At 43.5% G+C, this 72,089-nt stretch overlaps 1 protein-coding gene across 3 annotated transcripts; it reads left to right on the top strand.

Moving 5' to 3' along the window:
- Positions 1-26,652: 26,652 nt before the first annotated feature.
- CCDC25 (coiled-coil domain containing 25) lies at positions 26,653-64,178 on the top strand. 3 transcript variants are annotated; one of them, XM_073625130.1, is made up of 10 exons: positions 26,653-26,769; positions 37,515-37,620; positions 39,615-39,662; positions 39,980-40,019; positions 42,648-42,699; positions 42,853-42,928; positions 43,416-43,519; positions 46,919-47,121; positions 50,862-50,907; positions 63,549-64,178. In XM_073625130.1, the coding sequence occupies exons 2-10, from the start codon at positions 37,596-37,598 to the stop codon at positions 63,576-63,578; spliced, it is 624 nt and encodes a 207-aa protein (XP_073481231.1). In that variant the 5' UTR covers positions 26,653-26,769; positions 37,515-37,595; the 3' UTR covers positions 63,579-64,178. The 3 variants fall into 3 exon arrangements, with proteins under 3 accessions (XP_073481231.1, XP_073481232.1, XP_073481233.1); XM_073625131.1 differs by lacking the exon at positions 37,515-37,620 and having other exon boundaries at positions 26,734-26,768; XM_073625132.1 differs by lacking the exons at positions 26,653-26,769; positions 37,515-37,620; positions 39,615-39,662; positions 42,648-42,699 and having other exon boundaries at positions 39,996-40,019.
- Positions 64,179-72,089: the final 7,911 nt, after the last annotated feature.

Genomic DNA, 72,089 nt, shown 5'->3' with positions numbered 1-72,089 from the left:
AAAATTTTATAGCCTGCTCTCAAACTTTGTGTGTCGGAAATTCCTATGGAAAATGTGTGATGGAGCCTACACACAGTCGGAATTTCCGACAACAAGGCCCCATCACACATTTTCCATCTGAAAATCCAACCGTGTGTACGGGGCATAAGTGTTTAGCTGCTCTTAGGTGTCAGGGTTTAAGATTAAAATTTTGTTTGTTGTGCGGGGATTGGGGATTTGTTTATAATGCAGTTCTTTTGGCTTACATACAGCAGCACCCCAAATTGATTCATTGCAGTTTAAGTGTAATCTTTTTGAAAAAATGGTACAAAATGGTGTGCATTTCCTCTTAAAATTTCACATAGACCCTGATCCAGGCAAGAAACCTGGATGGCCAGGAAAAGGTGGGTAGTGAGTATGCTCCCTTCTTTCTGTACCAGACCAGGCCGCATAACTTTCAGCATTGGGGAGTTACCTTACATCGGAAGGGGGATGGTAAAGGTTACGCTCTATCCTTTCAAGGCACCTTTTCCAGAAGCTAAGGGAAAAGGGCCCTTTCTAACTCCAGTGTCCAAAGAATGAGGTGGGGGTATTATTAGGGACAAGTTATAGTGTAATCTAAACACCCTTTATAATAAGTGATCACCAATTATTCCGTCCCTTCCCAGGGGGAAATGAGTATAGGGTACATTAGCCATTCCCAATAAGAGTTAACAAACACACACACTTTGTAAAACCATTTAAATGAAATAGTGACACCCACCAAGGTAGTCCATGTTAATCACAGTGTCAAGCGATGTAAATCTATTGTCGATTACGATGACCCAATTCCTGGCATGCTTACCCACCTTACGAAATGACAGATCCTTATGTGGTAATGAAAACAGACAATTAGGGACCCTGACTAATGTCACCCAGGATCCCCAGTGGTGTGTTTGTTGAATTCCTGGGATCTGTCCTTTAGATAATATGGCAATATGGCATGCAAAGGCCATCACGTGACAGGTCTTCATGACTGACATGGATTTACATTACTGGGTACCGTGATGTAGATTACACCACTGGACAATATGAGTGCGCATGAGTATGGCGCCGGGAGCGGACATGTTATGACCAAGCTCAGTGAGCTGACAGAGTAATCAGTGCTATAAAAATGCACTGATTACTGTGTAAATGACACTGGCAGGGAAGGGGTTAACCACTAGGGGGCGATGAAGGGGTTAAGTGTGTCCTAGGGAGTGATTCTAACTGTGGGGGGGATGGGCTACTACTTACATGACAGCGAACACTGCTCCCAATGACAGGGAGCTGTGATCTCTGTCATATCACTAGGCAGAACGGGGAAATGCCTTGTTTACAAAGGCATCTCCCCATTCTTCCGCTCCGTGACACGATCACGAGCACCCGGCGGACATCGAGTCTGCGGGACCCGTGGTCTCGCGCACACAATGCCGCACCTTAAAGGGGACCTACCTGTACGCCCTTTTGCCCACCCGTGCCATTCTGCCGACGTATATCAGCGTGCGGTGGTCAGGAGGGGGTTAATGACCGATACTCCACGTGTTACTTTTACAATGGCCCAGAGAAAAAAGGAGGAGTCGCGATATGCATTACTAAACACGTATCCTTTACCCCTGACATGGTCATAAAAGATAAAGAAGGGAGGTAGGTTATGGTGGTTGGGAGAATCAATGAACATGTCATTACTTTAGTCTCCTATTATGTCCCGAACAGGAGACAGGTAAAGTTCTTTGAAACCATGCTAGCGACACTAATCCCACATGCAAAAGGTCAGACCATAATAGGTGGAGACAGTTATGTACACCTAGACCAAACCTTAGATAGGTCTAATCCGTGTAAACCAGTTTTGAAACATACTCCAAAACAGGGCTGTAAACTGGCTAGGCTGTTACACTCTTACAACCTACTATATATCTGGAGAGATCTCCACCCGGCGACCACTAGGGATTATACACACTATTCTCAAGTACATAAAACCCACTCCCGAATCGATCATGTGTTCACCTTATCATACCTGCTCCTGTCAATCAAATCAGCCAAAATAATGACCACGGCATGGTCTGATCATTCCCCGGTGCAAATCTGTTTATCAGACCTGGGGACGAAACCGAAACCTACGACATGGCACCTTAACGCCTCCTTACTTAATGATCCTATTATATTCACTGAAATTGAAAAGGCCATAGGCCAATACTTTACTGAAAACCGGGCAACTGATACGACCCCGAGCATCAACTGGGCAACGCACAAAGCCACTATTCTTGGCCAGTTGATCCAACTAGCTTCTAGGACCAAACGCATACATGCACAAACATTACAACAACAGGAGACTGATCTACAGGCCCTTATGCGAGAGCAAAAGAAAAACCCCTAGCTAGACTTAAGACACAAAATCGACGCAGCACGCATGGCATTAAATCTTAGCCTCACTACCAAGGCAGAGAAGCATCTTCACTGGTCCAGACACCGATTCTATACCTTGGGAGACAAGCCAAACACCTTGTTAGCTAGGAAACCTCTGGCTCTAATTGGTGCTTCAAAAAAACAGCCTCCCCGCATTGGAATCCATGCACCAGTGTCCTGAAAGGAGCTAGATGCATGGATAGGGGAGGCTGTGATGGATGGGGGGGCAGCGCCAGTTTGCCCTTAATGGACTGGCCGCCCCTGGCAATCAGGCCCATTTTTCCTGTACCAGACCATGCCACATGCCTTTAAGATTCGAGTGGTATCCTGCAAGGATGGGAGGGAAAAGCACTTTGTCCCATTGCTGTGGGATAATGGTCCCTTCCCCACCTCTGATGCCCAAAAAAGAAGGTGGCAGTAATATGGGGGGGGGGGTTACTGCAGATGCTTTAACAACTTTCTAATAAGTGAAATCACACTGTTAACAAAGAGTTAAAGGCAAATAAACACACACATACATTCTTTAATTGAAATAAAAACACAAGCATATTTTTTTCGAATAATGTCTCCCGATGTAAAAATCAGTGCCATGCACGTCAAGCAATGTATTCCATGTCATGCATGGAGTCCAGTGATGTAAATCCACGTCAGTCACGATGACCCAACTCTTGATGATCTTTACACGCCACGTGCAAAATGACAAATGACATCCCAGGTACATCATTCACCAGATTTACCCAATGATGTCACCCTTGATCTTGTTTACATGGCATACTATTATAAAGGCAGCTTCCAGATTACACAATGAGCCCCCAAAACCCCCAACATCCTTTTTGGGGGCCCAAATGTATGGAAGAGGCCTATCCTTCAACAGTGAGACAAGGTGCCTTGCAAGGTAAGGGGGATCTTTGCCACCCTCCCTTGCAAGGTACCCTTCCATTTTTGAAAGAGATGTGGCATTGTCTAGTTCAGGATGGGGTGGAGTTTTAGGGGGGACCTCATGCCATTGTTTCGTCATTTATTTATTTTTATTTTTTTTATACTTTTCTTTTTTGTACTGTCAAAGGGACTACTTTGTACTTTTCTGTAACACCACATGCAGCTTTAATGCTAGCATGGTATTTAAAGGATTTGTGTATTTTCATTGTTATCCTTTAAGTCACATGAAAAGACCCTCTCCCCACCAAATGGCATTTAAAAAAAAATATTGCATTGGTAAATGTCCATAATGGCAGTTCCTAGCTCCCAATAGCATTTTTTAATACTAGCTTGAGTATTAGCCTTGAAAATTGCAAGAAAAAATAGCTAGTTTCACCTCCCATAGACTTCAGTAGGGTTCAACTCTAAGTTTGGGGTTCACAGGCTTCTTGCTGGGTTTTCCTAACCCAGCTCAAACAAAACCCAGGCATATTTGCTCATCCCTAATGTTACCAAAGGAAATATGATGATGATGCAATCACAGCATGTGACAATTAGCAGATCCTTCTGTCTCCATGGAAAGGAATTGTCACCTAGGTATTATTAGGTCTTTCTGTCTCAATGGAAGTGGTTTTCAAATAGTTTCTAGATGAACACCTTTGCATCCTGTCAACTAATATGCAATTGCTTAGCATGATTTAAGATCCTGGTTCCAAAAATGTAACTTCGTAACACAGTTATGAAAATAAAAGTGTATGTATAGATTTGAATATCATAGGGTAGGTCAAACCCCCTGTCCTGTTTTTATTGATATCTCACCCTCACCCTCTCTATCTGTCCCCATTGTTGCTGGGACATAAAATTATAGGAAATCCAAAATGTGACAGTTGGTGCCAGAACAAGAAGTGAGGAGAAATCTTCCAAAAACACCTGCATCAGTAATGCCCCGTACACACGATCGGACTTCTCGACGGAAAAAGATATGACGGCTTTCCCGACGAGATTCCACTCAAGTTTGCCTTGCATACACACGGTCATGCAAAAGTTTGCTGAACCGTCAAGAACGCAGTAACATACAACACTACAACGAGCCAAGAAAATGAAGTTCAATGCTTCCGAGCATGCGTCGAATTGTTTCCGAGCATGCGTAGGAATTTTGCGCGTCGGAATTGCCACAGACGATCACATTTTCAGATAGGAACTTTTCCCGACCGAAAAATTGAGAACATGCTCTCAATCTTTTGCTGGCCAGAATTCGGCCAGCAAAAGTCTGATGGAGCATACACATGGTCGCATTTTCCAACGAAAAACTCTCATCGGTCTTTTGTGGGCCGAAATTCCGATCGTGTGTATGCGGCATTAAGAGTTACCCCTGGAAAGCTTTTTTTCACTTACTGTTGTGTCTCCAGCACAGAAAGTGAAGGGAAAAAATGCAAGAAAACACTATATTGCAAAAGATTGGTAGCAGAGAGATTACAATATACTGAAAACCTGCCCTGATATCTTTGAAATATGAAATTTTTTTAACAAGTGGAGATGGGCCGAACTCCCCCGGTTCAGTTGGCGCCAAAACTTTTGAATATCGCGAAAGTTTGGAGCTGAATAACAAACCCATTTGAAGTCTATAGGACCCGAACTCGAAAAATCAAAAGTGACCATTTTGAGGGCTTAGATGCAAATTATTAGGCATACAAAAGGGGTATGGAGGTCTGGGTACTGCACCGGCAGACATGTATCAATGGAAAAAAAGTTTGTAAAAAATCATTTTTAAATGAGCAGTGATTTACTGATGCTTAAAGTGAAACAATAATGCTTGCACCAAAGAAGATAACTAAGTTTTAAAACCAAGTAAAAACTTAGGGGACCTGGTAACAACAACTGTGAGTGTGTTACATAGTCAAATTTTACTCTCATCTTATCAATTTGAATAATGAGTGACCCGGTTGAACATTGTTTGCATTTCCATTTGCATTATATGTTAAAGGATGTCATTTTCCAATAATAAGCTAAATACATTTCATTTTGAAAAGACCACCTTGTGTATGACTGTAGAGATGTCCAGTTCTACAGAGGGAGAATATAACATTTGGCTTCCAGTTGCCACTTCTGGAATATTCACCTTGGCAGGACTATTAGTACAATCCTTTATTGTGGCTGTGAATTTCATTGACTGGCTGAAGGGAAGGTTGATGAAGGCAACTGATCAAGGTTCTTCTGTCTAATTTATTCCTTATTGCACATGTTTTCAGAGTTGTACTCTACAAAGTTTGACAAAATATTTTGTTTATTTATTTTATGCACTTGGCAAACCTCAGATTTTTCTAGCATCTGGTTATCAACCCTGCTCTCCATCTTCTTCAGCTTTAAGATCTCCACTTTTCAAAATGTCTTTTTCTTATATGTGAAGGCCATCATATCAAGGAGGGTTGTCTACCTGATTTTTGCCTCTGTGCTGCTGGGATTTGTGTACTCTTTTATGTATCTGGTTCTTAATAGTAATTCGTTTAGGAATTCAACAGAGAAACCTGCACAGATAATATCTGCCTTCTATTTTTTGTGTAGCTTGATTCCACTCCTTGCGTATTTTGCACCTTCGGTCCTTCTGGTCATTTTTCTTGGTTTTCACATGAGCAGACTGAAAATCCGTAGAAATGTCAAAAGCAGTACAGACATCTACTATAAGACAATAAAGTTTACAGTGGTCTCTTTTTTAACCTGTGCTTCGTGTATTACAGTAAATATCACCGAACGGCATGGTATGGATTTATTTGGTGTTTTCTGGATGTATTTAATATGGAACATTTTTCCAGTTATATATTCTGTCTGCTTGATTTACTTAACAACCAAACTAAGGAATCGATTTTATATGGTCATCTGTTGCGGAACTTCCTGGTTGCTCAAGAGAAAAGCTTCCGATCCCCAGTCTGGAGAACCGGTTGAAAACATTCCTTTGTGATTTCGGGAAAAACAATAGAACTCTGAAGGATCCCTTCAAGTGTATATCAAGGCAACTTTTTTTTTTTTAGTTTTGGATAGAGTGGGGAAGGTTTAAAGCTTCCGTCAGATTTTTTTGTCATTCAGGACTCTGTTAGAGAGATTTCCCCTCAATTATCATACTATTGACAATCATTTTAACCGAGACGAGGTAAAGATGTTATCTCCAACATCAACATTCTGTTTTTAGTAGAGTAGGGGATAGCAAAAACCTGTGTCATATTTATATTTTTACAGTATGTCTAACCCCTGTCAGATTTTTATTTACATCTTTGTCCCTGTTGGAGATTTTCTTTCACATCCTGTTTGGTAAAACCATCATCACCAAGATAGAAAGTAAGACGAAATCTATCTAACAGAGCCCTAGATACTAGTATAAATCAGACAAGGTTCTAATTCTTACTCATTCTATGCAAGGCTAAAAATGTTTTGGCTGGAAATAAATTTTACTAACTATTAACTAGCTCACCAATAATATTTTAACGAGTCTCCAATATGGTCAACCATTAATTTACGTAAGTGAAATTTGTTATTGTATATGTCAGATATTTCTAATTTCAAATAAAATATTGAGGTCAGAAACATATTTCAGAGTAATCAGATTTGTATCTTAATACATTTTATTTGTAACTGTACATTATTATAATTAAAAAGTAATGACGATCTTGGGTTGGGTCCACGTGGCTATATACACCCATCGCCCACTTTATTAGGTACCCCTTGCTAGTACTGGTTTGCACCCCCTTTTGCCTTCAGAACTGCATTCATGGATTTTAGTGCATTCATGGATTTTAGTGCTAGCAACAAGAAGAAATTTTACATCCAAAGTGAGAAGTTAGGACAACTGATAACAATAACCATGTTAAATCATATTGACGCTATTATTTGTAAAATTTGTATAACAGACACTCAACTAATTATTGTTTGCATTGCAATTTGCACCATACATTAAAGGATGTCATATTCCAATAATAGCATAAATACATTTCCTTTTGAAAAGTCTGTCTTGTATATGGCAATAGAGATGTCCAATTCTAGGGAGGGAGAATAAGATAAAATTTGGCTTTCGGTTGTTAGTTCTGGAATATTCATCTTGGCAAGACTATTGGTACAATCACTTACTGTGGCTGTGAATGTCATTGGCTGGCTAAAGGGAAGGTCGATAAAGACTAATAACCAAATTATCACCTCTACAGGGATATCAACGATCTTCAATTCTTGCCTATTGGACATGTTTTCAAATCTGCACACTACAAAGTTTCTTAAAATATTTTCTGTATTTATTGGCAAACCTCTGACTTCTCTATCTTCTGCTAAGCAACCACGCTTTCTTTCTTCTTCTGGTCCAGCATATCCAGAAAGATCATCTACCCGATTATTACTTCTATTCTGCTGGTATTTGGGTACTTGGGTACTCTTTTATGTATCTTGTGATTGTTTATAGCACGTTAAGAAGTCCATCTGAAAATTTAATTTAAGACTATGCAGAACTTTTCATTTTGGATAGAATAAGGAAAGGTTACAACCTATGTCAGTTTTTGCCATCTATCTCCTAATAGAGAGATTTCCCTTCACTTTCTGTCCTATAGCCACATCAGGAAGTGAGAGGAAATCCCCCGCCCCCAAAGTAAGGGAATCTGCAATCGTCATCAGAACAAATGTCCCTATTGGAAGATTTCCACTCTATAACATTTGTGGGGACAATCCAAAATTTGGCATTTTTTTTTTACTTTCACTTTTGATGATCAAGGTAAACATAACAAATAGAGAGGGTGAATCTCTTTAACCACTTGCCGCCCACCATATAGCAATATGACGTCGACAAAGTGATTCTGTTATACTGACCGGACGTCATATGACGTGATCGGGATAAGAAGTTGCCGCGTGGCGATCGCTGTTGTGGTGTGTCAGTCTCACACACTGCAACTCCGATCTAGGTAAAGAGTCTCCGTCAGAGACTCTTTACCTAGCGGCTGCATTTTATGGGGCACAGTGGCTGCAATTGATGGGCACAGTGGCTGCATTTTATTGGGCACAGTGGCTGCATTTGATGGCACAGTGGTGGCAATTGATGGGCACAGTGGCTGCGTTTGATGGGCACAGTAGCGGCAATTGATGGGCACAGTGGCTGCATTTTATGGGGCACAGTGGCTGCAATTGATGGGCACAGTGGCTGCATTTTATTGGGCACAGTGGCTGCATTTGATGGCACAGTGGCGGCAATTGATGGGCACAGTAACTGCATTTGATGGCACAGTGGCTGCGTTTGATGGGCACAGTGGCGGAAATTGATGGGCACAGTGAGGCTGCAATTGATGTTTTTTTTTTCTGAATTTTTCAGTTTGTTTGCGCCCCCCCCAAAAAAATGTTGAGCACCAGCCGCCACTGCTTGTATACTGTTTGTGATGCTGGATGGATTTATGCTGTTATTAATACGTCTTATTATAATTGTACTTAGGTTGTGTCCAGTCTCCTTTGGTCACCCCTACTTTTGCTGGATATCAGCACGTGTTATCCCTGGGAAAACACTTATCAATCACACCTACAGAAGAGGACTGGAAAGACATCAATCTTACTATTCACAAATGTTCTCAAAAAGCAGCCACCCAGGAAAATGGGTACAAGTTTTATGGCCAAGATAGTACAAAACATCATTGATTTTACTGCTGACTGCTGCTGGATGTACACACTTTGTTGCACAAATGGAGGCATTGCTCCTTTATCTCCCTCCACCGGATGGTGGTTCACTGCATTATAGCTACTGTCCGTAACACCCCAGAGTTTAACCCAGCACAATATCTACTGCACCACTCATACCTACCGGGGAAACAAGTTAGGAACAATGCAGTGAGAATGTGCATACTGTTATATTGTTTATCTAAACCCCCACCCAGCCTGAAAGACTGGTTCACTGTGCCTATCCAACAGCTCCCACTACCAAAGTTCCCACCCTCACACTCCTCTCTTGTACCCACAAGTCACAAATCACTCAAAAAACAGTCTAGGGGTGTTCTTTTTGGTGTTTTTATTTTTGTAGTAAGTGGATAGGGTTGGGGGAAGTGAGTGGGATACTCCAACTGGAGGACTATGTACAGTTTGAGGACAGTAAACTCCTTTCTGAAAAGCTGAAGCAGAAGTCTTTGAAATAGAAAAGTGTGGACATGGCTTGTAGTAGAAGCAGTGAAAAGCTGCTGACTTTCTTTAGAGCAACAAGAGCAGCGTCCCTTCACAAAGAACTGGATAGACTAAGCTCTTCAGGATACCAGACGATGTCCCCTTTGGTCAAACACACACAGCTGACTCTTTAGCACAAGAGGGGCGGCAACAGCCCAAAAGTCTGTAAGATCCTCACGAAGAGGAAGCACATGGCAGCGTTGTCAGGAAGCACAAGGCCTCTAAAACAGGAATCACATGGCAGTGTTGTCAGGAAGCACAAGGCCTCTAAAACAGGAAGCACATGGCAGTATTGCCCTGGAGGGCAGAAAGCCCTCCAGAATGGACCTTCCCTCTGCAAGCAAAGACCCAGCAGCTCTGTGTCGCAAAGTATTTATACAGATTCCCAGCAGCCTCCAGGGCTACCCTCCCTGGGATTGGCCAGGGCTGTATAGATATTCATGCTGCTATTTGCATTGCTTCACACCTATGTTCCAGAGAGTTCTTCAGTTCTCTGGAAAGCGGAGTAAACAGTCAAAACTAGCAGCAGCTGAAACACTGAGCAGACCTAACTAATCGCATGCAGCTGCACTTATTACAGTGAGCACAACTAAATTTGCCTAACACAACAATTACAGCCACGCTGGTTACAGTGAGACATGCTTAATTTACCTAGAAAACAAAAATACAACTCCACTGAACACAGTGAGCCAGCACTAAATCTAACTAATACTAGCACCAATCTAGAAGGGTTATACATTTAAAATGGATTAATTATGGACATCTTGTGGTAATCCAGTGTAAGTACAACTTGTAATGTATTGTCTTTAAAATGGTACAATTCAGTTTACCTACATGTTTGCGATAGTTAGTTTAGTCCTTAGCTAGACCACTCCCCTTTTCTTCTCCCCTATTCCCTGAGTTAGATGTCAACCTTTTTAGTGAGCACAAGATGTAGATCATTGTCTATTTACACTTTTTTATGACCTGTTAACATCTATGTATTGCATTTTGACAAATAAAACACTGGATTCAACTGTCATATCTTTTTGGAGAGTTGAGCTGTCTGTGGACAACAATGGTTGGTCCAATCATGATGGACCAAGGTCTAAAAGAGGTATGTTAATGGATAAAGTGGTGCTTGAAACAGAACTCCCCTAGTAGTGACACACTCCTCCAGATAAATGGAAAGTCTATTCACCCAGGAATCAAGTTAAAGGATAACGTCACCTTTTCGGGCAGAATTTCACTTTTCATAATAAATAGAAGCGTTTACCGATGCCATTCCTGGCCCAACCATCTCAGTGTACTTTTCTCTCACTTACATCATCCACAGGTTTAGAATCTGCTCAGTTTATTTGTATCTTTGAATGGATTTTCAGATTTCTTCACTTCCTGTAGCTTGTATAAGCATTCACTTCCCGTTAGGTCATCTCCCAGAAGCCTTCACTTACTTGTTGCATCACAAAAGAGGGTATGATAGGGTGTGTTCACCACTCTGGACCACACCTCCCTCACGAGAATACTACCTTCCACCTACTCCCTACAATCTGATTGTACAATCTCCTTTTGATTTCCCATCAGCTATGTAGTACAAGGGCCTGTCTGATTGGATACAAATTGAATGGATTGTTCAGGTGTCTTTCTATTCCATAGTTCTGGTAAATCTAAAGAAAATTGTACAGGGATTGTACAATCAGATTGGATAGTGTATGGCCATCTTTATACAAATACTTAGGAGTGAGTGGATGGGGACACTCAGTTGTTTTGGGTGTTTTGGAGCATTTACATGCTTCACGCATAGGGCAGCCCATTCGCTTGAATAGGCTGCCCTGCGCACGACAATCGCACGACAATCATCCCAGAGAAGCTCCAGAACGTTTTTTGCAGCGAAAAAATGATGCGTTACCGCAGTTTTTGGTGCATTTGCCGCATTTGAGGAACATTTAACATGTAATGACAACACAAACACGATGCAAATTTTCAGCATTTCTGAAAACACATGGCAAAGAGCACATTTTCTGTGTGGTTTGCCATGTGTTTGGAAACACACAGATGTGAATGGAGCCTCTTTGTTCTTGTGTAAATGCACCAATTTCACGTTCAGGCCCCATTCATACCTAGAGCAGTGGGAGCACATGTTTTTTGGCTCGTTTTTCCAGTGACACACATAAGGCAGCCCATTGATTTCAACGGACTGAGCTACACGTGGCAAAGTAGCTCTTAGGACATTTTTGTAATTCTTTTACTGCATTTGTCACACGTTTTTCCATGTGGCAAAATGTGTGTTTGCTTCTGTGTTTGGTGTGCTGTTAACAATTAAAGACACTGAAAGAGCAACTAGGTAATTTTAGGTGTATAAATGTGGCCATACACTATTCAATCTGATTGTAAAAACTCATTTAGATTTACCAAAACTACATAATAGGAGGACACACCATCTATCCAATCACTCTGTATCCAATCAGGCAGGTTCTTGCACTACATCAGGGGTGTCCCATGGGCTTTGTTTTTCTCAAAATACCTCTACACATCAAAACAGTGAGACAGATTGCAAAACACTGTATTTCACTATATAAGCTGAGTTTACTGGTAAAAATAAGTGTGAAATGCAAGACTTTGGTGGGTGTAAAAAGATGTCCACTTACCACCTTCTGACTGTAGGCTTACGGCGGACGAGTGCGGGGTGTACCAAGATGGCCACAACAGAACGTCACTTCCATTGCATTTTCTGATGGGTAGCGGTATTCTGATAGAACAGCTGCATGTGACCCCAGGGAGTTTAGCATGCATGCACCCTGAGCCCATCTGAAGGGACGCTGGGGAAGCCAGACAAATGCACACATGGAGGAATGACAGGGGTGCTGTGAAAACTTAGTTGATGGGTGATGGTGTGTTAATGAGGTCAACTGGTAAAGTCTTTCCTGTGTCTTACTGGCTGGTCTGACTGTGTCTGTATACCAGGGAGTTTCTGAAGTGATCTGAAAAATATAGCCATGGATGAGGTAAGGCCTTGTTTTCAAAATCAAGAAAAACTTGTATTTTTGTGCAACAGAGGTACATTAATGGTATATTGGTACATAGGGGAGCTGAAATCTAGAGAAAAAAAAAGGTGAATTTAGACATTACTGACTGGTCATTATACAGGTCGGCTCATTCCCGCGAATTGCCGTAACTGTACATCAGCTCCTTTAAGAGCCATAGCAGGCGCGCATGCCGGCCGGCCACCCACGATTGCGGACACAAGAGCCAGAATGGGGATTTGTGTGTGTAAACAAACAAATCCCCGTTCTGACAGGAGAGAAGAGACAGATCGTGTATTCCTTGTAATTAGGAACAACCATATGTCTCCTCCTCTAGTCAGTCACATCCCCCCACAGTTAGAAACACGAGGGAACACATTTAACCCCTTGATTGCCCCCAGTGTTAACCCCTTCCCTGCCAGTGACATTTACACAGTAATCAGTGCATTTTAATAGCACCAAAAATGTGTCAAAAGTGTCCGATCTGTCCGCTGCAATGTCGCAGTCCCGCTAAAAATCACAGATCGCCGCCATTACTAGTAAAAAAAAAAAATTAAAATGTCATAAATATATTCCCTATTTTGTAGAAAAAATATGTAGAAGAATACATATTGGCCTAAACTGATGAAGAAATTTGTTTTAGTTTTTTAAATTTGGGATATTTATTTTAGCAAAAAGTAAAAAAATATATATGTTTTCTTTCAAAATTGTCAAACTTTTTTGTTTATAGCGCAAAAAGTAAAAACCGCAGAGGTGATCAAATACCACCAAAAGATACCTCTATTTGTGGGCAAAAAATGACTTTGATTTTGTTTGGGTACAGCATCGCACAACTGCACAATTGTCAGTTAAATCGATGCAGTGCCGTATCGCAAAAAATGGCCTGGTCATTAAGGGGGAAAATCTTCCGGTCCTTAAAGGGGTTGTAAAGGTAATTTTTTTTTTTTTTTTTAAATAACAAACATATCATACTTACCTTCACTGTGCAGCTCGTTCTGCACAGAGTGGCCCCGAACCTGGTCTTCTGGGTTCCCACGGCGGCTGTTTCAGCTCCTCCCCGCAAGCATTTACCACCTTAATGCGAGCTCCCTCGCATGGTGGTGAGTGCTTGCGGGCGCGCTCCCGTGATACAGCCGGCGGCTATAGCCGCTCGCTGTATCACTCGGCCCCGCCCCCCGGCGCGCCGCGTCATCGGATGTGATTGACAGCAGCGCGAGCCAATGGCTGCGCTGCTTTCAATCCATCCACTGCAGCCAATCAGCGACCAGGCTGAGCTGCAATGAGGACGAGCAGCGAAGATTCGAGGCGTCAGGTAAGTAAAACGGGGGGGCTGGGGGCGGCGGTACTGTCAAAAGTTTTTTCACCTTAATGCATAGAATGCATTAAGGTGAAAAAATTTTTATCTTTACAACCCCTTTAAGTGGTTAAACTATTGTAATGCCCCAATACTTCATGTCTATGTGGTACTTATTGGGCTTTCCTACCTAGATGTCATACTCACCTTAAAGTCAGGGCCATCTTTAGTGCAGGGCAAACGGGGCACCCACCCTGGGCCCAATCTTTGTTGGGGGGGCCCGCGCTAGCCGTAAATTGGGGCCCCGATGGCAGCTTTGCAGAGCGCACAGAGGATACGGGAGGATGTATTCCAAGCTAGCCAGCTGAGAGGGGGCGGGGCCGGGAGCCTACGTGCAGCCTGTATACTCGGAAAAGAGCGTCTGTAGTGAGAGCCAGTGATTGGAGTGGGAGCGTCAGTGGAGCTTCCGGCCCCGCCCCCTATACTGGCTGGTGAATACAGAGGGGCGGGGCCGGGACCTCCAATGATACTCCCACTCCGATCACTGGCTCTCACTACAGACGCTCTATTCCAAGTACACAGGCTGCACGTGGGCGGGGTCAGAGCGTCAGTGGAGCTCCCAGCCCCGCCCCTCCCAGCTGGCTAGCGCTGGAATACATCCTCCCATGTCCTCTGTGCACTCTGCAAAGCTGTCATCCGGGCCCCAATTTACGGGTGACGCGGGCCCCCCAACAAAGCATCAGTGGAACTCCCGGCTGTTGTAGTGAGAGCAGAGAGTGGAAGCCCCGCCCACACACCTGAATGTATGTAGTTAGTTTGGCTGGCCAGGTAAGTTCTTACACCCATAAAATGCCTGACTGTTTAAACCCTGAGCTGTGTTATTCAACTGTAAAGCTGTGCATTGCTGAAAGTTCTCTGACCATCCCCTGTATAATGTCTGCAGTCTCTGATTGTCTCCTGCAGTATGTCCGCAGTCTCTGGTAATCTCCTGCAATATGTCCGCAGTCTCTGATTGTCTCCTACAGTATGTCCGCAGTCTCTGATTGTCTCCTGCAGTATGTCCGCAGTCTCTGGTAATCTGCTGCAGTATGTCCGCAGTCTCTGATTGTCTCCTGCAGTATGTCCGCAATCCCTGGTAATCTCCTGCAGTATGTCCGCAGTCTCTGATTGTCTCCTGCAGTATGTCCGCAGTCTCTGAACCACTCCTGTAGTATGTCTTCACTCTCTGACACTCTCCTGTAGTATGTGTATTAATGTGCCCCTTTACTTGCTCAATTATTTGGGATTGCTCCACTGCTCAGTGAGAGGTAATGATGTGCATTAACCTCTAGCAACCAATCAGCGAACAGTAGTGATCTGCTTTAATCCCTAGCAACCAATCAGTAAGTGGTAATGATGTGCTGTAACCCCTAGCAACCAATTAGTGAGCGCTAATAATGTACATTAACCTCTAGCAACCAAGCGGCAAGCAGAAATGCTTGCCGCTTGGTTGCTAGAAACCAGCCAGTGAGCAGTAAGGATAGGCTGTAACCTCTGGCAAACATTTTGAGTCTACCTGCTATTTTTTGTATGTCTCAGAATGGAGGGGGGGGGCCCAAGAAAATGTTTGCCCAGGGTCCAATCAAAATTAAAGACGGCCCTGCTTAAAGTAGATGTAAACCCTTTCCTATACCCAGTGAAGTGAACAGCCTCAGATGATACACAGGGATAAAACAAATCTCCCTACATAAGTTTAACATGTATATCTGCCGTCTTCCACTTTATATACTGTTTAGAAAGTGCATGTCCTATTAGAATTTTCTCTTCCTGTTCCAGCAGGGGGAAGGGAGTCTTGCCATACACTGCAATGCCCCGTACACACGGTCGGACTTTGTTCGGACATTCCGACAACAAAATCCTAGGATTTTTTCCAACGGATGTTGGCTCAAACTTGTTTTGGGTACACACGGTCGCACAAAGTTGTCGGAATTTCCGATTGCCAAGAACGCGGTGACGTCAAGCACGTACAACGAGACTAGAAAAGGCCAGTTCAGAACCAAGCGCGGCACCCTTTGGGCTCCTTTTGCTAATCTCGTGTTAGTAAAAGTTTGGTGAGAGACGATTCGCGCTTTTTTCAGACTAGTGGCTTTCAGATCATTTTCTGCCATTCAGTTTGTACTTGTGGGTTTGTATCTGCTCTTCAGTGCGTGCAAGCAAGTTCCGCGTGACTTTAATTAGTCATTGTATTCTTGTTCGTTCGTTACTGTTTTTCAGGTCGCTCTTCACAGGCCTTGCTGTTCTTCAGTGCGTTCTGTTACTTCGTTCTGAGCAGCCGACCGTTTTCTAGCCATGTTGCGTATGCGTACTCCTCGTAGAGTTCGTGCTGTGCGGGGGCTTGGTGTTGGGGTCCTGACCTTGACACAAGACTAGTCCATGAACAGGGTGGGGAGGAGTTCATGGACCAAGAATTGGTTGCTTCAGCGTGACCAGTTCTCTCATATGCCTTTGCTCCGTGAGATCCGTGAGAATAATCCTGATGATTTCAGGAACTTTCTCAGGATGACGGACCCCGTGTTTCACCGTCTGTTGGCTTCGCTGACCCCTTAGATTAGCAGGCAGGATACCTGCATGAGGCAAGCCATCACTCCGGAGCAGAGGTTGGTCGCTACCCTGCTGTATTTGGCGACAAGGAGAAGTCTGCAGGACTTGAAGTTCTCGACAGACATCTCCCCCCAGGCTCTGGGGATTATTATCCCAGAGACCTGTTCTGCCATCATCCAGGTCCTGCAGAAGGAGTATATGAAGGTAAGATTTTTTTCTTTTAATATCACATTTTATTGTATTGAATGTTTGATAATATATTGTATTTCTTTCCTCATTCCCTAATGACCATGATTGTAATATGCTGTGAATGTCCCCTTTGTCCTCATGCATGCTGGATTTTTATGTAATTAATTTTTTAGGTCCTTCATACAGATTGGCCTTCAATAACCTCCCCAGCATGTTCTCTCCTGGCCCTATATTCACCTCATGTAGTCACTTAACAATGTATTTTATCAGCTCCATAGTAGTGCTTTACCCCAACACCCCCTAAAATGTTTTGAAATGTTATTTTAGGTTTAAATTCAGGCAGAGTGCCAGAGGCTTTTTTTTTGTGGTGTCCTCAAATCATTTTTAGTAACCCTCCCTCCCCCCAACTGCTAAGTCAGCTGATACCAATTCTCTATCTATCCTCAATCATCTATCTGCTGACTTTGCCAAACCCATACACACTATACCCATCTGTTTTGTGCTCTGATGTATGGATGAATTACCCAAAGCATGTAGTGCAAGGGCCTGCCTGTATACTTTCAAATGGTACTGTTTAAAGTTTTTGTATCCTATTATTATCTTGACAGGTAATAGCAGAATGTCCAAATGTCCCAAAATGTGTACAATGTGTATTTATATCTTTGTATTATGACACTTCTTACCTGTCCAGTGGGCTGCCAATAGTGTAACTAAGGAGGGGCTGTTCCAAGTAATACCCTGTATTTAGGCATTCATCTCTCAATGAAGTGAAGAGGGTTACCTGTCCAAGATTTCCACACCCCCCATAATGTTCGAAATGGCCCATGAGAGGGGGGGAGGGGGAATATGATAGGTGTACCTTATACTTTGTTGTTGTTAAATTCCCCTTAATAAATGCTATCTGGAGGTTGCCCCATAATGTTTGTGTCTAATCTGCTTGCCATGTTTCTGTGAAAAAATAGTAATGTTTATTGTTTTTTCCTCAACAGTTTCCTTCAACGCCACAGGAATGGCAGACTGTGGCCTCCCACTTTGCCCAGCGGTGGGACTTTCCTAACTGCGGAGGGGCAATTGATGGGAAACACGTCTACATCGTCCCACCACCCAACTCGGGGTCGTACTATTTCAAATATAAGGGGTTCAATAGTATTGTGATGTTGGCGGTGGTGTCGGCTAATTACGAGTTCCTGTATGTGGACGTGGGGAAGAATGGCCGGATGTCCGATGGTGGAGTCATCGCCCAGACGGAGTTCTACAGGCATCTCCAGAATGGCAGCTTGGACTTGCCAGCTCCAGAGGACAATGTGGAAGGACTCCCATTCGTGTTCGTTGCTGATGAAGCGTTTGCGCTGGGGGACCACCTGATGCGGCCATTCCCGATGAGGACCCTCACCCCAGAACAGAGGGTTTTTAATTAACGGCTGGCCAGAGCCTGAAGAGTGGTGGAGAACACATTTGGAATCCTGGCCAGCCGGTTCCGCCTATTTCTGACACCTATCCATATGGCGGAGTATAAACTGAACCATATTATACTGGCGTGCTGTATTCTCCATAACTTTTTAAGGAAACATTCGGCCAACTATGCTGGCTCAGTTGGGCCTGAGGCCGGAGTGATACCTGAAACACTGACGGCGCTTGAAAGCGGCCGTCCTGGCTTGCCCTCCCTGAGTACCCGTGATGTCCGGTTACAGTACCTGGAGTTCTTTGCGGGTAGGGGGGCTATCAATATGCCTTCAAATTTGTGAAGCCTTTTTCCAATAAAAAAGCAAACAAATGAAAATCTTTGTGGACATTTACTGCTTGTGTTTGTTTTAGCTGACCCTGACAGAAATGTGTGGAGTCCTGAAAATGGTGTGATTGTGTAACCTTATACAAAGCACCGTTGGCTGTTATTTACTAAAGGCGTATACACTTTTTATACTAAAAGTGCTCTTGAAACTGCAATGAAAATGCTCTTGTAGTGCAAAGAGGATTTGCCCTTAGGAAATAACCCCCATTTTCGCTGAAAACAGCAATTACATCACCCCAAAAGTGTTGTAGTGTTGAGACAATAATCCACACATTCTTGATTAACAAACTTTTTTATACCTGCACAATCACATGTGCATTTACCAAAGGTTTTTAAAACAAACCAACATGTTTGTTGTATAACAATTTTTGGGGTGGCATTATCAAAAATATAAATGTCCATTTAAGATAAAAGAGGCCTGTGTAAAACCAACAAGAAAGACAAAAAACTTGAACTTACAAAGTTCACATATGGTAAAACCTGAAGGCAATATCAGACATGAGTATTTAGGAACTGTGTTTGATATTGCGTTCAGATGGGGTCAAATCACCCCAGGAAAAGCCAAATTTGGAAGATGCACACCAATTTACGAATGTCAAAATGTGCTATCTGCCATCAGGGGGGATCAAGGGACGTGTTTTGGGGGAGCAACCCCTTCCTCAACGCTACTTTATAATTGAGGAAGGGGTTGCACCCCCAAAACGCGTCCATTGATCTCCCGTGATGGCAGATAGCACATGTTGGCACACTGTGTGCATCCTCCAAATTCGGCTTTTCGAAACATTGCTAAAATATTTAAAACATTGGACCACACTAAAAAAAGTGATTTTGTGGGGTTTTAAATTCGCCCCAAAACATCAATGATGTTATTATTTTTTTGAATCACATCATTTATTTTTTTCTGGATGTTTTGCAATTCTACATTACACCCCATGATCTCCCCGATCAGGATCTGGGCACTTTCAGATGTGAAAGGATCTCGATCCCTAACATCACGATCACCTAAAAAGAGAGAAACCAAACAAAAACAGGTATCAAAAATCTGCCACCATCCATCTCTTACCTGAGCCTGTGGTCGCAGACACTCACCTGTTGTGGTGCCAATTTCCACCACATCTTCTTCCTCCTCCTGCTCTTCTTGGGTTGGGGGTATTTCACCTTCTTCCATAGGTGGGGGGTCTGTGGTCTCCTCGGATGAGGGCTGTCCTCCGAGTCTTTTCTCTCCTATGTAAAACAAAAATGGTATAATTAGCACACAGATATTTGATGGCAGAACTAGAAATAGGAAACATTGCTTGGAAGTGGGGTACAATTGTCTATTTTAGCCGAGTTCCAAGATGTTGTTTTTTTATTGGCCTTTGTCAAGCTGCAAAACTTTACCTGTTTTGTACAAGCTTCACAGATGGAGACCCCCCCTATAGTATACACTGGAGCACCTGTGTGGCCCCCGTAATAAAAATGGTGTTCTTTTGTCCCACACTAGTGCTCCAGTGTCCAGATGTGAAAACAGCTGCTCAGTGTCCTCTCCTTACACAGAATCTAGTTTGCATTTCATTCTAGTAACAAACCCATCTACACAAACAAATATTTGGCATCCAAGTAGGCCCTAAAAAATGTCGGAAAATGCATATGGCCTAAACAATGGTGTTTTAGAGGGGTCCAAAAAAATGTTTGATACGAACGAATAATGGGCCCATGAACATTAAAACTGACATTTTAAACTGTACAATTAAGAAAAGCATATGGAGCAGCACGAACGTAAGAAAGACAAAAAGAATAGGAACACAGCACAACTACTTACTTTTTTGCAGCACTCTCCGGATCTTTCTGTACTGCTCAGGTTCTCTTAATTTCAGGTCCGACCACCGCTTCCTGAGCTGATCTTTCGATCGTCGTACCCCGAAATTCCTGTGCAGACTTTTGACCACTTTCGCCATGATCTTGGCTTTCTGATATTGGGGTTGGGGTAAGGCCCATACTTTCCGTCATAGTCGGCCTTCTTCAGGATGTCGACCATCTCCAACATCTCCCCAAAGGACATATTTGTGGCCTTAAATCATCTCCTTCTGGATCGGGACATGTCCGAGTCCGGGCTTTCCTCCTCCTCCTCCTCGCTCCTGTAATTAGCACGCACCTGCTGTGACTCCGCCATGTGCTCTTCCCCCACTGCGCCGAACGAAAAGGGGCGGGGAATAGAGTAGAAAGAACGTCAGGGGCGGGCGGAGTTACACGCATGCGCAGTGTATATAAAGCGTAACACACATGCGTATTACGTACGATCTGTGAGCGGAGGAAGGAGCATTGGACGCGCCGATCGTAAGAACGAAGGTAAGAGACAAACTTGTGCCTATACTGCTTCTACATTGAGGCCTATATTGTAACAAGATTAGGAGAGTTTTGTCTGACATTAGGCTTTGTCTTGTGTTGTGTCTTGCAGTGAACATGGATATGCTAGTGAAAGACAATGACTTCATGTCACTATTCATTGATATGTTAAGGGAGCTGCCATGTCTGTGGGAGATCAACCACCCACATTACAAGAACCAAGCAAAGAGGAAGGCAGCACTGGAACAATTGTGTGAAATTGTAAAGCAGGTGATCCCCACGGCAGACATCACCTATTTGAAGATCTTAATTGGTGGCCTGAGGAGCACATATGTAAGGGAGCACAAGAAAGTCCTGGATTCACAGAGATCCGCTGCAGCAGATGACATCTATGTCCCCAGGATGTTGTACTACGACAGGCTGCATTTTCTGGCAGGCCAGACTGAACCCAGGTCATCCCTCTTCAGTCTTCCTTCCACGCTTCCTTCCCCCCGGCTGAGGCTTCTGACGCCCAACCTGGGCCTTCCAGGCAACATGTGGAGGAGCCCAGATTGAGCCAGGTATAGCATTCCTCTAAATATTTCTGCTTGTACAATCAATGATGTTAACTAGATGTTAGTTGGGAGTACTAATTTAGGATTGTGATTGATGAAGCAAAAAATAAAACCATGTCCCTTTTTCATACACAGGGAAGTCTCAGCCAGGAGGTGGCCGGGCCGAGCCGGCTGGCTGATCTGCAGGTCCCTCCACTCCCCCTGGAAAGAGAAAGTGGCAGGAGGAGTGCCCTAGAGGAGGCTGGCAGAGGACTCTTTTGGAGGGCTACAGAGGTCCTGGGAGCACCACACACCATGGAGGAGGACATTGCTGCCACCATTGCCTATAAAATGCAGAGGATGGAGGAGGGACAACAAGTCATGTGTGAGTCGCTCATATTGGAGGCTCTTAACAAAGGTATGAGGGGCCAAATTACAGCTCAGACACACCTTTGCGAACTCACAGATGGTCCTCCTCCTGCAGGTCCTCCTCCTCCTCCTCCTTCTCCTCCAGGTCCTCCCAGTCCTCCTCCTCCTCCTGCCACATCTCCAACAGCAGAGCCACAGCGTGGAAGGAAGCGTGAAAGGAAGACCAGAAAGTGAGGACCCTGGATCCAGTCTGGTCGGCCAAAAGATGCAGCCTCTTGTGGTAACACAGCCTGGGGACACACATGTCATCTGCTGCTTTCCGGATCTCTGCGAATTCTATACCAGACTGCCCTCCCTTACATATGGACTCCTCAGGCCACCAATTTTGATGTTCAAGAATTGATGTCTGCCGTGGGGGTCCCAGGCTTCGCTAATTTCTCCTGTTGATCCAGTGTTGCCTCCCTCTTTGTTTGGTTCTGAGCCCTTAATAAAGGAATTTTGGTTTGAATTATACTCTCCTATGTGTTTTACTTCAAAAAGGACAGTTTGTTTGTGAGGATTCAGGTACATTTCAAATATACAATGTGAAATGAACAAGGGACACCAACAACAAACAATCTCCTTGAGATTAAATAATAAAAGATATCAATGGTGTTGTGGTAACTTGACACACAAAACACACACAAAAATATTCTGGAGTAAAAATAAAAATAACATTGAACAAAGATCAGCCTTGGAAAAAATACAAACATAAAATCTAAAACAAAAAAGGCTTAAAATCCCCCAAAAAAATAAATAAAAAAAACATTATATCAGATGTGACAAATAACAATATATTCAGGGAATCCCAATAAAAAAACAAAAATAAAAGTTTGTGAGAAGTGTGTGTGAATATGAGCAGCAAAACTACTTAATTCTTCTCACATTATAAAGAAGAAGAGAGTGCACTGTATTAAACCATTTTTGACATTGCAGCATGACGAAAGTGCTGTATCCATTGCGAACGCTAAGTTTACCAGAACGAGCTGTTCTGTGCCGGAATTTCTTCTGAGCATGCGTGGCACTTTGTGCATCGGAACAGGCCACACACGGTCGGAATTGACGCGATCGGATTTTGTTGTCGGAAAATTTTATCTCCTGCTCTCAAACTTTGTGTGTCGGAAAATCCGATGGAAAATGTCTGATAGAGCCCACACACGCAAAGAAAGTGTTTCCACTGCTCAGGCTGACACTGACCCAGGTGTAAGTGAAAGTTTCAGAGCAGAAGAGTTCCAGGTGCTGGCTGAATGCTAGACAAGGCAGGCTTGAATGGAGGAGAGGATTTGGATGCCGCACACCGGATGTAGTCAAAAAACTTCACTTTATTGAAAAAATGGGATCATCAAAATAACAAGACTGTCATGCAGAAAGTACAGGTAAGCTGACGCGTTTCGCACTCTAAGCTATGAGTAAGCACTCAGTCCTGAGTGCGAAAAGCGTCAGCTTACCTGTACTTTCTGCATGACAGTCTTGTTATTTTGATGATCCCATTTTTTCAATAAAGTGAAGTTTTTTGACTACATCCGGTGTGCGGCATCCAAATCCTCTCCTCCATTCAAGAGCCCACACACGGTCGGAATTTCCGACAACACGCTCCGATCGGACATTTTCCATCGGAAAATCCGACCGTATGTACGGGGCATATGACAGCTGATTGGAGTAAAGGCACACACCTCCTCTCCTCATAGGCAGAGACTTGCAGAGCTGCTGTCAGAAACCATAAATCAGGCTGAGACAGAAGTCCAGTTAAATCACACTTGTTTAATAAAAAGTAAACATAGTCAAAACATAGCCAAAGTTCGGTAACCGTAACGGATAGTCAGACAAGCCAAAAAGTCAGAAAGCCAGAGATCAGCGTAGTGGAACAGCAAGCAGGATCTGGAGCCAGAAGGAATGTCAGCCAAGCAAGTCTTTAACAGGAATGAAGGAGATAGTCTCTGTGATGTTGACCAAGGGGGAGGCAGAGATCATCTGGGCTGGACGGCTTAAGTAGGCAGGACTGACAAGCAGGATATCATCAACAGGTGAGTCACTGTGGAGAGATAGGAGCGACCAATTAGCCGACAGCTGAGCGACCAGCTCAGAGAAGGAAGGGCTGAGCCCAGCCCTGACATTGGTCAATATAGTGCCAGGTTAGGGTGATATATAGTGCCAGGTTGGTTGATATAGTGCCAGTTTAGGGTGATATGGTGCCAGGTTAGGGTAATATAGTGCCAGGCTAGGGTGATATAGTGCCAGGTTAAGGTGATATAGTGCCACGTTAGGTGATATAGTGACGGGCTAGGTGATATAGTGCCAGGTTAGGATGATATAGTGCCAGGTTAGGATGATATAGTGCCAGATTAGGGTGATATAGTGCCAGATTAGATGATATAGTGCTCAGCTAGGGTGATATAGTGCCAGGTTAGGGTGATATAGTGCCAGGCTAGGGTAACATAATGCCAGGTTGGGTGATATAGTGCCAAGTTAGGCTGATATAGTGCCAGGTTAGGGTGATATAGTGCCAAGCTAGGGTGATATAGTGTCAGGTTAGGGTGATATAGTGCCAGGTTAGGTCTGCATATAGTGACAGTGTCCTCAGTCACTTACAGCATGGCAGGTGATGAAGACTCCCGGGCTCCTGTGTTCTCTCCTCCTCTTTCTTCTTTAGCTGAGGGATCAGCCTGAGGGAAGAAGTCTGTAGGAGGAGTGGAGGAAGGTCTCTATATACAGGAAGGAAGGTGGGTTTATATATATCTGTATACAACCACCTTCCTTCCTGTATATAAAGACCTTCCTTCATCACTGACTGGCTCAACAGCTACTCAAATTCCTTCTGTCCTCCTTCTCCCCTCTCTGGGTTAAATTTTGCTGGTAGGGCTCTTTCTGCTTTAAATGGATCCTCCTCAAATTTCTCCCAATGGCCTCCTGAGGAAGTCATGTGGTCGTGACGATACGCCTTGGGTGGAGTCGGGTGATGTAGCACTGTGGAGGACTAGTGGAGCGAGTGGAACGGGAGCCGCTGCTCTGTTGGAAATTTGTGTGAAAGCGCAGGGGAAGGTGTTTTTAGACCTGGAGACAGTTCTAAATTTAAGGTGAGCGCAGTGGTGAACGGAGGTGGGATTCGCTATATGTAATTTAAGACCCACAAGGGTGAACAAAAGCACAAAATGAGAATCACATTTTTTAAACAATGAACTTATATGAACTTTTGTTATTCACTGTATATGAAGATTTGAGTTTATTATATGGTTTATTAATTACGTCACTGGATGTTTTATATATAATATTGTTTATTAGCCAAAGCCAATTTTACACTGTGTCCAATCACAACGGGAGCGGGGCTCCGGTGTCGGGCCCACGCCCCAGAGTCGAAGAAGAAAATCACTTACAGGTACGTGATATGCAGACCTAACCTGGCACTTACAGGTACGTGATTTTGCGCTTAAGGGCCACCTTACTGTAGTGTATGTACATGGGGGCCCTTAAGCGGTTAAAGCGGAGTTCCACCCAAAAATGGAACTTCCGCTTTAAGTACTCCTCACCCCCTGACATGCCACAATTGGCATGTCATTTTTTGGGGGGGGGCTGGGTACCTGGTTTGGAGTGGGACTTCCTGTCCCACTTCCTCCTTCCGACTTCTAACTGCCTAGGCAATTCCTAGGCGGCCCCTCCCTCCCGGCAATGTTCTGGGACACGTGACAGGTCCCAGAACATTGCCTGGCCATTAACAGCGCGCAGCTCACGCATGCATAATGCTATGTTATGAGCTCTGAGTGTTCTGTGCAGGTGCGCCATCTGCCAGCCAGGAATGAAATGACACTTCAAAGAATAGTCCAAACAACTGTGAGTGTTGAGTATACTGGGAGGGGCTCCGCCTGCCCGCCAATAATAGAATGGCAGCTCATTAAAAAATGTTCGAACAGCTGTGAGCGCGTTTCCTGAGGTGTAATTCCACTCCTGCTGCCCCCCTGCACCCAACACTCAGCACTCACTGCTGTTTTTACTTTTTCCCTGAGTTGCCATTCTGTTCCTGGCCGGCAGGTGGCGCCCCTTCGCAGAACACTTAGCGCTCACAGCTGTGGTGGCTGCTGTCCCAGCCCTGGGCGTTCTGTGCACAGGCGCCACCTGTCAGTCAGGAGAGGAATGACAACCTCAAGGAGTAGCCGTTCCATTCCTGGCCGGCAGGTGACATTTCTTCACAAGCACACCCTACGTGCACAGCTGTTCTAATGTCTGGCTGTCCCTTGAGATTGCCATTTCAGTCCTTGCCCACAGGTGGCCCTGAACACTTGGATAGCTCCCAACTGTCCCTGATTTTGAGGAACTGTCCATGATTTCGAGGAACTGTCCCTGATTTCGAGGAACTGTCCATGATTTTGAGGAACTGTCCATGATTTCGAGGAACTGTCCCTGATTTCGAGGAACTGTCCCTGATTTGGAGCAATGTCCCTCATTCCTTCTCATTTGTCCCTCATTTTGATCTGATCTATATAGTTATATATAAAATGCACTTTTTATCTATCAAAAAGTGTTTTCCAGCACTAAACCTTTCATCTGATTTCTAAATTACTGTATTTGTAAATTCCAAAAGCCAATATAAAGGAATTGTAGTGGTAAAAAAGCAATTGTGGGTTTAACCAATCTTGTTTTTTGTTTTTTTTGTACAATTCTCCTTTAAGGGGGCGTGGCAGGGGTGTGTCCTATGCCTGCATACTTTTGCAAATAGGTGTCCCTCATTCCCATCTCAAAAAGCTGCTAGCGGACTTTTCCTTGAGGTGTCCTTCCACTGCTGTCCGGCAGGTGGCGCTCTCGCACAGACCACGTCGCTTCCCGCTTGTTTGGGCTTTTCCCCCCCCGAAGTGTCATTCCACTCATGGCTGGCAAGGTGGCGCTCTCGCACAGAACACACAACTCTCTCTCTTACAGTTGTTTGGGCTTTTCCCTGAAGTTGTCATTTCCCTCGTGGCCGGCAGGTGGCGCCCCCCCCCCCGCAAAGAACATCTAGCGCTCACAAGCTGTTCGAGCTTTTCAACTTTAGTAGTCATTCCCACTCCTGGCCGGCAGGTGTCAGTGTGCGGAACGTCGCCTGCTTCTCTGTGACCGTCCAAGTCAGTCTCTGTGGTGATTTCCGGTGTGGGGAGGAAGTGGTGCGGAGCAGAGGGAGCCGGCGTGTGGGGGTGAGTTGGTGAGGCTGGTGTGGGAGTGGGGGCAGAGGGCTCAGGCCTGAGCTGTGTGCACCTCCATGTGCTGGCATTGTATGAGTGAAGGGAGGAGCACAAGTCCCAGCATGGCCTCTGAGGACTACAAGTGCCAGTAGGGACCTATTCATACTGCAAGAGTGGGGTGTGGTGGACTACAAGTCCCAGCATGGCCTCTGTCTGTGTGAGGACTACAAGTCCCAGGAGGGCCTCTCTATACTGCAAGAGTGGGGTGTGGTGGACTAACAGAGGAATATACAGCTGGTGTCCTTTACTATTCGATCTCCAGTGTAGTCTTTGTACCCAGCACTGTACACAAGGGTGTCCTATCATATCATATGGTGTGTGTCCATCTCCTCCATCACACATTGTCCTCCTGTACAAATCTCCTCTCTATCATCACTCCTGTAACCCTTTTTTTTATTATTGCCATCTGTGTACTATTGGGGAGATTTCACTTCCTGTCCCATAGGCAAACAGGAAGTGAGGGAAATCCCTGGTTATCACCACAACTAGTGTCCCCATTGGAAACTTTCCCCTCTATTCCTGTTCTGGTAACACCCCCAAATTTGCGATTTTTCTATTACTTTCACTTTTGATGAAAACGATAACCAGGAAAAAAAAAAAAAATAGAGAAGGTAAATCTCCCTAACAGCGGTACAGCCCGTGATAAAGACATGAGAGGTGTTCTATACCCTCTCCACTCTATCCAAAAAAAAGAAAAAATTAGTCATACTCCTAACATTTTCATTTTTCACCAAAAGAGCTTTTTTTTTTTTTTTTTTTTTTTTTTTTTTTGCACTTGTTTAACCGCTTCAGCCCCGGAAGATTTGGCTGCTGAATGACCAGGCCATTTTTTGCGATTCAGCACTGCGTCGCTTTGGCCCCTTTCGCACTGGGGAGGTTTGCAGGCGCTATTGCGCTAAAAATAGCGCCTGCGGGGGGTTAAACCGCCCCGCTAGCGGCCGAATACCGACGGTAACAATGGCGGCGCTTCACCCCCGCCCCAGTGTGAAAGGGGCCTTTAACTGACAATTGTGCGGTCGTGCAGCGTTGCACCCAAACAAAATTGACGTCCTTTTTTTTCCCCCACAAATAGAGATTTCTTTTGGTGATATTTGATCACCTCTGCGGTTTTTATTTAAAAAAAAAAAGAGCAACAATTTTGAAAAAAAAAACCCACAATATTTTGTACTTTTTGCTATAATAAATATCCCCATTTTTTTTTTTTTTTTTTTAAAGCTAATTTTTTCTCAGTTTTGGCTGATATGTATTCTTCTACATATTTTTGGTGATAAAAATCGCAATAAGCGTATATTGGTTGGTTTGCACAAAAGTTTTAGTGTCTACAAAATAGGGGATAGATTTATGGAATTTTTATTATTATTATTTTTTTTTTTATCGGGACTGCGACATTATGGCGGACACTTTTGACACATTTTTGGGACCATTGGCATTTATACAGCAATCAGTGCTATAAAAATGCACTGATTACGGTGAAAAAATGTCACTGGCAGGGAAGGGGTTAACACTAAGGGGCGATCAAGGGGTTAAATGTGTTTCCCTAGTGTGTGTTTCAAACTGAAGGGGTGGTGGGACTGTTTAGGGGAGATGACAGACCGCTGTTCATACTTTGTATGAACACACGATCAGTTTGGTCTCTTCCCTCAGAGAACTGGGAATCTGTGTGTTTATACACACAGATCCTGGGTTCTCGGTGTGTCAGGAGCGATCGCTGGAGCCCGGCGGTCATCTCACCCGCTGGGGGCAAGCAGCGGGCATGCGCCCCTAGTGGCCACAGGGCGAAGCGACGTAACATAATGTCGTTTCGCCCAGCTGTGCCATTCTGCTGCAGTAAAACTGCATCGGCTGGTCGGCAAGTGGTTAATTGCTTCTGGACCACCCGTGGTACATTTACTGTGGGCGGCACAGGCAGCCTGGATCACTTCCATGTACGTGATCCAGCCTGTTCCGAGTCAGGTGCGTGCTGCAGATTACAATTACCGGTAACAGGGTATCATATGATCACTATGATTGGTCATAGCCATCACATAACAATGTAAACAAACTGCCACAAATGGATTTCCATTCAAGCGCAGCTTGCTTACGGTTGCAATATGTGATTGGCCCACAGCAATCTAGCTACTGCAGCCATTAGCTTGTGATTAACCATTTCAATACCAGGCACTAGTCCCCCCCCCCTCCTTCTTGCCCAGCCAATTTTCAGCTTTCAGTGCTGTCGCACTTTGAATGACAATTGTGCGGTCATACAACACTGAACCCAAACTAAATTTTTATCATTTTTTCTCCAAGCGTCTTCCAGGACAGCCCATGAGACCTAGGGCTCCTCCTACCAGGACAGGAAACACGTCACCCCCACCAGATAAAAGGGCGGTCCTCCAGGCCCCATGTCAGTTATTAGTGTTTCCTCCGGACGAGGCGTAACATGTTCCTGGAACCTGGTCCCCTAGATCTCACGAGCAGGGGCTCTAAATGGCTGTTTGGGGTATGTCACTAACTTTTCTCCGGCAGAAGCATCATCTCCGCTGGGGAAGTTGGCTGTGCTTCTGTCCCTTGTTCTCGGTGCCTGGAGAGGGAGAGTGCCAGGACCGGGGTGATATCGTGTCCCAAACGCGGTGCATACCACAAAGGCTCAGGCAAAGCACGACGGTATCCTTTCCCCGCTGGCAGCGTGGCTTGTATGTGCGGGGAAAGCAGAAGCTGCTTTAACAGGACTGCAGGAGGCACTGGAATGCACAGCCGATAGCAAAAAGGCTTTTCCAGAGAAAAAGAGAAACCAGACAGCCAGAAAGTTTTTTTTCTTTATCGTACATCACGGGACACAGAGCACCATAATAATGACTAATTGGGTTATACGCTACCTTTAGGTAATTGGACACTGGCAGCCAATAGAAAGATGGTTCCTCCCATATAACCCCTCCTATACAGGAAATACCTCAGTTTTTTCGCCAGTGTCTTGAAGGTGATGGTCATGGCTGTTGAAGCTCTTCAAATGGCCCAGTGAGGATGTTAATGGATCCATTCGGATGGCATAAGAAAGCTAAAGTGGATGATACCCGAGCCTCGGTTCAAGAGCGAGGCTTTGCTTGTAATGTGTCCTATATGGCACTGGACTCTTGTTAAAGTTGGTATTCCTGGTCATAACTTGCCCAAGGTAAACCAGAAGGGTGCCTTACAGGTCCAAGGGTGTGGACCCCAAAGAATGGGGGACCCGGTCCTTGAAGGTCCTCAGAGGCGCTACCTGCCGTGATGGGGGAAGATTGGGCCTGGTAAAACAGGCCCTGTTGCTTGGGATGGTGAGTACTCCCTCACCATATTCCCTCTGTTCCACTGAAAACCTTATGCTTGTGTCTGGAAATTACGGGTGGCCGGTATGGCGCACACTTATGGCGAGCGTGCGCAGGGCAATACGTTTTTTTTTTGTGGCCAAAGTAGGCAGCAAGGTCATAGAGAAAAGGACAATAGGCCCCAAAAACATTGGACAGAACACAAAGGCAGAGGTAGAGGGGGTGTCTTGTTTAATCCTCCTCAACAACCCGCCAAGCCACAGTGACTCGTGTTCCCCAGTGGGAGGAAGATTGAGGGCCTTTCTCCCACAATGGGCAGCAGTCACCTCATGTCCTTTCATCCTGGACCTAGTGACCAATGGGTACAGGCTGGAATTTTTTCGCCAACCACCAGAGCGGTTATTGGTCACCTTCCCTCCCCAAGATTGGGAGAAAGCGAAGGCTTTGGGTCTCCAAATTGGAGACTTATTAGATCAGAAAGTCCTGATCCCTGTTCCCCGGTCAGATCAGGGCAAGGGGTCTTATACCCATATATTTCATCAGAAAGCCATCAGGAAAGTATCGGCTTATTCTGAACCTTCGGTCTTTAAACCGTTCAATCAGATACAAGCACTTTCGTATGGAGACGGTATTCACAATCAAAAACCTGCTTTACCCAAACTGCTTCATGGCCACTTTGGATTTGAGGGATGCTTACCTACACATCCCTATCCATCCAGCCTTCCAAAGATTCTTGAGACTAGCAGTCAAGATGCATGCACAGGAGTGACGTCATCACGGCTCCGGCCAATCACAGCGCCGGAGCCCACGAGTCCCGGAAGTAACTCTGGAAAGATGTCGGCCATGGGAGCGGAGTGCGGGCGGCACTGCAGGGCATCATTCTAAGTATTTCATAATAAGGTAGTATGAGATGCATACTAGCTCATTATGCCTTTTGTCTTGCATGTTTTTTTGTTTTTTTTTTTCCGGAGGTTTACAACCTCTTTAATGTGTGTTGCAATGCACTCTATATTCAATGTTATAGTGCGTTTATGTGTCTCATGATACTCGCTAAAATGTGTCAATGTGTATTCTAAAGTTGAACTATAGGCAAAACTTTTTTTTTTTCATTTTAGATAGAGCAATGGAGGGTTATAACCCCTGCCAGTTTTTTTTCCCACCATCTGTGTCCCATTGTGGAGATTTCTCTTCAGTTCCTGTCCCATAGCCAAACAGGAAGTGAGAGGAAATCCCTGCAAATTCTGGCAATTCCTTTGGGACTCCCCAGGTCACCAGAACTAGCTTCCCCATTGGAAGATTTCACCCTATTACTTTTCTGGGGACAACCCAAAGTTTGGGATTTTCTTTTACTTTCAATGACAATGGTAAACAGGATAAATAGAGAGGAGGAATCTACATAACTGGGGCACAGACAGCAATAAAAACTGACGAGTGTTCGAATTCCTCTCTATTATCCAAAACTTAAAAAAAAAAAGTTTTGCCTTTATTTATACTTTAACATTTGCTCTGACATATGTTTTGATGCATATTAACAGAAAACACATTAAGCAATAATGCAAATCCAACCTTAAAAAAAAATTCCTACCTAAACATAACGATTCTTAAAAGAGGCGTATGGCCAAAGCTTTTTTTTTTTTTTGGCCATACTTCTCTTCTGGGTCACATGAGTGCACTTATTTTTGCACTCCTGAGTTCCAAATTCAGCCAATCCCGGGCTAGAGTCCACTGTCGGCTGACCTGCAGAGCCGGTCCAGGCTCTGAAGTGATCCTAGCAATAATGTCGGGATCCACCTACATGCCTGCCCCCTCCACAGCCCAGCACTCCAGTGAGCTCTGGAGGGGCAATGCCAATCACTGCTCTCTTCTCAGTGAAGGCCGGGAGCTGAGTGTTCAGAGGTCATATGATCGCTCAGTGCACAATCTTAGAGCCAGCCAGGACAGCGGCAGCAACCACATAGGTGAGTATAGATGTTTATTTTTTTTTTTAATATCCCACACTTCTCCTTTCAAAAAATGTCCCGTCCTCCTCCTTACACCTATACTGATTAACCTGTGTAAAATAATGAATTTACTTCATCCTGCTGCGGTCTGGTAATGTGATCCTCAGTCACATGTCAGCCAGCGGCGGCCACATGGGAGAAGAGGGCAAACGCGCAACAACAGCTGGGAAATCCGGGAGCGATGACATCACCCATAGGTCCCCATGTGCCTGCTGTTGTAGGCGCTCCCTCCTCTCCCCTGCAGCCGCAACTGACGGCACAGAGGAGCCAGATCATGTGACTGGTGTAGAGCTTCTGAAAAGATGTAGGGTTTGCATCTTTTTTACACAGGTTAGTCAGCATAGGAGTTAGGAGGGGGAGGGAGCATTTTTAAAAATAGGTGTATGTTGGAGTTCTACTTTTAATGCATGTTCAAATATCCAAAGTACACCAATGTTTGACTTTAAAGGATAGGTTCACCTTTTAGTTATACCCGTAAATATGGTGTAGCACTTTACTATGCAGCAGCTCCCCTCTCTCCCTTAGTCCCACAGATTCACAGAAATTTGTAATTGAATAAACTACTACAAGTACCCTTGGCCACCATAGCAGACAGCTTGAAGTTTCAATGGACTGCATGCTAATGAATTCCCCCGTCCATTCATTTTTCCTGCTCTGTAACTGACAGCCTGCATGAAGGTTTGTGCTCAGAGCTGTAGGAAGAGAATGCAGCAGCTTGGCATTGCACCCACGATCCACTGTTCATGTGTGAAATGCACTGCAGGCTTCTGAGAAAAATTTTTTTTCAAAGGGAACATTTTTTACTTCCAAAAATATGTGCACTTCATTTTTTAAGAGGTGAACTTAACATTTAGTGCCGGTTCACACAGGGTAGCTTCAAAGTCGTCCAACTCTGAAGCAGCCCCGTACAGCGCGACTTGCAAAACAACTTCTGTATAGAAGTCAATGCAAGCCGCTCCGAAGTTGTACAGGAACCTTTTTATAAGTCAGAGCAACTTGAGTCGCTCCTATTAGAACGGTTCCATTGCACTGTATGGAATGCGACTGACAGGTCGCCACTGTGTGAACAGGCACTTAAAGAGGAAGTAAACCCCAATGGGTAAGTAAAAGCATAATGGGCTAGTAATGGCCATTTCTTCACAGCGCATGCGCCGATGACATCATCGGCGCACTACAAGGTAAATGTCTCCTAGACGCCGCACGTTTGGGAGATATTTTCAGTATCTATTGGTAAGCCTTATTATATAAGGGGGGAATTTTTGGGACTTTAGATGAGGCACATATGTGGTGTGCCTCCATCCCTAGTACATATATGTAACAAGAGAAGGAAGAGTAGGTAAGCCTTATTATAGGCTTACCTTTAGGTACAACCTCCGCATTGGGGGGGGTATACAATGCCTTGCAAAAGTATTCACCCCCTTGGCTTTTTACCTACTTTGTTACATTAAAGTCTTTAGTTCAATGTTTTTTTAATTTGATTTATATGTCATGGATCAGAACACAATAGTCTAAGTTGGTGAAGTAAAATTAGAAAAATATATACATAAAAACTATTTTTCAGAAATAAAAAACTGATAATTGGCATGTGCGTATGTATTCACCCCCTTTGTTATGAAGCCCATAAAAAGCTCTGGTGCAACCAATTACCTTCAGAAATCACACAATTAGTGAAATGATGTCCACCTGTGTGCAATCTAAGTGTCACATGATCTGTCATTACATATACACACCTTTTTGAAAGGCCCCAGAGGCTGCAACACCTAAGCAAGAGGCACCACTAACCAAACACTGCCATGAAGACCAAGGAACTCTCCAAACAAATAAGGGACAATGATGTTGAGAAGTACAAGTCAGGATTGGGTTATAAAAAAATATCCAAATCTTTGATGATCCCTAGGAGCACCATCAGATCTATCATAACCAAATGGAAAGAACATGGCACAACAGCAAACCTGCCAAGAGACGGCCGCACACCAAAACTCACAGACTGGGCAAGGAGGGCATTAATCAGAGAGGCAGCACAGATACCTAAGGTAACCCTGGAGGAGCTGCAGAGTTCCACAGCAGAGACTGGAGTATCTGTACATAGGACGACAATAAGCTGTATGCTCCATAGAGTTGGGCTTTATGGCAGATTGGCCAGAAGAAAGCCATTACTTTCAGCAAAAAACAAAATGGCACGTTTTGAGTTTGCGAAAAGGCATGTGGGAGACTCCCAAAATGTATGGAGGAAGGTGCTCTGGTCTGATGAGACTTTTTGGCCATCAAAGAAAACTCTGGTGCAAACCCAACACATCACATCACCCAAAGAACACCATCCCCACAGTGAAACATGGTGGTGGCAGCATCATGCTGTGGGGGTGTTTTTCAGCAGTCGGGACTGGGAAACTGGTCAGAGTTGAGGGAAAGATGGATGGTGCTAAATACAGGGATATTCTTGAGCAAAACCTGTACCACTCTGTGTGTGATTTGAGACTAGGATGGAAGTTTACCTTCCAGCAGGACAATGACCCCAAACACACTGCTAAAGCAACACTTGAGTGGTGTAGCCTCCCTGGCGGTTTTCCCGAGTGTGGCTCGGGGTTAAAATTCAGGACTACTAGCGGTAACCCCGAGCCACACTCGGGATTACATCGCAGGATCCTGGTGCCTCCTTACTTACCTTGTCCCTGGCAGTGTCCGAGGGCTCCGTCCTCCTCCGAAGCCTCTCCTTGCCAGGCTCCGTTCCCTGCGAGCGTCGCGACGCACGGGGGCGGAGCCTGGCGGCAAATTTAAAAAAAAGTAAAAATCATAACACATACAGTACTGTAATCTTACAGATTACAGTACTATATGAAATGATTTCACATCCCTTTTGTCCCCAGTGCTTTGGCCCATGCCCTGCATGCAGTTTTACATGATATACACTGTTCTTTCTGCCTGGAAACTGGAGATTGTCCATAGCAACCAAAAAGTGTCCCTTTACGTCAAAAGTGGCTTTAGACCAGCTAGAAAACAGCGATAGTAAATTAGAACACTTGCAGAATTGAGCGATAGTGAATTGTGGGGAAATTTATTTTATTACTATTTTTTATTAATTTTTTTAATTATTTATTTTTATTTATTATATTATAATTTATGTTTTTGTGTTTCAAACTTTATCATACCCGGGATATCTACTAGACTCTGCTTTGGACAGATTTAAGTGTGTTATTGTTAAGATTTACAGACCTACAATATAAAACGTCAAATTTCCATGCAAAATAATTGTACCGCTTTCAGCACCTAAAATCCGAAATAATCATACCGCCAGGGAGGTTAAGGGGAAACATGTAAATATGTTGGAATGGCCTAGTCAAAGCTCAGACCTCAATCCAATAGAAAATCTGTGGTCAGACTTAAAGATTGCTGTTCACGAGTGCTAACCATCCAACTTGAAGGAGCTGGAGCAGTTTTGCAAGGAGGAATGGGCAAAAATCCCAGTGGTAAGATGTGGCAAGCTCGTAGAGACTTATCCAAAGCAAATTGGAGATGTGCTAGCCACAAAAGGTGGCTCTACAAAGTATTGACTTTAGGGGGGTGAATAGTTATGCACATTGACTTTTTCTGTTATTTTATCCTATTTGTTGTTTGCTTCACAATAAAAAAAAACAAACAAAATCTTCATAGTCGTGGGCATGTTCTGTAAATTAAATGATGCAAATCCTAAAACAATCCATGTTAATTTCAGGTTGTGAGGCAACAAAACACGAAAAATGCCAAGGGGGGGTAAATACTTTTGCAAGGCACTGTACAACCACTTTAACCGCTTGCCGCATATACTTTTACATCGGCAGAAAGGCACGGCGCGGCAAATGGGCGTACCTGTACGTACCTTTGAATTCGCCGCTGTGCTATCACGTGCGCACTTCCGCCGTGAGCTCCGTGAGTAGGATCGCAGGTCTCGCGGACTCTGTCTGTTGGGATACCCGCGATCGTCACATAGAGAGGAAGAATGGGGAGATTCTAATGTAAACAAGCATCTCCCTGTTCTGCCTAGTGACACTGTCACTGATCATAGTTCCCTGTGATAGGGTGCTATGATCAGTGATGTGTCACACACAGCCCCCCCCCCCCACCCCTCCCACAGTTAGAACACATCCCTAGGACACACTTAAGCCCTCCCTAGCCCCCTAGTGGTTAACCCCTACACTGCCAGTGACATTTTTACAGTAATCAATGCAATTTTATAGCACTGATCGCTGTAAAAAAGACAATGGTCCCAAAAATGTGTCAAAATTGTCCGATGTGTCCACCATAATGTCGCAGTCACGATAAAAATCGCAGATTGCCGCCATTACTAGTAAAAAAAAAAAAAAAATTATTAATAAAAATGCCATAAAACTATCCCCTATTTTGTAGACGCTATAACTTTTGCGCAAACCAATCAATAATCGCTTATTATTATTATTTTTTTTTTTACCAAAAATATGTAGAAGAATACGTATCGGCCTAAACTGAGGAAAAAAAAAGTTTTTTTATATATTTTTTGGGGATATTTATTATAGCAAAAAGTAAAAAATAATGCGTTTTTGTTTTTTTTTTTTCAAAATTGTCGCTCTATTTTTGTTTATAGCGCAAAAAAATAAAAACCGCAGAGGTGATCAAATACCACCAAAAGAAACCTCTATTTGTGGGAAAAAAGGACGTCAATTTTGTTTGGGAGCCACGTCGCACGGCCGCGCAATTGTCAGTTAAAGCGACGCAGTGCCGAATCGCAAAAAGTGCTCTGGTCTTTGGCCAGCAAAATGGTCCGGGGCTTAATTAGTTAAGATACCAACTGACAACAAAATGATCATAAAAGTTCAATTTAAAAAAAAAAAAAAATACAATATATGCATTCAATAATTTCCCCCTTGGGATTAATCAAGTATTCTGAATACATAAAGCATGTTACCATTAAAGCCTCTTGCACACGGGGCTGTCTAGGAGCAGTGTGTCACTTCCAGTGTTTTAGTGGAGAGACAGGTGAAACATCCAGCCCCACTTTCAAAGTCTATGGCAGTCTGCGACTGAACTCTGTAATGAGTACTACCGGCATTTAGGCCCCCATGTAGTCAGCGGCAAAAGTCTGGAACATTTCTTCTGCATTCCACACCTTCCTCCCTGAATGTAAAGGGTCCTTAATGCCCGTAGCACTCTGTACAGTGTTCAGCTGCAGCCTGCCATAGACATCGCAACTCCAAGACCAATCCTCATTTATACTTTATTAGTATAGAGAATCAATCACCCAGGACATATTGTGCATATCAGGTGTGCAGACACTTCACTGGCTACATGCTTGTTCCATTTCTCTTTCAGTTGCATTGCTTTCTTTAATCCACCCATGTAATTGTTTATTAAAACTTATATCAGTAAAAGTGACCATTAATAAAAAAAAAATTATTTTATTTTTTACAGACTTTTGGATTATCTGACTCTCTGTACACTGCAAGAGAGAGAACTGCAATTAAATTGCATCATTCACTCAGGGAGTCGCTATGGTATTCTACTTTACTAGCAATGGTAATGTCAGCATTGAAATAGAATATATTTGCTGTACACTTGCTTTTAGTGGAAAGTTCATATGTAAATGCAAAATCATTGTTTATGTGCCATGGAAGTATTACTGCTCATTATCCACCTTTTTATAAATTATATAAATTACATTATACAGGAGGGCCCTGCTCGTTGAGCTTACAATCTAAAGGGAGGGGGAGGTGGTCCAAAAAGTAATGGCTGCGGAGGTTGATCTGATGGAGATGGCTCGGGTACAGTTCTTAGGTGGAGGTGGGGTAGGCTTCCCTGAATAAGTGAGTTTTCAGGGATTGCCTAAATGCGGATAGGTTAGGGGCTGACCATAAATACTGGGGTAGGGAGTTCCCCCCTCCCGCCGCCATTACTGGGCTCTCCCGAGCAATCTGGAAGCCCGGTATTGATGTGGCTAGCGGCACATGAGAGGAACTGAAGCTGTTTTTCCCACTGTGTGACATCAGAACCGGTAAGCGATTACTATTTTGTCAATTACGCTTCCGGCTTTTTGTGTACTGGCCGCATAGCGGCCAGTGAAGCACGCGATCAGACCGATCTGTGTCTGATCGGCTGCATTGGAGTCCAAACGAGAATAATAGACCCCCCACCTCTCCATAAAGAGTACCTGTCATTGCTAATGCTGTAAAAAGAGATGTTACATTTACATCACTTTTTTTAAAATAACACTGTAAAAAAAAAAAATGTTAAAGCGCCCCTGTCACCCCGTGCTCACTCGCACTGGCGAGCGCACATGTCGGTCCCGCGCGCATATTTAAACAGTGATCTCACCACACGTGAGGTATCACCACGAACATCAGAGCGAGAGCAATGATACTAGTGCCAGACCTCCTCTGTAAATCTAAACTGGTTACTGCAAAGTCTTTTTTAGCGTTGCCTATGGATAATTTAAAGTACAACAGTTTGTTGCCATTCCATGAGCGTGCATAATTTTAAAGCATGACATGTTAGGTATCTATTTACTGGGAGTAACATTATCTTTCACATCATACAAAAAAATTGGGTTAACTTTACTGTTTTGTTTTTTTTTTGTTTTGTTTTTTTTTTTTTAATTCATAAAAGTGTATTTTTTCCAAAAAAATTGCGTTTGAAAAACCAGTTGACATAAAAAATTGCAACACCCACCATTTTATTCTCTAGGGGCTCTGCTTAAAAATAATAATAATAATGTTTGGGGGTTCTAAGTAATTTTCAAGTAAAAAAAAAGTTGATTTTTACATGTAATAGAGAAGTGTCAGAATTGGCACAGTATTGAGGTGGTTATCGTAAAACTAAAGGTGAAACTTTTTTTTTTTCCCTTATTTTGGGGGTGGGGGTGGGGGGGGGGGGGGTGGAGTGGAACACCTGTCAGATCATATTGCTGTCTGTGTCTTTGTTAGGGAGATTCACCCTCTCTATTTGTCACGTTTACTGTTATCAACGAGATTAAAAGAAAATGACCAAGAAAAAAAATATTTTGTGGTATCACAAGAACAGGAGTAGAGAGGAAATCTTCCAATAGGGACACTAGTTCTGGTGACCACTAGGGATTTCCTCTCACTTTCTGTTTTGGCTATAGGACAGGAAGTGAAGCGAAATCTCCCCAATGGCAGAAAGTAAAAAAAAAAAAGTATTGCCTTTTATTTCTCCTATAACCAACTCCCGCCCGCCATATAGTAAAATAATGGGCGCAAGGTTGCTCTCATTCTGGGGTGTCATCAGCATGACCCTGATCTTGGTTATAACCTACCAGCAAGTCTATGGAAACCAGAGTACCTGCAGGAAACCAATGTAAGCACAGGGAGAACATGCAGACTCCATGCAGATAGTGTCTTGGGTAAGATTAGATCTAAGGAACCCAGTGCTGATGGCAGAAGGGCTAACCACTAAGCCCCAATGCAGTGAATTGATAATTGTGCTGGAAAGAATGTTACAATAAAATGACTTGTTCTGAGCTATGCTGACAACATTTTCTTTTATGTCTTCTGCAGTTGTGTCTCCTCTGTATACGATATATATGGGAAAAGACAAATTTGAAAGTAAGTTGTTCATGTTGGTAATGGACAGCATTGCATTTTTTAAATTTTGTGCAGATACATCTTTAAAACTCGTAAATCTACAAAATTGTGTGACAAACATTTTGTGCGGGTTCGCACCTGCATTGCACGGGAACGCGCTTTATGTTCCTCTGCAATTCAGTACTGTGCAATTTTGCATCCCATTCATTTAATTTTGTTTGATTATACTGAGGCTTTTGGAACTTTTGGCATCTCTAACTACTCATGAAAAATCTCTCTATGTTACTATTGCTTACAGACATGTCTCAGATAATATTTTCTTTTTCTTTCTCTTAAAGATGAAGATCTTATAAAGTATGGCTGGCCAGAGGATATATGGTATGTAGAGGAGAACTTACTGAGATTATATATATATATATATATATATATACATACAGTATCTCACAAAAGTGAGTACACCCCTCACATTTTTTGTAAATATTTCATTCTATCTTTTCATGTGACAACACTGAAGAAATTACGCTTTGCTACAATATAAAGTAGTGAGTGTACAGCTTGTATAACAGTGTAAATTTGCTGTCCCCTCAAAATAACTCAACACACAGCCATTAATGCCTAAACCGCTGGCAACAAAAGTGAGTACACCCCTAGTTGAAAATGTCTAAATTGGGCCCAATTTTCTATTTTCCTTCCCCGGTGTCATGTGACCCATTATTGTTACAAGGTCTCAGGTGTGAACGGGAAACAGGTGTGTTAAATTTGGTGTTATCACTCTCACTCTCTTATATTGGTCACTGAAAGTTCAATATGGTACCTCATGGCAAAGAACTCCCTGAGGATCTGAAAAAAAGAATTGTTGCTCTACATAAAGATGGCCTAGGCTATAAGAAGATTGCTAAGACCCTGAAACGGAGTGGCAGCGTGGTTGCCAAGACCATACAGTGGTTTAACAGGACAGGTTCCACTCAGAACAGGCCTCGCCATGGTCGAGCGAAGGAGTTGAGTGCACATGCTCAGCGTCATATACAGAGGTTGTCTTTGGGAAATAGACATATGAGTTCTGCCAGCATTGCTGCAGAGGTTGAAGGGGTGGGGGGTCAGCCTGCCAGTGCGCAGACCATACGCCACACACTGCATCAAATTGGTCTGCATGTCTGTTGTCCCAGAAGGAAGCCTCTTCTAAAGATGATGCACAAGAAAGCCTGCAAACAGTTTGCTGAAGACAAGCAGACTAAGGACATGGATTACTGGAACCATGTCCTGTGGTCTGATGAGAACAAGATAAACTTATTTGGTTCAGATGGTGTCAAGAGTGTGTGGCGGCAACCAGGTGAGGAGTACAAAGACAAGTGTGTCTTGCCTACAGTCAAGCATGGTGGTAGGGGTGTCATGGTCTGGGGCTGCATGAGTGCTGACGGCACTGGGGAGCTACAGTTCATTGAGGGAACCATAAATGCCAACATGTACTGTGACACACTGAAGCAGAGCATGATCCCCTCCCTTCAGAGACTGGGTCGCAGAGCAGTATTCCAACATACCGACCCCAAACACACCTCCAAGAAGACCACTGCCTTGCAAAAGAAGCTGAGGGCAAAGGTGATGGACTGGCTAAACATGTCTCCAGACCTAAACCTTATTGAGGATCTGTGGGGCATCCTCAAATGGAAGGTGGAGGAGTGCAAGGTCTCTAACATTCACCAGCTCTGTGATGTCATCATGGAGGAGTGGAAGAGGACCCCAGTGGCAACCTGTGAACCTCTGGTGAACTCCATGCCCAAGAGGGTTAAGGTAGTGCTGGAAAATAATGGTGGCCACACAAAATTTTGACACTTTTGGGCCCAATTTGGACATTTTCACTTAGGGGTGTACTCACTTTTGTTGCCAGCGGTTTAGACATTAATGGCTGTGTGTTGAGTTATTTTGAGGGGACAGCAAATTTACACTGTTATACAAGCTGTACACTCACTACTTTACATTGTAGCAAAGTGTCATTTCTTCAGTGTTGTCACATGAAAAGATATAATAAAATATTTACAAAAATGTGAGGGGTGTACTCACTTTTGTGAGATACTGTTTATTTATATATATATATATATATATATATATATATATATATATATATATATAATTAGATCAATTTAAAGTGGTTGTAAAGACTGAAGGTTTTGTACCTTCATGCATTCTATGCATGAAGATACAAAGCCTTCACTATGCAGCTCCCAGCATAGATGTGTGAACTGACCTGCAAATCTGACATTTTTCTAATGAATTTCAATTCTCATTGCATCTAGTTTGCAGCAGGTAGGATTCATCACCCACACAATTCTTCATAGACCTTGGTACTCTGCACTCTATTCAGGCAATTGATGAATTTCCATTTACGTGGGAAAAAGCTAGAGTTGTAGACTGATGTGATTCATTTGAAATGTTATGAAAGCATTATAAACTGAGTGGTGGGTTTCTAGTTTATGATGGAGCTAAGTGGGAGGTTTTCAAGGCAGCTAAAGGATATCTAAACTCGTGAACAGAAATATATAATTAAACAGCTTACCAGTAGCGGCTGCATTCGATTTACATTTTTTTTTCAGACTGTAAATGCAGAATATATGCATAATGCATTTGAAGCCCACAAGCATTGATTTCCTGGATGCGGTGAATGCTGTTCATTCACAGCTTGTTCACACACATGATCATTGTTCCCACACTGAATCTTGGGAAGCCTGACACTAAGCTCCCAGGAGACATTGCGGCCCGGGGAAAGGCAATAAACACGCCTACTCCCATGGGAGGAGAAACAGGAAGTGCCACAATAAAGTACAATATAAAGGTAATTACAGCGATAAAAAAAAATTTTGTGCGGCATTTGAACATCTATGCAATTAACTGAAGGGGGTAAGATTAAGTTAAAAATTTGAGTGGAACCCCACTTTAAGTAAAGAATTTTGCTGTCCATTGCTTGGCCTGTTTTGTCCTCCACACTAATGGCTTCTTTGCCTGCCCTTGCAGGTTTCACGTAGACAAACTCTCCTCTGCCCATGTTTACCTTCGGCTACAAAAGGTAAGACTAACCACATACAATATTATAGCTTTGAGCACTACAGCACGTTGTCAGCACACCACAGCACTGGTACAGCCCAGCCAAATCCTTTTCAAGCTGCAAACATGCTGGCACCTCTTGACCACAACTGTCAGAAATGTTTTTATATTTCAGGGCCAGACGATAGATGACATTCCTAAAGAAGTTCTGACAGACTGTGTGCAGCTAGTAAAAGCTAATAGCATTCAAGGTATGTGCTTGTTATGTGATGTGTGTTGAAAAAGCATTGCTTTTACCAGTTCTTAGATGTGGTGACTGCATTTGTTTTCATTTTTCTGGCTAAGTACATTTTCTGCAAGTACTGAAAATACCTGTTACTACTGCCAGAAATGCAGTGTTCTTGTCTCTTTCTGTAAGCTGAGCTAAAAGCATAAAACAATGTGTCTTCATTCTGTTAACTACTAAGAGATCCCCCCCCCCTCCCCATGTAACAGAGTTGAACAAAGCCAGACAGGTTTGAAGCCCAGCCTGTGTGTCAGCCATGGATACAGTAGGGGAGTAAGTGTAGCTGCAAAGGGACAGGAAGTGTGTTAATTAGTAGATGAAAATGGCCTGAAATAGTAAAACAAATGCAGCCCCCACATCTAAGGGGGCTAGTAAGCTGCAGAATCAAATATTTTAAACTTGCACAGCAAGTCATGAAATGTACCCTGACCTTCCTGTTTCTCTCTCGCCAGGCTGCAAGATGAACAACATCAATATTGTGTACACTCCATGGAGTAATTTGAAGAAAACTGCAGACATGGACGTCGGCCAGATAGGCTTTCAACGGCAGAAAGATGTAATTTCTGTTTTGGAAACATAAACATAAAAGTTTAGCAGTGATGGAATTATTTACATACTGAAGCAAACCTTTTTAGACCTCTTCCTGTTTACAAGGTGGCATATAATCCCTCATTATTGACAGGGTCCTCTGCTTGCTAATAGGCAGCTGGCAATTCTACAGAATCGTATTCATCACTGCTACACATACAAAATAGATCATGCTAGAACATAACTAATATTTAACGCTGCACTCCATGCTAAATAAATCAATGAAACACATATAATTGAGCTGTTTTATATGCCAAAGGATTTATATTTCAGCTCATTCAGTCCTGAAGTGTATGCAGCTCTGCCACAGAGCACAGCCCTGTCTGGTGGTGGTGTGGCTGATTTTTCACTAATATTTGCTGTGAATGTCTAATACCAAGTCAAATTCAGGTTCTTACACTGCTTGCATTTAAAATGTTAGTTAACCTTTACAGAACAAATGCAAAGGTGAACTAACACCGAACACCCTGACCATCCCCCCACCTCCCCTTCTTGGTCCCTTCCAGGGATGCTGAGCTTGTCAGTGCCCATGCAGCTAGTCCAGCAGTACAGGGATTTGAAATCTCCTCTTTTTTCCCTCTTCTCTGTGCAGCGCTTTCGGGATGGATAAGAACGATTCTTTGTGACAATGCTAACCTGTCAGCATCTCTCTGATCCATCCCGGAACATCTGGAGGGAGAAGAGTGGCGATGTCAAACCCCCAGACTGCTGGACTAGCTGCATGGGCACTAACAGTTCAGCATCCTTGAAGGTAAGTACAGCGGTGCACTAACACTTTTTAAAAACAAACACATTTCTTGCTAAGGCTGAGTTCACACTGATACGACACAACTGTTGTACGACTATCGTCCTACTTTGCCCTGCTACATCTGTCCTACTTCCATCCGACTTGAATTAACAAGTATAGTAAGACTTGTCCTTTGACCAATCAAAACAATCCCAGAGTTACATAAATTCTTTTTACTGCTGCTGTAATCACTATGTCAGATGTCACAAGTTGGCTGGTTAGGACAAGGATCCTACTTTGGCCCGACTGTAGTGCAGGGAGCATTTTCAAAGTCAGACCGACTTGTGTCGGACCAGTTAAGACGCTCCCATAGGGAAACATTGATTATCAGACGTCATGCGACAAGAGCTCCCAATGTCGGAGCGTTTGTCGTACAAGTGTGAACCCGGCCTAAAGCTCAGCTTTAATTGTAACATGCCTTTTAACTCTTATTTGGTCAAGGGAGGACTTTTGAGCAGAATACTGCTATTGATTACCAAAAATGTTTGTAGGCTTCTAGGCATATTTTAAAAGGTATGTATAATGGTTTTATACAGTGCATCCGGAAAGTATTAATTTTTTTTCACATTTTGTTATGTTACGGCCTTGTTCCAAAATTGATTAAATTCATTATTTTCCTCAAGATTCTACAAACAATACTCCATAATGACAATGTGAAAGAAGTTTTTTTGAAATCTTTGCCAATTTATTAAAAATAAAAAAACGAAAAAAATTCCATGTACATAAGTATTCACAGCCTTTGCTCAATACTTTTGTTGAAGCACCTTTGGTACCAATTACAGCCGCAAGTCTTTTTGAGTATGATGCTACAAGTTTGGCACACCTATTTTTGGGCAGAGTCTCCCATTCTTCTTTGCAGGACCTCTCAAGCTCCATCAGGTTGGATGGGGAGCATCTGTGCACAGCCATTTTCAGATCTCTCCAGGGATGTTCAAGTCTGGGCCCTGGCTAGGCCACTCAAGGACATTCATAGAGTTGTCCCGTAGCAACTTATTATTATTATACAGGATTTATATAGCACCAACATCGCTTTACAATATAAAAGGGAGACAATACAATAAAATACAAGAGGATTAAGAGCTTACAATTTAATTTCTTTTGTTATCTTGGCTGTGTGCTTATTGTTGTCTAGTTGAAAGATGAATCTTTACCCTAGTCTGAGGTCCAGAGCGGTCTGGAGCAGGTTTTCATCAAGGATGTCTCTGTACATTGCTGCATTCATCTTTCCCTCAATCCTGACTAGTCTCCCACAGCATGATGCTGCCACCACCAGGCTTCACTGTAGGGTTGGTATTGGCCAGGTAATGAGCGGTGCCTTGTTTCCGCCAGACATGACCCTTGCCATTCAGGCCAAAGAGTTCAATCTTGGTTTCAACAGACCAGAGAATTTCGTTTCTCATGTACTGTGAGCCCTTCAGGTGCCTTTTGGCAAACTCCAGGCGGGCTGTCATGTGCCGTTTACTGAGAAGTGGCTTCCCCTTGGCCACTCTACTATACAGGCCTTATTGGTGGAGTTCTGCAGAGATGCTTGTTCTTCTGGAAAATTCTCCTCTCTCCACAGAGAAACACTGGAGCTCTGTCAGTGACCATCGGGTTCTTGGTCACCTTCCTAAGGCCTTTCTCTCCCGATCGCTCAGTTTGGCCAGGCGGCCCACTCTAGGAAGAGTTCTAGTGGTTCCAAACATCTTGCATTATAGATGATGGAGGCTACTGTGCTCATTGGGACCCTCAATGACGCAGTACATTTTCTGTACCCTTCCCCAGATCTGTGCCTCCATACAATCCTGTCTCGGAGGTCTATAGACAATTCCTTGGACATCATGGCTTGGTTTGTTCTCTGACATGCACTGTTAACTGTGGGACCTTATATAGACAGGTGTGTGCCTTTCCAGATCCTGTCCAATCAACTGAATTTACCACAGGTGGACTCCAATCAAGTTGTAGAAACATCTCAAGGATGATCAGTGGAAACAGGATGTACCTGAGCTCAATTTTGAGTGTCATGGTAAAGGCTGTGAATACTTAGTGATTTTTTTTTTTTCATTTTTTTAAATTTCCCAAGATTTAAACAAACTTCTTTCATGTTGTCATTATGGGGTATTGTTTGCAGAATTTTAAGGAGAATAATGAATTTAATCCATTGTTGAATAAGGCTGTGACATAAAATGTGAAAAAAGTGAAGCGCTGTGAATACTTTCCAGATGCACTGTATATATTTCCCTTGGTATGGTCGGGACTGAAACCATCCCTTTTTTTTTTTTTTTTTTTTTTTTGGCAGTATCCCTTGATTCATGAATCTTACTTTACAAATCCCCACTTCCCTTCTTCCATCGTGGGAGGAAAGAGGGATCTCTAATGTAAACACTAGAGTGTTTGTTTATATTTGTGATCACCGTGATTGGTCATCACAATGATCACAGGGTACAGAGCCATTTGGATCGGTGTCATCTAATGAATGCTTGGATCGGTCATATATGGGTGCATTTTTAAAGTGATGGTTGTAACCAATACTTTTAGAAACCCACATCTACCATATTTTTTTTTGTACTATGTCTTCTTTGCTTGGGTGTTATTCCTTAGGTGAAAACTGTGACTGTAGAGAAGAAATTGAACGAGATTCTAAATCGCCTGGAAAAGACAAAAGTTGAACGTTCTCCAGACTTGGCAGCAGAGAAGGAATCACGAGATCGGGAGGAGAGGAATGAGAAAAAGGCTCAGATACAGGAGGTAAAGAAGAGAGAGAAGGAAGAGGTGAAGAAGAAGAAAGAGCTGGAGGATCTGAGGTACATCACTCTTTGTAACTGCATGCATCTTGAGCTTGGCCTTAGGATGCCCTTGTTCACCTCGTAGTGTGAAATAAGCAAGCGAGAGAGCCTTTAGGGGACCATTCACACCTATGCTGTGCGGTAACTATGACACTCCAGCTGTTGCAGAACTACACGTCCCATGAGGCATTGTAAAACTCTGACATTCATAGACATGACTAGGCATGATGGGGCGGGCCATAGTTTGGAAACCCCTGCTAGTGCATTGGCATTTATTTTTAGTGGCATCCTAATGCAGAAAAGAAACCCCTTGCATTGCAGCACCCCACAACACACAGTAATGTACTATTAGCATTGTGGTGGGCTGCATTGGAAGAAGTGGTGCAGGTCTGATTTTCAGGCTGTTTTGGTGCATTAGCATTCTATTGAATTGAATGGGCTGCCTTAATGCAATGCATTTTAAAACCCATACACACCCTGTGTAGACGTAAATGGTTTGTGGTTTTATTTTTTCAAAAGGTTAAAGTTTTATGTTTTTGTATACTTTATTTTGGACAGAGATAAATCGAAATCTCGTTTGACATTTTGTTAAGGTCTCATTCACAGTGGTATACTGTGGATTCAGTGGTTGGAGTCACAGGTGTATGCGAAATGTTGCAGCAGTTTAGTCTGTACGAAGCAAAGCTGTCCCTGTTCACATGTATCTGCACATCTAGCAGTTACCTGCAGTTAGGGACAAAAGGGGGCTGCATGTGAAAGTGTTACAAGGCTGGTTTCACACTGTGTGCGGCGCGGGGCACAGCAGGAGTCCGGTGCGTCGCCATTCACCGTGTCAGGTCCGACTTTTTGTCTGAATTTGGACCTGAAACTGAGCCAAAGACACACAGGACTCTTCTGTTGTACGCTCTGCGGCTGCTCTGGAGATGTGTGCCCTGGAGCTCTATAGAGAGCTGGTCACACTCTCCTATGATGTGAATTGGATGCAGGAAACCAATGTACCTGGGGGAAACTCACGCAAATTCCATGCAGATGGTGTCCTGGCTGGGATTTGAACCAAGACGTGCCACAATGCAGAAATGCTAACCACTAAGCCACTAATTCTGCCCATGTGTGCAGTCTGATTGTCTCCTGTTACATTTCTTAAGTCTCTGACCCCTTTACATTCGCTGAATATCATGTGTGGCCCTTTGGTGATGTCACGGGCCACACTTGAGGCTCCCTACATCAGGTAAATTAGCCATCACTGGTTTAGATACACTTTTAAAGGAAATTAGTCCTGTGGCCACTAGATGGCGAAAGTCTTATGAAATGCATTGTGTGTTCAGTAGCACAAATGTCCCTTGGAATGCCATACTGCACACTGCCAGGGGTTTCATTTCCTGGCTCTTGGAGTGTCCCTGTAAATTCTGGGTTGTGTTACTAACACACAGTCTAATGATGGATATTAATGGGAGCCAACATCAGTGTATCCAGAGAATATACTTTGCTGCGCTTAGTGCTAAGGCACTGAAAAAGAGTGCGTGCTGTTCGTTTCCATTTCAAACCAAAGACCTTTGAACATATCTGGCTTCACTCGCCTGGTTCCTGGGGAATCATCTCCTCTGTTTACTCCTTAAATGAGGGGGGTTCATTTCACTCCCACTCAGACATTTCTAAATGGGAATGAGACTTGGAGGTCACTATAGATCTAGAGGACTGGAGCAGGGCCTGGTCATCCGTAGCCAAATGTTCCTTCAACGCGGTCACCATGGAAGCAGCCTATAAAGTTCTCTTCCTCTGGTATTGGGTGCCGGCCCGTATAGCCCATTCAAACCCATCATACAATGATAGATGTTTCAGGGGGTGTGGCCATTGCGTAGACAAGATCCATATTTGGTGGTCTTGCCCACATTTGGTGGGATTCTGGTCCAGGGTCTATGGCTTACTCTCAACACTTTTTCATTTACCCTTCCATAAAGACGCCCGGCATGCACTTCTTCACTGCCCCCTCCCAGGCCTTTTCTCACATCAATAAAATGTAGCTACCTACCTCTTCATTGCCGCAAAGCTTACAACCTTGGTTGGTTTTACAGAGGTGAAGAGCATTCTGACTATCCTCATGTTGCACAAGAAGATGACCAGTATACTTCATGACTCTCATGCTAAGTTGCTTAAAGTGTGTAATCCCTGGTGGTCCTATGCTCTGCGCCCAGCTAGTTTGGGTATTCCGGACCATGTTAGTATACCATCTAACTCGCAGGCTCCACGCTCTCTTTCAGCCTAAGCCTTCATCTTTTTCTATTGCTGTCTTATTCATCTCTTCTTCTCCTCCTTTCTAGGCCCGTATCTCTTTCGTTCCTTTCTTGTTCTACTTTGTTCTCACCCTTGCTCCTCCTTCATCCTGCTCCACCCCTTGCTCCCTTATTCCTTCCTATCTCAGCTAACCCCAACCCACTCCCCAAAACTCCCCTGCTAACGGCAATCAGGATGGCTGTAAGCCTGATGACTTCTATGGCAGCCAGAAGCATTTAGGATTTTCGAGTCCTTTTTGTTGGTAAATTAGGATAGGGGGTATACACATTTGATATATTTAATAATAAATCTGCAGTACCGCTTTTATTTAAATCCTAGAGGAGGGGGCAGGGGGCTAACATCAGATGCAGGGCAGGGGAGGCACTTTCAGTCATATCCTGGAGAAGAGGTAGGGTAGTGGCTTTGTATACAGACCACTGGGCCTACTTTTTTTTTTTTTTTTTTCCCGTTAAAGATATTTCATTATTGAAAGAATAAATACAACTTAAATACAGAACAAGACAATCTGTGATTTGGTGGTGGCAGAGATATGGCTAGTGAACATACACTATATTGTCAAAAGTATTGTAACGCTTGCTTTTGCACGCACATGAACTTTAATGGTATCCCAGTCTTAGTCCGTAGGGTTCAATATTGAGTTGGCCCACCCTTTTGGAGCTATAACATCTTCAACTCTTCTGGGGAGGCTGTCCACAAGGTTTAGGAGTGTGTCTATCGGAATGTTTGGCCATTCTTCCAGAAGAGCATTTGTAAGGTCAGGCACTGATGTTGGATGAAAAGGCCTGGCTCACAGTCTGCGCTCTAATTCATCCCAAAGGTGCTCTATCGAGTTGAGGTCAGGACTCTGTGCAGGCCAGTCGAGTTCCTTCACCCCAGGGGAAGGGGTGGTTGTCGTAGGGAGCCTTTCCGATCGGTGGAACCTAATTACTGCTAGTTCCCATAGCCACCAGCAGTAATCACATATAAAAAAATCTGACAGGCTGGTTGTACCCAAGTCGATCGATGGATCAACTTCAGTACAACCAGCCTGCCTATAGATGGATTGAATCTCAGCCAGTCCCTGCTGAACTGGCCCATTTTCGATCCATGTATGGCCGCCTTTAGGAACAAGTTAAGTTACCACCCCTATTTCTGGATAACAGTAAAAAGGCTGGATATCTCTCCAGTCATTATCTGCAGGGCTCACAATAACCCAACTAAATTCTGTAAATGTAAGGCACCAGTGGGCTTTTATTCACTTCAAGCTGCTTTTGCATTCCCATACAAGCCTATAAGCATGCAAAACTATCTTGAAGCAGGTCAGAAGGAGGTTAGCTGCAGGCCAGTACACTTGTCGGTGAATTCTGAATGATCTTTGTCAAATTGATGCCAACGACACAAGCCTGAAGCTCATTAACGCAGGCCTTACAGTCCTTTGTAAAAAATCTCGGCCATTTGCAATAACATTCTTGCTCTTCTTTCCACAGGAGTTACTCCTCATTGATGAAGTCAGAAAACATGTCTTCCAATCAGGTTAGTGAGCTCAAGAATAGCACTTCAAACGGTTTGTGATTCACTGATTTATGAGCTGATCAGAGAATATAAAAGTGCAAAGTTTAAAGTATAAGTTCACCTGCTGTAACTTGTTTGGTTACACCCATGTTTAGAGTGTAGCCTGTCACTCACAGTACATCAACTGCTCACACTGCCCTCCTTCCCCCAAAAAGTCCCCCAAAAAATTACATAAGGAGCCTTTTTAAAACTGTCAATGTACCCTGCTAAGTTGGAAGTATAAATAAAAAGTTGGAATGTTGTGTAAAATCTACATAAAAATGGAATGCAACGATTTGCGAATTTTTGTAAACCCATATTTTATTCACAATAGAAACCTATAAAAATGTGTAAACTGAGAAAATGTGTCATTTTAAGAAAAAATAAGTACATTTTGAAATTGATGGCAATACTTCTCAAAAAGGTAAATCCAAAGGAAATTGAATAAGAAAATTGTACAGTGTATGGCTAGCTTAAGTGGTACTAACAAGGAATAGCTGGAAGAACATTTTGCAACTAATTAGGTTAATTGGAAACAGATCAGTAACATGATTGAGTATAAAAAGAGCATTTTAAAGAGTCAGAGTGTCTCAGAAGGAAAGCTGGGCAGAGGTTTACCAATCTGGGAAAAGCTGTGTCAAAAATTTTAGAATAATGTTCCTCAACATAAAATTGCAAAGACTTTAACCACTTGCTTACTGGGCACCTAAACCCCCATCCTGCCCAGACCAATTTTCAGCTTTTAGCGCTATCACTCTTTGAACAATTGCACGGTCATACAACACTGTACCCAAATTAAATTTTTATATTTTTTTTTCCCACAAATAGAGCTTTCTTTTGGTGGTATTTGATCACCTCTGGGTTTTTTATTTTTTTGTTAAAAAAAAATTAAAGACCGAAATTAAAAAAAAAAAAAATACAAAACCGTTTTTATATTTTGTTATTAAATTTTACAAACAGGTACATTTTCTCCTTCATTGATGTACGCTGATGAGGCAGCACCAATAGGCTGCACTGATAGGCGGCACTGGTGGACACTGATAGGTGGCATTTGTGGGCACTGATAGGTGGCACTGATGGGCGGCACTGAAGGGCATTGATAGGTGGCACTGAAGGGTACTAATAGCTGGCACTTGTAGGTGACACTGGCACCACTGGTGGGCATTGATGGGTAGCGCTCGTGGGCATCGATAAATGGCACTGGTGGAAGCACAGAAGCCGGTGATCGGCTTTTTTTGCACCTCACGCTGTCAGCGTGAGGAGAGAAAAAAATGATTACCGATCTTCTGTTTACATCACGTGATCAGCTGTCATTGGCCGACAGCTGATTACGTGGTAAGGGGCCGGGATCTCATTGACTCGGTGATCACAGCGTGCCCTGCCAGGGGAACGTGCAAAAGGGAGGACGTCTATTTACAAAGCCACCTGTAAAGTAGTTATCATTGAATCTTGGTTCCAGTTTCTCCTCTTAAGCTGGCTAGTTAATATCTACATGCTCAAGAAAATGTAAACAAGAAATGGTATCAGAACTCCTAAAAGGCTCAGTTCAATTATGTGAAAAGAGCAGTTTTTTGTATTACTAATCCATTTATTATGATGGGTTTACTTTACTCAGCATAAGTGACGGAACCACTTACAGCTACGTCCTTCTATACCATAATGGATGGACTGGCAGGCTCTGTGGTAGTGACTCAGCTCTTGCAACAGGAAGAAGGGGATTTCACTGATCCTACTGGAAAACAGTCCAAAATAAGGTTGGCAAAACAATAAGCCGAGGCTTTTCTTTGAATTTTCAGATAATTTCTGCTTAAAGCGGAATCCCAGCATGCACCACTCTATTTTTTACATTACGCAAATAAAATCACAGTACTAAAAATAAAAGTGTCCATTGAAAACATGAGGTGTCATAATAACACCGCAGTGTGCACACACAAGTAAAGTGCCCGACTACCGTAGCTGTAGATTGAGCTTACCAGATGCCAAGCTTAAAAAGGCAAGTGGCTATAGCCCAGCCAAGGCCTCTAAACTTGCTGATGACCACAATAGGAACAGTATTCGGATGTTGAAGATCACTCACTAGGACCCGCGTCCGGCATCCATATACTCAGTAAATTGCCCAGAAGAAAAGAGAACTGGCCATAGTGTAATAAATTCCAAACAGTTTTAATATAATCGATTAATGCACTTACAATAAGGTGGCGATAACATCGCATGTAAAAGAGCCGGCCGGCATACAAAAACGGAGCCCGTCCTCCGATCGCGTGGTGACGTCACTACGTGCCTTCCTCCAGACGCGTTTCGTCATCAACAAACGTCAATTAGAGGGTGTGGTTCTGGAGGTGATGGAGTTGAAGCCTTCCTGTCATACTTGAAACTGAGTGGCTTTCGGTGTGCACTTCCATCTATCCCTTGTATATTTCTGACCAATGTCAATTGCTTTATTTAGGACTCTTCTCCTTTAGAATCCTTTTGTTGTTCTGAAGAAATCCATGTGTGTTTGTCTGTGCCCAAGGACCTCATGTTTTGGACACTTTTTTTTGGACACAATGGACACTTTTTTTTTTAATTTTTAGCACAGCTTTCCCTACTCCATAGACTCTTTTGTGTTATCGCAATGTATGCTGCTGCTTTTTGGTAGTTTAATTTATCAGCGCGGTATTTTATACTGTTTAAAATCACATTGCTGTTTTCTCTTGTACATGTTAAAACAGACCTTCATCCCAATCTATGACAGGTCCTGGCCCAGCACTTCCGGGTTTCTCGCAAAGGCGAGAATGATGTCCCCCCGCAAAAACTTCAGGTATACTGATGTCAAGCATCCCAGGAGGCTTTGGATCAATCTCCTCCAAACTGTGCATGCTCTGGGCAATATCTTCATGTCTTTATGGACCTTGCTTTGTGCACTGGTCCAAATCATTTGGTGGAGGCGGAATTATTGTGTGGGGTTGTTTTTCAGGGGTGGGGCTTGGCCCCTGCAAAGTAGGTCCGCGCTGTAGCTGTCATTCGGCGATAGCGTGGATCTGAAGGGGTTAAATATATCATCATCTACAGTACATAATATCAAAAGATTCAGAGAATCTGTAGAAATCTCTGTGCCCAAGGCCGAAACACTATATTGAATGCCTGTGATCCTCGGTCCTCAGAAGGCATTAAAAACAAGCATGATTCCGTGATGGACATCACTGCATGGGCTCAGGAATACTTCCAAAAATCACTGTCTGTGAACACAGTTCTTAGTGCCATCCAAAGATGCAAGGTAAAGCTTCATCATGCGAAGAAGCCATATCTGAACATGACCCAGAACTGCTGCTGTCTTTGCTCATTTAAAATGGTCTGTTGCAAAGTAAAAAACTGTTCTGTGGTCTGAATTGAAATTTGACATTCTAATTGGTAATCATGGGCACTGCGTCCTTCAGCCTAAAGAGGGGAGGAACCTTCCCACTTGTTATCAGCACTCAGTTCAAAAGCCTGTATCTCTTATGGTATGAGGGCGCATTAGTGTGTGTGTGTGGAATTTGCAGCTTGGACATCTTGAAAGGCACCATCAATGCTGAGTGATAGATTAAAGTTTTAAAGCAGCATATGCTCCCATCCAGACAACGTCTTTTTCAGTGAAGGCCTTGTATGTTTTAGCAAGACACTGGTAACTTCATACTGCATATATGACAACAGCATGGCTTCGTAGTAGAAGAGTCCAGGTGCTTAACTGGCCTGCCGCCAGACTTTTCACCAATTAAAAATATTTGGTGAATCTTGAAACAGAAAGTACGACAAAGAAGACCCAGGACTTTTGAGCAGTTAGAATCCTATATCAGGCAAAAATGAGACAACGTTTCCCCCCAAAACACCACCAGTTTGGTCTCAGATGTTTACAGAGTGTTGAAAGAAGAGGGGATGTGGTAAACACGGCTACACTGTGATAAATACGGCCCTGTCCAGACTTTTTTGAGACGTGTTGCTGACATCAATTTCAAAAATACTTTTTCTTTATCATACATCACGGGACACAGAGCACCATAATAATGACTATGTGGTTTATATGCTTACCTTCAGGTGATTGGACACTGGCAACCAATAGTAAGACGGTTCCTCCCATATAACCCCTCCTATACAGGAAGTGCCTCAGTTTTTTCGCCAGTGTCTTGAAGGTGATGGTCATGGCTGTTGAAGCTCTTCAGTTTCTTCAAAGAAATGTCCCATTGAGGACGTTATAATCGGATCCATTCGGATGGCTTACTAAGCTAAAGTGGATGGTACCCGAACCTCGGCTCAAGAACGAGGTATTGCTTGTAATGTGTCCTTTTTAGGCGCTGGACCCTTGTTGAAAGTTGGTATTCCTGGTCAACCTTGCCCAAGGAAACCACAAAGGGTGCTTTACAGGTCCAGGGGTGTGGACCCCAATGTATGGGGGTCCCGGTCCCTGAAGGTCCCTAGGGGCGCTACCCGCCGTGATGGGGGAAGATTGGGCCTGGCAAGACAGGCCCTGCTGCTTGGGATGGTGAGTACTCCCCGTTGGGGCTTCATTATATATATACACCCTGCTTCCCCGAAAATAAGACCTAGCGTGATTGTCGGTTATGGCTGCAATATAAGTCTTCCAAAAGACGAGCAACAGGGAACAAGGCAAGCCCAGGGGTAAAGGTCCCTCCACAAATAGCAGGAGACCAACCCCATACTGATGCGGCCTCAGTCTCTACTGGAGGACCTGCAGGTCCTGACCTGGCTGAGCCATTGCACTTGTCAGGCATAGTAGCCAATACCGATGTACCTGCCTCGGCTTATGTTACTAAGGATGATTTGGCATCTACCTTAGCAGGCCTGGAAGGCAAGATAGCTGGCATGATTGCTTCTGTAACACAGGGGGGAAGGAAGCGCAATAGATCTCCCTCCCCTGAGCCTGGGCCAAGTGGTGAGTCACTGGGGCCCCAGGACTCTTATAGCCAGATGGGTCCAGGTAACTTGGAACCAGAATGGGCAGAGGATCCGGAGGAATTGGTCTTAAGGGACCAGGGGGAGGCTGAGGATTCCTTGGATGAGGATTCTGACTCTGAAGAACCAATGTCAGCCTCCCATTCCCAAAAATTGTTTATCCAATCTCTAATGGAGATGGTACGAATTGGGTTTAAGTTACCTCCGGCTCAGGAGTCTGCACTCTCTTGTTCTACTTTGGGATCTTTGCGACCTAAACAAATTTCCCAAGCATTTCCCTTGCATCCTTTACTGGAGCAGGTAATTTTTGTGGACTGGGAACATCCTGACAGGATATACTTACCTCCCAAAAGGTTTTCTGTGTTATACCCTATGGAGGAAAAGTTTAGGAAGAAATGGGAGCACACCCTTGATGGACGCTGCCATATCTTCTGTGAATAAGAATTTAACCTGTCCAGTTTCAAGGATCCGGCTGATAAAAAGCTAGAGTCCTTATTAAAGGCCTCCTTTTCAGTTGCCAGTGCAGCAGTTCAGCCTGCTATTGCGGCTACTGGGATTTGTCAATCCCTAAAGGATCGCTTTAGGAGGGTAGTAAAGAACATACCTCCCCAGGGGGAATCTGCTGAGGAGCTATCAGAGATCCCTCATGCCTTGTGTTTTGCGGTAGACGCTTTAAAAGACTCAATCCAACAGATGTCTCGTTTTGCGTTGTTGTCAGTTCATATGCGCCGAGTATTGTGGCTAAAGAACTGGTCTGCTGAGACACCATGTTAAAAGGCTACTTGCTGCCTTTCCTTTTCATTGAGAGTGCCTGTTTGGCGATGATCTGGATAAATATATCCAAAAGATCTCAGGAGGTAAGAGCGTTATCGACAGCCTCAGCCGTCGGGGTTTAAAAGACCTCAGGGTCAGAAAAAAACCCTGGGCCCAAAAGCCACCCAAGCCCAACTCCAAGTCTACCTTGTGAAGGGGCGCCCCTGCTCTCACGGGTGGGGGGGGGCAGGCTTCGGCTGTTTGGGGAGGCCTGGGAGGAACTGGTTCAAGACAGATGGGTCATTTCCACTGTAAAGAACGGTTACAAAATAGAGTTCCGGGAGGTTCCCCCGAACCGTTTTCTACATTCAAGGGTCCAGGTGGATCCAGAGAAAAGAAGATGCCTATTCCTAGCTTTACACCATCTGCTGATGCAGGGGGTAATTGTAAAGGTCCCGCACGAGGAAAGATTCAAGGGGTTTTACTCAAACCTATTCACCATGCCGAAACCAAATAGGGAGGTAAGGCCCATTTTTTACCTCAAGGCTCTCAACTTCTTTGTAGACGTCTGATCCTTCCGCATGGAGTCGGTTCGCTCGGTCATAAGGTCCCTGAGAAGAGGAGACTATTTAGCATCCATAGATATCAAGGATGCGTACCTTCATGTGCCGATCTTTGGTCTTCCCCACAAAATTTTTTCGCTTCGATGTAGAGGGCAGTCATTTCCAGTTTGTGGCGTTACCTTTCAGTCTAGCCACGGCCCCCAGGGTCTTCACAAAGGTTCTGGCCCCAGTGTTGGCTTCCCTAAGATCTCAAGGAGTCTCCATAATAGGATATCTGGATGATCTACTTCTAAGGGAATGCTCTCGCCCTACACTAATTCTAAACGTGTCAAGTACAGTGCGCGTCTTACAACGCCTAGGTTGGGTACTAAATTTGGACAAGTCGGCTCTTTGTTCGACCCAAGCCTTGGTGTATCTGGGTCTGGTCTTGGACACCGCCCAAGAAAAAGTGTTCCTTCCGCCCTTAAAGGTCGCCTCCATAGTGGAACTTGTACAGAAGGTGAAAAAAGAACTAACCCCTTCTATTCGGCTGTGCATGAGATTACTGGGCAAGATGGTGTCATCTTTCAGCGCAGTGTCATATGCACAGTTCCACTCCAGAGTGTTCCAGAACAGTATTCTAAAAACCTGGGACAAGTCAGTTCAAACCCTGGATCAGCCTATGGTACTATCTGCACAGGTTCTATGGAACCTCTCTTGGTGGTTAAGAACCAGCAATTTAAAAAGGGGGAAGTCTTTCCCACCTGTAGCCTGGAAAGTGGTAACCAAGGATGCCAGTCTTCTCGTCTGGGGAGCAGTCCTAGAGGAAGCATCTGTTCAGGGAGTATGGTCCCAGCCAGAGAGGACTCTGCCCATCAATCTACTAGAGATTCGGGCAGCTCGTCTGGCCCTGCGATTCAGGACGTCCATGTTGCGAGGGCTTCCTGTCAGAGTCCAGTCTTGACAACTCCACAGTAGTGGCATATATCAACCACGAGGGGAGGTACCAGGAGTCGGGCAGCCCAAAGAGGTAGATCATATTCTAACCTGGGCAGAAAAACATGTGCCTTTTCTCTCGGCAGTGTTTATCCCGGGGGTAGACAACTGGCAGGCGGACTTCCTGAGTCGCCAGAAATTGTTACCAGGGGAATGGTCCCTGCATCCCGAGGTGTTTCTACAGATCTGCCAATACTGGGGGACCCCAGATGTGGATCTGCTGGCATCCAGATTCAATGCCAAACTGGACAGGTTTGTATCCAGGACCAAGGATCTGCTGGCTGTCGGGATAGATGCATTAGTGGTTCCTTGGGATCAGTATTCTCTGATATATGCCTTTCCTCCAATCCAGATTCTGCCGCACTTACTACGCAGAATACGGGAGGAACGGAAGCCAGTGATCTTAGTGGCCCCAGCGTGGCCCAGGAGATCATGGTACTCGGAGATTGTGAAGTTGGCAGTAGGGAAACCGTTGGTCCACCCTTGCCGCCCAGACCTGTTGTCTAAAGGGCCCATATTCCATCCTTCTTTACGGTCGCTGAATTTGATGGGCTGGCTATTGAGACCAGACTATTGAAAGACCGTGGTATTATGGGTTTGGTCTTGTCCACTTTGATAAATGCTAGAAAATCAGTTTCTAGAGCTATCTATTACAGAGTATGGAAGTCATACATTTCTTGGTGTGAGAAAAGGAAATGGAACCCTCGTAAGTATACGATTGGAAGAGTTCTCGCTTTTCTCCAAACAGGAGTAGACTTGCAGCTCGCTTTAGGGACAATTAAGGGACAGATTTCGGCCTTATCTGTTTTTTTCCAGAGGCCAATTGCATCCCATTCTTTGGTGCGGACCTTTGTCAAAGAAGTAACGCACCTGAGGCCACCGCTTAAACCGCCTTTATGCCCGTGGGACCTAAATTTGGTACTTTCAGCCTTACAGAGTCAGCCCTTTGAACCTATTAGGCATATTCCGTTTGTCCTATTGACCAGGAAATTAGTTTTCCTAGTGGCTATAACATCGGCTAGAAGGGTGTCCGAATTGGCCGCCCTTTCTTGCAAGGAACCTTTTATGGTTCTTCATCAGGACAGAGTGGTCATGCGACCTCGTCCGGATTTTTTACCGAAGGTAGTGCCCAAATTTCATTTGAATCAGGATATCTTTTTACCTTCCTTTTTTCCAAACCCTAAAACTAGGGAGGAAAAGACGCTTCACTCACTGGATGTGGTGAGAGCGATAAAAGTTTACTTGGAAGTGTCAGCTCCTTTTCGGAAAACTGACTGCCTTTTTGTCTTGCCTGAGGGTCCTAAAAAAAGGACAGCCGGCAACAAGTTCAACTATATCCAGGTGGATTCGCCAGACTATTGTCCAGGCGTATGGATTAAAGCACAGGTTTCCACCCCGCGATTTAAGAGCACACTCCACTAGAGGGGTTAGTGCATCATGGGCAGTACGCCAGCAGGTGTCTATGGCTCAGGTTTGCAAAGCAGCCGTTTGGTCTTCAGTTCATACGTTCACCAGGTTTTACCAGGTGGATATGAGATCTCAAAACGAGACTGTTTTTGGCCACAGCGTGTTGCAGGCCGCTTTATAATCTCAGGCCTGTTGGGCTTAGGGATGATGTGTTCCCCCCCCCCCCCCCCCTCAGTTGCATTGCTTTAGGACATCCCACATAGTCATTATTATGGTGCTCTGTGTCCCGTGATGTATGATAAAGAAAAACGGATTTTTAAAACAGCTTACCTGTAAAATCCTTTTCTTTGAGTACATCACGGGACACAGAGGTCCCTCCCCTCTTTTTTTGGGATCGTCATTGCTTGCTACAAAACTGAGGCACTTCCTGTATAGGAGGGGTTATATGGGAGGAACCGTCTTACTATTGGTTGCCAGTGTCCAATCACCTGAAGGTAAGCGTATAACCCACATAGTAATTATTATGGTGCTCTGTGTCCTGTGATGTACTCAAAGAAACGGATTTTACAGGTAAGCTGTTTTAAAAATCCGTTTATTTTTTTTTACTTAAAATGGTACATTTTTATCACTTTTATACATTTGATGTTTTCTTTTGTGAATAACATATGGGTTTATGAGATTTGCAAATCAATGCTTTCAGTTTTATGTATATTTTACACAGCGTCCCAATTGTTTTAGAATCTGGGTTGTGTACACACACACAAATGTTTTTTTTTTTGTTTTTTTTTTTGTTTTTTTTTAACTCTGGGCTGGCCTAAAATATAAAAACTGGGTTATCTACAATAGGCTGTCTGCATAAAAATTAATGACCTGTCACTCTGCAGAAGGAGAGATAGCATCAGTGGCTGGTCTTTATTACTGGAATTGCCTGCACAGAGGCAAGTGCAGGAGTTGTTGCATGCTAGATTACTGTACAGATCGTGGAAGAAATACACAAAATACACTAACTGGCCCATTTTTAAAGCAGTAGTGTGGCCTTACTACTGCTTTGAAAAAAAGATAAGCCAGTATATTTATGAAATACAAATGTTTTCCCCGCACTAGTGCAGATCTGAACCAGGTATGGACTGAATGTTGCTCTCCAGAGGTAAAGAGCCCCAGGTGCTGGCTAATGCTGATTGAAGCTGTGAGCAAAGAAGAAAATCCGGACAGCCGCACACCAGGAAAATATAATCCAAAAGACTTCCTTAATTGTAAAATCAGGAACATATCGTGTACAGGACACTATGGACAGAGCGTACAGGCAATCAGCTAACGCGTTTCGCACTTATGCCAAGTGCTTACTCATGAGTAAGCACTTGGCATAAGTGCGAAACGCGTTAGCTGATTGCCTGTACGCTCTGTCCATAGTGTCCTGTACACGATATGTTCCTGATTTTACAATAAAGGAAGTCTTTTGGATTATATTTTCTTGGTGTGCGGCTGTCCGGATTTTCTTCTTTGCTCACAGTATATTTATGAAGCTTGGCATTTTGTTTTACAAATGTGCTTGGCGCATGTCTTGAACCAAGACTTCAAAGCAAGCAAAGCCTTTTTTTTTTTTTTTTTTTTTTTTTTTTTTTTTTTTATTAATGGAAAAAAAAATAGGCAGAGAGGATAAAAGGCCATTCACGTGAATTGTTTTAATTATAGAATTGGACTGGTTCCTGCACCCTCGGGCTCAATACAGTGTCCTGAATTTTATGAATGAGTTGTGAAATGCAAGAATAGTGGGAACTGTGGTGTCCAACAGAGAGCAGATAGCAAGTTTTGCTATTTGTTATGCGTGGCCCCCAAAATTCAAGAACAAAAAGGAACATGGCTCTTGTATTCAAACAGTGTTCAGTTCTGATTTCAGCTTCAAGCTGAAAAAAATGTTACCCCAACATTTTCATATTCCTGATAGAGTTGGGCCAAACAGCCACCCCCCCCTTCGGTTCGCAACAGAACCCCCAAAAAGGGAAAAAGTTCTGCCCTGAACAGCGAACTCCATTAAAGTCTATGGGAGCCGAAAATGAGAAATCAAAAGTGCCCATTTTGAAGGCTTATATGCAAGTAATTGGTCATAAAAGGGGTATGGGGGTCTGGGTACTGCCCTGGGGGACATGTATCAAAGTTTTGTAAACCCTCATATTTTTTCACCTTAATGGCCACTCTGTGCAAAACGAACTGCACAGTGGAGGCAAGTATGATATGTTTGTTATTTTAAACAATTAAAAAAAACGTAGCTTTACAATCACTTTAATGATGTTTAAAGTGTAACAATAAAAAAAATCCTTTCAATATAGTGCCTGGGGGTCCCTTTAGTCTGCCTGTAAAGTGGTTCCTCTGTAGCATGTATAGAACCCACGCCGTTTCTTTTTTTTTTTTTTTATTTTTGCGTGGGGCTTCTCTTAAAATCTGGTCTGGTATGGACTGGGGGGGACACCCCCCCAAAGCTTTGCCCAGAATGCACCGTGCAGTGCACAGTGCATTGCAGGGCATTCGGAGGGGCGAACACCTGGCGAATATCCTGATAATATCCTGCAAATTCGGGTGTTCCCTGAATGGACCGAACAGCCAATTTTCGATATTTCAATATGTGCCTGCTTTAACATGTACTTGTATGAGAAAGTGTTCTGTTCTCTATGTATTGCTTCCTTTGTGTAATATCCCTGGTGTTCTTGTCAGCCTCTCTGCTTTCCTGTTAAAAAAAAAAACTGAACAAACTAAGCAGGAGAGCACACCATGGTTAGTTCTTTAGCTGTGCTTAAAACTCAGCCTGCTCTCCTCCATTGATCAGACTTGTCCTGACACACCCCTCATGTACAGCCTTTCCTTGTAGGCAGTGTACTGCTGTTTCTCCACCCCCACCTCTCTGAGCTCTTAATGCATCTGAGCAAATGTTATCAATTGTAAAACAAAGGGGGGGGGGGGGGTGTTATGTATAATGTGGTTTATATTTATATATATATATATATATATATATATATAATATAAAATTATACACACACACACACATCTATCTATCTATATATATATATATATATATATATATGTGTGTGTGTGTATAATGTATAATATATATATATATATATATATATATATATATGTGTATATATATATATATATTGCCTTTCATTTCTCTTTTAAACTGAATGGGTTGTTTTACATATACTCAAGCTTGGGATGCACATACTTTCATTTACATGTACTGTATTGTTCAATTGCCACAAAGTATATAAATTCACTTTATATCAAATGCCTTTGTAAACCCAGATATTTTCTTATAAAATGAGCAGGCACCTCATCGCTGTGCAGAACGCAATCTGTAAAGAAAGCAGAACTGCGGGCAGGTTCTAGAAGGCCCTATCCTCCACAGCAGTGGATGCCAGTGAGCTAAAGGGCCTCAAATGTGTTCCCTGACATCACCAAAGGGCCACACATAATGTTCAATATATGTAATGCTTGTGAGGACTTCCATAAACTGCACACCTAATAGAGGAAATGAGGGTCTAAGAGTGGAGACATGCTACATTTTTGGCTGTAGATATGCTGCAGAATAGAATACAAAACTGGGAACATGTTACATGAGGCTAGTAGAGATCAATGCTATTACTCTAATCAATGTTCCCACTACAGATTGCAGAGGGTTGGGTGCCAGGGCTCTACAGGCTTCTGGTAGAAAAATACAGGGGTGTGGGGGGGGGGGGGGGGGGCGGATACAAGACCAATCAGAGAGGAGAGAGCAGAAGTGACCAGTCCTTATTACAGGAAGGGGGTAAAATTTCATACTGGGTCACTGTACAGATCTGGAAGACATACACAGAGCACACCGAGGTTCAGGTAAGAATACAACAAGTCTCTTGTATTAAGACAATATTTTCCGATCGCGGAGTTCAGAGTTAAATGCAATTGTTCTGTAACCACATTCTAGTTATATGTTCTCTCTAATCCCTCTACTTTATCTTCTGGCAGGATGGCAATGACTCTGACGAGTTCATGTAACATTGTCCCGTAGCGATGGGGACCCTTTTTCTCAATGCAAAAATAACGGGAGCCTCTCCGTTAAATCTCCATCCAGCGTTTACTTACAGCTCCAGCCTGATTCATCAGCGGTGGCTTACATGGGATAGCGGGAACATCCTCCCACCCTGAAATGGATTATGTCTGCTTCTCTAAACCTGTTCTGTTACCTGGAGGATTTGGAGGATTATCCCCCGTCTGTGGAACAATACTGAGGTAGCCTGCAGGTTCGTTCAGCGCCAGAACATTGCTCAAATCACAAACCCATCTGCGCTCTAAGGACTGGCTGCTATGCAGGATGGACACTCCGCTCCCCGTCACCACTACCACACTTAGCTGAGCTGTTCGTTTTAAACTTTTAGTTCTTTCTATCTGACAACCTTGAAGATCTCCAAAAAAATAAGGAAATATTTTTATAGCTGTCGTTTGAATGCACAATTTTTTTTTTTTTTTTCTCTTTGATCACCAAGGAGAACATCCCTGAAACCTGCGGACAATGACTTGCCTTTAACTTGCTTCATGCCATGCTTGGGTGCAGTCAATAAGCAAGATGGGTATTAAAGTGTTAATCATGGAATATCAGCACTGTCTCTTTTGTTTTATTTTACCACAAATCCTGTCAAAACTTTTTAACCACTTCTACACCCGGCCTGACACTTCCCTCCTATTTGTAAACATTTTTTTTTTTGCTAGAAAAGTACTTAAAACCGCCAAACATTATATATTTTTTTAAGCAGTGGCCCTAGAGAATAAAATGGTGGGTGTTTCAATTGTTTGTCACGTAGTCTTTGCGCAGCGGTTTTTCAAAGGCAATTCTTTTGGAAAAAAAATACACTTTAGTGAATTTTAATGCGCAAAAACACAATATAAATTCTCCAATTGTTTGTTTGGTAAAATATAAAGATGATATTGTGCCAGGTAATTGGATACCTAACATGTCACACTTTAAAATTGTGCACGTTCGTGGAACAGTTCCAAACTACAGTACTTAAATCTACATATACTTTTACAGGTTACCAGTTTAGAGTTAAACAGGTGCTAGAATTATTGCTCTCACTATAACATGAGAACACCTACATATGCGTGTTTGCTTTTGCACGGGAGGACAGGCGTTTAAAAAAATATATACAGTATCTGACAAAAGTGAGTACACCCCTCACGTATTTGTAAATATTTTATTATATCTTTTCATGTGACAACACTGAAGAAATGACACTTTGCTACAATGTAAAGTAGTGAGTGTACAGCTTGTATAACAGTGTAAATTTGCTGTCCCCTCAAAATAACTCAACACACAGCCATTAATGTCTAAACCGCTGGCAACAAAAGTGAGTACACCCCTAAGTGAGAATTTCCAAATTGGGCCCAAAAGTGTCAATATTTTGTGTGGCCACCATTATTTTCCAGCACTGCCTTAACCCTCTTGGGCATGGAGTTCACCAGAGCTTCACAGGTTGTCACTGGAGTCCTCTTCCACTCCTCCATGACAACATCACAGAGCTGGTGGATGTTAGAGACCTTGCGCTCCTCCACCTTCCATTTGAGGATGTCCCACAGATGCTCAATAGGGTTTAGGTCTGGAGACATGCTTGACCAGTCCATCACCTTTACCCTCAGCTTCTTTAGTAAGGCAGTGGTCATCTTGGAGGTGTTTGGGGTCGTTGTGTTGGAATACCGCCCTGCAGCCCAGTCTCTGAAGGGAGGGGGTCATGCTCTGCTTCAGTATGTCACAGTACATGTTGGCATTCTTGGTTCCCTCAATTAACTGTAGCTCCCCAGTGCAGGCAGCACTCATGCAGCCCCAGACCATGACACTCCCACCACCATGATTGACTGTAGGCAAGACACAATTGTCTTTGTACTCCTCACCTGGTTGCCACCACACACACTCGACACCATCTGAACCAAATAAGTTTATATTGGTCTCGTAAGACCACAGGACACGGTTCCAGTAATCCATGTGCTTAGTCTGTTTGTCTTCAGCAAACTGTTTGCAGGCTTTCTTGTGCATCATCTTTAGAAGAGGCTTCCTTCTGGGATGACAGCCATGCAGACCAATTTGATGCAGTGTGCGGCGTATGGTCTGAGCACTGACAGGCTGACCCCCAACCCCTTCAACCTCTGCAGCAATGCTGGCAGCACTCATACATCTATTTCCCAAAGACAACCTTTGGATATGGCGCTGAGCACGTGCACTCAACTTCTTTGGTTGACCATGGTGAGGCCTGTTCTGAGTGGAACCTGGCCTGTTAAATCGCTGAATGGAAAAAGGATTTGGCCCAAGGGATATTGCGGGCACAGAGAAATGTGTAAATAGGGTACCCCAAGGATGAAGTAAAATATGTAAATACATTTTATTTATACAAAGAATACAAAATACAATATAAATGTACAAAAATTGCCTAAAAACAATAGAATAAAACATCTGACTATAGAATGGGACAGCCGCTAATCTTGGGACACACTGCAGATCAAGACTGGAGGTCAGGCTGGTAGGGTGTGTATGCCTAGATACCCAACATGTTTCGGAAAGCAAGAGAGGGATTTTTTGACATATATATTTCCTTCTTCAGGGGTTACAAGAAGGCGTGCTGTTCCATGTAAATCTGTGTTTAAGATCAATAGTGCAAGTCAATGAACGAAACGTCAGGCCCTGGATATTGCTGAGCTGCACTTCACAAATACATTCATATAATTCGGGATGTTCAAAAATTCAATCTCATGTAGCTGGAGTGCAAGTTTAGAACAGTTGCAAATGGATAGGAAGGAACAGGTCCCGTGAATGCCCTGAAGCGATCCAACAAAGCTCACGAGGATATCCCCTAACTAATGGAGGCGGATGTCTGTGGTTCGGATAACATATCGCATTCACAGAGATCCCTGGCGTTTCCTGGTTGTGCAGCCAAACCACTGTACGGTCTTGGCCACCGTGCTGCAGCTCATTTTCAGGGTCTTGGCAATCTTCTTATAGCCTAGGCCATCGTTATGTAGAGCAACAATTTTTTTTTTTCAGATCCTCAGAGAGTTCTTTGCCATGAGGTTCCATGTTGATCTCCCAGTGACCAGTATGTGAGAATGAGAGCGATAACACCAAATTTAACACACCTGCTCCCCAGTCACACCTGAGACCTTGTAACACCAATGAGTCACATGTCATCGGGGAGGGAAAATGGCTAATTGGGCCCAATTTGTACATTTTCACTTAGGGATGTACTCACTATTGTTGCCAGCGGTTTAGACATTAATGGCTGTGTGTTGAGTTTTTTTGAGGGGACAGCAAATTTACACTGTTTACGCCACCAGAATAGGGAGAAGAAATCGGAAGAGATGCCGGAGCTGCCTTAATAAAATACTTTAAAAACCTGTGTACTGCGTTTATTTTTTACACTTTTTTAGGTGAATGGGTGGTACCCCATACTCATTCACATAGGATGGGGGGGGCCGGGATCTGGGATCCAGATTCCGATAAGCCCCCCGCCCGCAGACTCCGACAACCAACGACCAGGGTTGTCAGGAAGAGGCTCTTGTCCTCATCAACATAGGGACAAGGTACTTTGGGGTGGGGGGGGGGGTGCAGGGTCCCTGCTGCCCCTAAGCACCCCCCCCCCATGTTGAGGGCATGTGGCCTGGTATGGTCCGGGGGGGGGGGGCATTCGGTCGCCCTCACCCCCCCTTTCCTGACCTACCGGGCTACGTGCTCGAATAAGGCTCTGGATTTTAGTGGGGACCCCACGCAATTTTTTTTGTGGCGTTGGGGTTCCCCTTAAAATTGTCTGATATTGCCCTGAGGGGAACCCCACGCCATTTTTTTAATTTTGGCGGGGGGTTCCCTTTCAAGATTCTCAGCACACGAGTTGCACTGCAAGTCGGATCATCATGATCCGACTTCTATTCAAATCAATGGGATCCCATAGGGAACCATTGATTTTGAATAGAGGCAGAGAAATTCCTGACGAGGCTTAATGCTCTGTATACAGCGTTAAGCCGCCTTTAACAGCTTTTACCGGTGTCTGGCGTTTTTACAGCTCTAGCGCTGGAGCCTCAGCACGAACACGCTGGTCCTGTTTTTTTTGTTTTTTTGTTTTTTTTTTTTAGAGCTTAAAAACGGCTGTGTGGGTATGAAGCCATTGAATAAAAAGAGAGGCATTTTTAAGCTCTAAAAAAAAGCTTCTAAACGCAGCTGTAAAAACGCCCGTGGGCATGAGGCCATAGTAAGTTACCTGCTGTGTTGATTTAACAAAGCAAGCACAGCTTTGGATGTACTTGGGTGTAGTTCTTAGACTGTCCACTGGAGGTCCTTCCTTGTCTATCTTCTGCAATATAGATACGTATTACACAGGCTTGTTATGCAATGGCCTGTGTTTTTTTTTTTTTTTGTTCTACTTCATAATGTTTAGTTTTATAGTGACTTTGAATAGAAGTCAATTTCTATAACTACATGTAAAGTTTATAAAAAAAATACATAGAAAAGTATGTATATATAATATACACTGTGGGATGGATTCACTAAAACTGGAGAGTGCAAAACCTGGTGTAGCTCTGCATAGAAACTAATCGGCTTCCAGGTTTGTTTGTTTTTTTTTTGTCAAAGCTTAATTGAACAAGCTGAAGTTTATTGAGATATTGATTAAAATCGTACTTTTCAAAAGAGGTGTACTTATTTATGCGAAGGACTGTGTGTGTGTGTATATATATATATATATATATATATATACACAGTCCTTCGCATAAATAAGTACACCTCTTTTGAAAAGTACGATTTTAATCAATATCTCAATAAACACAAGAACGATTTCCAAAATTTTGACAAAACTGAGTTTTATAGAACTAGAACAAAAACTACTCCATCTAGTATTTTGTTTGACCTCCATGCTTTGTAAGAACAGCATCAAGTCTTCTAGGCATGGAATGAACATGTTGGTGACATATTGCAACATCTATCTTTTTCCATTTTTCAAGAACGACCTCTTTTAGAGCCTGGATGGAGAGTGATGCTCAACTTGTGTCTTCAGAATTCCCCATAGGTGTTCGATTGGGTTCAGATCAGGAGTCCTACTTGGCCACTGAATCCCTTTCACACTGTTCTTCAGAAATGCAACAGTGGCCTTAGATGTGTGTTTTGGATCATTGTCATGTTGGAAAAGTACAAGACGACCAAGGGCACGGAGTGATGGTAGCATTTTCTCTTTCAATATAGGGCAGTACAACTGTGAATTCTTGATACCGGCAATGGAATGCAGCTCCCTGACACCAGCAGCACTCATACAGCCCCACAGGAGGACACACCATGTTTCACTGTAGGCACCATGCATTTTTCTTTGTACTCTTCACTTTTGCGACGCCATACAGTTTTGAAGCCATCAGTTCCAAAAACATTTATCTTGGTCTCATCATTCCAGAGTACAGAGTCCCAGTAGTCGTCTTCTTTTTCAGCATGGGCCCTGGGAAGTTCTAGGCAGGCTTTTTTGTGCATGGGCTTTAGAAGAGGCTTCCTTTGACGACACCCATGCATGCCATTCCTTTGCAGTGTGTGCCGTATTGTGTCACGGGAAACAACCACTCCAGTTTGGCTTTCTACTTTAGCTAACTGCAGTGAACTTGCATGGCAATTTCCTTCAACTGTTCTCATCAGAAGACGATCCTGTTGAGGTGTTAACTTCCGTGTATGGCCTGCTGCATGTCTCTGTGAGATGGTTACAGTTCCATCTTTGATGTTTGTATCACTTTTGCTACAGTATTCTGACTGCAGATGTCACAAGTTGGATGGTTAGGACGAGGATCCAACTTCAATTATATTGAATGGGCTTAAAATGGACCAAAGTAGTGCAGGAACCTTTTCTAAATAGGAACCATTGAGTTGTACACATCATGCGACATGTGCTCCCAAAGTCGGAACATATGTCGCACCAGTGTGAACCGGCCTGATAAGTAAAGCTTTGCTGATCTTCTTGTAGCCTTCACCTTTCTTGTGTAAAGAAATTATTTTCTTTCTCAGGCCTTGTGACATTTCTCTAAGAGCTCTTTCACATTGCCGGGCGTCGGCGCTAAAGCGGCACTATTTTTAGCGCCGTTTTAGCGGCGCTATTCAGCCACTAGCGAGGCGGTTTTAACCCCCGCTAGTGGCCGAAAAAGGGTTCAAAACGCCGCTGCAGCGGCGCTTTGCCGGTAGCTCTGCCCATTGATTTCTATGGGCAGGGGTGCTTTAGGAGTGGTTCACTGCTCCTACAGTGCTGCCAAGAAGCTGCATGCAGGACTTTTTGTGACGCCCTGCCAGCCCAGTGCCCCAGTGTGAAAGCACTCAGGCTTTCACACTGGGATTGCAGCTGAGGCTTTTTTCAGGCGCTTTACAGGCGCTATTGTTAGCGCTAAAGCGCCTTAAAAATGCCTCCAGTGTGAAAGGGGTCTACATAGCGCCCTTTTGCAATCAACTGTCTGCTGGACACCAGTTTAATGAATAATTACACTCACCTGTAGTTGAATTCTTGTTAATTAGGATTTTGTTGTCTAAAATTTAGCTTTTCTCCTAAGACTTTCTTTGGGATGTATTCATTTTTGCAACATGGTCTTGAATTAATTTGTTAGGAAAAATATATGTTTTTGTGTGAGGAAATCATCAAATCTTGTCTGCAATCAATGGACCGCATTTGTGGGAGTATTTTGTAGCATAGTGTCCCATAGAAAATGTTGATTCTGAAAGGAAAGTAAAGGTTTTCTGACAAATATGTTGGGGTATACTCATTTATGCTGAGTGACATGACATGACATTTTCACCACGTCGGTAAAAACCTATGCAAGCCAGACAAAAGAAACCAAAACAAATATGTTCAGAAATTAAGTTACGTGTAATAAAATGGAATTACACGGGAAAATTATTGAACACTTGAAGAAAGGGAGGTGCAAAAAGCCATGGAAAGCCAAGACACCAGCTGAAATCTATCAGTAATTAGAAAGCAATCCTGCCCCTTGTCAGTGCAAATTAATATCAGCTGGTTCAGTTTCAACTGATGGCCTATAAAGGTGCCACATAGGAAACGGGAAACGATGGGTAAAAGCAAAGTGCTCTCTCAAGACCTTTGCAACCTTATTGTTGCAAAACATACTGATGGCATTGGTTACAGAAGGATTTCTAAATTTCTGAATGTTCCAGTGAGCACTGTTGGGGCCATAATCAGGAAGTGGAAAGAACATAATTTCACCATAAACCGGCCACAACCAGATGCTCCTCACTAGATTTATGACAGAGGAGTGAAAAGAATTATCAGAAGAGTTGTCCAAGAGCCAGGGACCACTTGTGGAGAGCTTCAGCAAAGCCTGGAATTAGCAGGTGCATTGTTTCAAAGCAAACAATAAGTAATGCAGTCAGCCACCATGGCCTGTATGCACATTCACCATGCGAGTCTCCATTGCTGAATAAAAAGCATGCTGAAGCTTCCTTAAAGTTTGCTGCACATCATTTAGACAATCATGTGAAATACGGGGAGAAGATAGTCTGGTCAGATGAGACCAAAATTGAACTCTTAGGATGCCATAATACACACCATGTTTGGAGGTCAAATGGCACATCACCCCAAAAACACCCCCATCCCAACTGTGACGTTTGATGGTGGGAACATCATGATGTGGGGCCGTCTTTCAGAATACGATACTGGCAAATGTCATGTCATTGAAGGAAGGATGAATGGAGAAATGTACCAAGACATTCTTGATAAAAATCTGCTGCCATCTACCAGGTGATGAAGATGAAACGAGGGTGGACATTTCAGCAACACAATGATCCCAAACACAAAGCCAAGGAAACTCTCAATTGGTTTCAAAGAAAGAAAATAAAGCTGCTAGAATGGCCCAGCCAATCACCTGACTTGAATCTAATAGAAAATCTATGGAAAAAACTGAAGATCAGAGTTCATAGAAGAGGCCCACTGAACCTTCAAGATTTCACACCAGAATCACACCTGAGCAATGCATGCGACTAGTTTCTCTATACAGGAGTCATTTTAAGGTGTCATTAGTAACAAAGAATTTTGTACGAAGTATTCAATACATTTCAGTTAGTGTGCTCAATACTTTTTCCCTGTGTCATTCCATTTTATTGCGCATAACTTACATAGTTACATAGTAGGTGAGGTTGAAAAAAGACACAAGTCCATCAAGTCCAACCTATGTGTGTGATTATGTGTCAGTATTACATTACATATCCCTGTATATTGCGGTCATTCAGGTGATTATCTAATAGTTTCTTGAAGCTATCAATGCTCCCCGCTGAGACCACAGCCTGTGGAAGGGAATTCCACATCCTTGCCGCTCTTACAGTAAAGAACTCTCTACGTAGTTTAAGGTTAAACCTCTTTTCTTCTAATTGTAATGAGTGGCCACGAGTCTTATTAAACTCTCTTCTGCGAAAAAGTTTTCTCCCTATTGTGGGGTCACCAGTACAGTATTTGTAAATTGAAATCATATCCCCTCTCAAGTGTCTCTTCTCCAGAGAGAATAAGT

This window comes from Aquarana catesbeiana, linkage group LG04, assembly GCF_042186555.1.
Source record: "Aquarana catesbeiana isolate 2022-GZ linkage group LG04, ASM4218655v1, whole genome shotgun sequence".
Lineage (NCBI taxonomy): Eukaryota > Metazoa > Chordata > Amphibia > Anura > Ranidae > Aquarana > Aquarana catesbeiana.
The sequence above is the reverse complement of the archived record's forward strand: the minus strand, read 5'-3'. Positions and strand labels throughout refer to the sequence as shown.

Bases quoted from the DNA above. Each gene is read 5' to 3' on its own strand.
- CCDC25 (XM_073625130.1), top strand. From the start codon at position 37,596: ATGGTATTCTACTTTACTAGCAATG. The intron at 37,621-39,614 runs GTAATGTCAGCA...TGTCTTCTGCAG, and splicing joins ATTCTACTTTACTAGCAATG to TTGTGTCTCCTCTGTATACG. The intron at 43,520-46,918 runs GTAATTTCTGTT...GTTATTCCTTAG, and splicing joins GCTTTCAACGGCAGAAAGAT to GTGAAAACTGTGACTGTAGA.